We start from the raw sequence: 71454 nt of genomic DNA, 5'->3' as shown, positions 1-71454 counted from the left end.
TGGGCATCCATGTAGCTCGGTGGGCCATCAGCAGCAGCAGAATTGTACTCAACCACAGTCTGTAACCTCATGGCCTGGCATATTCCCTCTTGTTGGAGATGGTCATTGCCTGATACTTGTGTGGCGTGTTATTTGCCACTTGTCATGCCCAAGCCTGGATATTGTCTAGGCCTTGCTGCATTTGGACATAGACTGCTTAAGTATCTGAGGAGTCACGAATGGTGCTGAACATTGTGCAATCATCAGCGAACATCTCCACTTCTGTCTGACATTATGTTGGAAGGAAGGTCATTGATGAAGCAGCTGAAGATGGTTGGGCTTAGGACACTACCCTGAGGAACTCCTGCAGTGATGTCCTGGAGCTTAGATGATTGGCCTCCAGCAACCGCAACCATCTTCATTTGTGCTAGGTATAACCCCAACCAGCGGAGAGTTTTTCCCCTGCTTCCCGTTGACTCCAGTTTTGCTAGGGCTCCTTGACGCCCCACTCAGTCAAATGCTGCCTTGATGTCAAGGGCAGGCATATCCCCCATTCTACCATTACCACCAAGCCAGGAGATCAACCCTGGTTCAATGAAGAGTGCAGAAGGACATGCCAGGAGCAGCACCAGGCATACCTTAAAATGAGGTGTCAGCCTGGTGAAACTACAACTCAGGACTACTTGCATTCCAAACCGCATAAGCAGCAAGTGATAGACAGAGCTAAGCGATCCAATAACTGACAGATCAGATCTAAGCTCTGCAGTACTGTAACATCCAGTCGTGAATGGTAATGGACAATTAAACAACTGACTGGAGGATGTGGCTCCACAAACATCCCCATCCTCAATGATGGAGGAGCCCAGCAATAGATAAGGCTGAAGCATTTGCAACAATCTTCAGCCAGAAGTGCCAAGTGGATGATCAATCTCGTCCTCCTCCGAAGGTCCCCAGCATCACAGATGCCAGTCTTCAGCCAATTTGATTCACTCCACGTGATATCAAGAAACAGTTGAAGGCACTGGATACAGTAAAGGCTATGGGCCCTGACAACATTTCATCAATACTACTGAAGAGTTCTGCTCCAGATTTTGCTGCGCCCCTAGCCAAACTGTTCCGGTACAGCTACAACACTGGCATCTACCTGGCTATGTGGAAAATTGCCCAGGTATGTCCCATCCACAAAAAGCAGGACAAATCCAACCCGGCCAATTACGCCCCATCAGTCTACTCTCAATCATCAGTAAAGTGATGGAAGGGGGTCATCAATAGTGCTGTCAAGTGGCACTTGATTAGCAATAACCTGCTCATTGACGTCCAGTTTGGGTTCCACCAGGGCCACTCAGCTCCTGACCTCATTACAGCCTTGGTTCAAACATGGACAAAAGAGCTGAACTCCCGAGGTGAGGTGAGAGTGACTGAACTTGACATCAAGGCAGCATTTGTTGAGTGTGGCATCAAGGAGCCCTAGCAAAATTGGAGTCAATGGGAAGCAGGAGAAAAACTCTCCACTGGTTGCAGTCATACCTAGCACAAAGGAGGATGGTTGTGGTTGTTGGGGATCAGTCATCTCAGCTCCAGGACATCACTGCAGGAGTTCTTCAGGGTAGTGTCCTAGGCCTAACCATCTTCAGCTGCTTCATCAATGACCTTCCTTCTATCATAATGTCAGACAGAAGTGGGGATGTTTGCTGATGATGCACCATGTTCAGCACCATTTGCGACTCCTCAGATACTTAAGCAGTCCATGTCCAAATGCAGCAAGACCTGGACAATATCCAGGCTTGGGCATGACAAGTGGCAAGTAACATTCAAACCACACAAGTGCCAGGAAATGATCATTTCCAACAAGAGGGAATCTAACCATCACCCCTCGACATTCACTGGCATTACCATCGGTGAATCGACCACTATCAACATCCTGGGGGTTGCCATTGACTAGAACCTGAACTGGACTAGCCATATAAATACAGTGGCTACAAGAGCAGGTCAGAGGCTAGTAATCCTGCAGTGAGTAACTCATCTCTTGACTCCCCAAAACTTGTCCACCATCTGCAAGGCACAAGTCAGGAGTGTGATGGAACACTCTCCACTTGCCTGGATGAGTGCAGTTCCAGCAACACCCAAGAAGCTCAACATCATCCATAACAAAGCAGCCCACTTGATTGGCACCCCATCCATTAACATTCACTCCCTCCACCAGCGACGCACAGTGGCAGCAGTGTGTACTATCTACAAGATGCACTGCAGGAACTCACCAAGGGTCCTTAGACAGCATCTTCCAAGCCTACGACCGCTACCATTTAGAAGGACAAGGGCAGCAGGCACATGGGACTACCACCAACTGGAAGTTCCCCTCCAAGCCACACACTATCCTGACTTGGAAATATATTGCCGTTCCTTCACTGTCGCTGGGTCAAAATCCTGGAACTCCCTCCCTAACAGCACTGTGGGTGTACCTACACCACATGGACTGCAGCAGTTCAAGAAGGCAGCTCAGCACCACCTTCTCAAGGGCAATTAGGGATGGGCAATAAATGCTGGCCCAGCCAGCGATGTCCACATCCCATGAGTGAATTTTAAAAAAGTTTATTTTTTCTGAAGGGTGTCAGGATTCTATTTGCAATGAGATTGACCAGTCTCAATCCAGTTATTGTTGGTTATCGTTCCAACAGTTCAAAACTGTCCATAAATGGCCATTGAACTGACAATCTTACTTCTGGGGTAACCTCTGCACGGCATTGGGATAGGTTTGAGAATAGCATAGATACCAACAGAGGTAGGCGTGAGGGTAACAAGCACTTATTCTAAGTATATAGGGGAACAGTAAAACCACTTTTTACTACGTAGTTCAGTGTTTTGAACTAAGTGTTGTCTTTGTGTTTTGTATTTGAAATGATGCTTGGAAGTCAATTTGACCAGGAGACAGAAGCCTAGAAATTTATCACACCACACCTATGTTGGTATTGTGTTGCCTGCTAAGTCGGTAAAGGTTCCAATGTAGACGACCAGGGCCAGTGACTGAAATAAGAGTTAGGCCTTTGCAGTGTGCATTTCAGAGATTTAACCCCTTTTTGAAGCCCTCTTCCCAATACTGGGCTGCCCTGAGTGATGCAGCTATGTTCTGGATAACCATATCTATATGAAGAATAACCAGTGTTTTTTCATTGAGAACTGTCGGCGTGACATTAGCCGTCTCAATTTCTCTGCTCCTCTCACCCATTCTAATCTGTCTCTCTCTGAACTCACTGCACTCCGTTCTCTCAGGTCCAACCTCAACATTGTCATCAAACCCGCTGACAAGGGTGGTGCTGTTGTTGTCTGGCGCACTGACCTCTACCTCGCGGAGGCTGAGCGTCAACTCGCAGACACTTCCTCCTACCTCTCCCTGGACCATGACCCCACCACAGAACTTCAAGCCATTGTTTCCAGGACTGTCACTGACCTCATCTCCTCTGGAGATCTTCCTCCCACAGCTTCCAACCTGATAGTCGCCCAACCTCGGACGGCCCGCTTCTACCTCCTACCCAAAATCCACAAACAGGACTGTCCCGGCAGACCGATCGTGTCAGCCTGTTCCTGCCCCACGGAACTCATTTCTCGTTATCTTGACTCCCTTCTCTCTCCCCTTGTCCAGTCCCTTCCCACCTACATCCGTGATTCCTCTGACACCTTACATCACATCAACAATTTCCAGTTCCCTGGCCCCAATCGCTTCCTCTTCACCATGGATGTCCAATCCCTCTACACCTCCATCCCCCACCAGGATGGTCTGAGGGCCCTTAGCTTCTTCCTTGAACAGACGCCCGAACAATCCCCATCCACCACTACTCTCCTCCATCTGGCTGAACTTGTTCTCACACTGAACAATTTCTCCTTTAACTCCTCTCACTTCCTCCAAATAAAAGGTGTGGCTATGGGTACCCACATGGGCCCCAGCTATGCCTGTCTCTTTATGGGGTATGTGGAACATTCCTTGTTCCAGTCCTACTCCGGCCCCCTCCCACAACTCTTTCTCCGGTACATCGATGATTACTTCGGTGCTGCTTCATGCTCTCGTTGGAACCTGGAAAAATTTATTAATTTTGCTTCCAATCTCCACCCCTCCATCATTTTCACATGGTCCATCTCTGACACTTCTCTTCCCTTCCTTGACCTCTCTGTCTCAATTTCTGATGATAGACTGTCCACCAATATCCATTACAAGCCTACCGACTCCCACAGCTACCTCGACTACAGCTCCTCACACCCCGCTTCCTGTAAGGACTCCATCCCATTCTCTCAGTTCCTTCACCTCCGTCGCATCTGTTCTGATGACGCTACCTTCAAAAACAGCTCCTCTGACATGTCCTCCTTCTTCCTTAATCGAGGTTTTCCACCCACGGTCGTTGACAGGGCCCTCAACCATGTCCGGCCCATCTCCCGCGCATCCGTCCTCACGCCTTCTCCTCCCTCCCAGAAACATGATAGGGTCCCCCTTGTCCTCACTTATCACCCCACCAGCCTCCGCATTCAAAGGATCATCCTCCGCCATTTCCGCCAACTCCAGCATGATGCCACCACCAAACACATCTTCCCTTCACACCCCCTGGCGGCATTCCGTAGGGATCGTTCCCTCCGGGACACCCTGGTCCACTCCTCCATCACCCCCTACTCCTCAACCCCCACCTATGGCACCTCCCCATGCCCACGCAGAAGATGCAACACCTGCCCCTTCACTTCTTCTCTCCTCACCGTCCAAGGGCCCAAACACTCCTTTCAAGTGAAGCAGCATTTCACTTGCATTTCCCCTAACTTAGTCTACTGCATTCGTTGCTCCCAATGCGGTCTCCTCTACATTGGAGAGACCAAACGCAAACTGGGCGACCGCTTTGCAGAACACCTGCGGTCTGTCCGCAAGAAAGACCCAAACCTCCCTGTCGCTTGCCATTTTAACACTCCACCCTGTTCTCTTGCCCACATGTCTGTCCTTGGCTTGCTGCATTGTTCCAGTGAAGCCCAACGCAAACTGGAGGAACAGCACCTCATCTTCCGACTAGGCACTTTACAGCCTTCCGGGATGAATATTGAATTCAACAACTTTAGATCTTAAACTCCCTCCCCCCATCCCCACCCCGTTTCTTCCCCCTCCCTTTTTTTTTCAATAATTTATATAGATTCTTCTTTACCCACCTATTTCCATTATTTTGAAATCTACAACTAATACCTTGTTAGTCTTTCCACCCCACCCCCACTAGAGCTGTACCTTGAGTATCCTGCCATCCATTCTTAATTAGCACTTTTCTTAGATAATATCACCACCTTCAACACCTCTTTGATCCTTTTGTCTGTGACATCTTTTGATTATCTGCTCCTATCACTGCTTGCTTGTCCCCACAACCACCCCACCCTCAACTTCTCTCTCCCCCCGCCCCCCACCTTAAACCAGTTTATATTTCACCCCTCTCCTAACTATACTTCAGTTCTGTTGAAGGGTCATGTTGGACTCGAAACGTCAACTCTTTTCTTCTCCACCGATGCTGCCAGACCTGCTGAGTTTTTCCAGGTAATTCTGTTTTTGTTTCAGTGTTTTTTATTGTCTTTTCATAGGGACGTAGGCTTCGCTGGCTAGGCCAGGATTTTTATTGCCTATCCCAAATTGCCCTTGAGAAGGTGCTGGTGAGCCGCCTTCTTGAACCGGTGTTAGGATAGTGTGTGGCATGGAGGGGAACTTGCAGCTGGTGGTGTGCCCATGCATCTGCTGTCCTTGCCCTTCTAGGTGGTAGAGGTCATGGGTTTGGAAGGTGCTGTCGAAGGAGCCTTGGTGAGTTGCTGCAGTGCATCTTGTAGATGATACACACTGCTACCACTGTGCGTCAGTGGTGGAGGGAGTGGATATTGAAGGTGGTGGATTGTCCTGCTTCTTGTGTGTTGTGGGAGCTGCACTCATCCAGGCAAGTGGAGAGTATTCCATCACACTCCTGACTTGTGTCTTGTATGGTGGACAGGCTTTGGGGAATCAGGAGGTGAGTTTCTTAGGTGGTTCTTAAAGTGGCTGCTGGAGGCTGCCACCAAAAAGGTAAGTTTTAAGAAGATAGTTGGAGCCAGGAGGAGCAGAGGTCCTTCTGCTGGCTCCACAGTAGTTCCAGAAAGCTCGCCAGCCCTTGTGTGGCCATCCCTCAGTTTTCCCCTCCTTCCTGATTGTCTCCCCACCCATCCCAGAACTTATTTGAGGACTATTGCCAGGGAACCAGCGATCTGTCTCTGAGCGCCTAATTGGCATCCACAGCTTGCCAGCAATGTGATTAGGCCCAAGATCGAATTTTGAATGAGTCTTGGGCTTTTGACTTCAATGCATGTTTCCACCATACCACATTTTCAGGTCTGAGGAAGGACTGAAACAAATTTCCACCCCAGAATTCCTTCTATGTTGCTTCACTGAACCATTGCCTCCTGAAGCAAACCTAAAACATCAACAGAAACTTGCATTTATACAGCACCTTTAACATGGGAAAACAAGTTACTCCTCCATTCTCCGACTCCTCCATTATTGCTAACTTATCAGAAGGCTTATCCGATGTCCAGTACTGGATGAGCAGAAATTTTCTCCAATTAAATATTGGGAAGACTGAAGCCATTGTTTTTATCCCTGATCCAAACATCCTTCCCTGACCATCGTCTCCACTCCTCTTCCTGGTAACATTCTGAGATTAAGTCAGTCTGTTCGCAACCTTGGTGTCAAATTTAACTCCAAGATGAGCTTCTGACTTCATCTTCATGCCATCACTAAGACTGCCTATTTCCACCTCTGTAACATCGCCTGACTTTGTCCCGTCTCAGTTCATCTGCTGCTGAAACACTCATTCATGCCTTTGTTTCCTCTAGACTTGATGTCTCCAAAACACTCCTGGCTGGTCTCACATTCTATCCCTCTGTACACTTGAGGTTATCTAAAACTCTGCTGCCTCAACTCATACCAAGTCTCGTTCCCTATCACCCTTTTGCTCACTGACCTACACTGGTTCCTGGTCAAGCAATGTCCTGTTCTTAAAATCTCGTCCTTGTTTTCAAATCTCTCTATGGCCTTACCCCTCACTATCTCGGAAATCTCATCCAACCCCATAACCCTCCGAGGTATCTGTGCTCCTCAAATTCTGGCCTCTTGTGCATCCCAAATTTTAATCGCTCCACCATTGATGGCTGCGCCTTCAGTTGCCTAGGCCCCTCCCTACGCCTCTCTGCCTCGCTATCTCACTTTCATTCTTTAACACACCCCTTAAACTTATCTCTTTGACAAGGCTTTTGGTCATTTGACCTAATATCTCCTTATGTGGCTCAGTGTCATACCTTGTTTTATAATGCTTCTGTGAAGCACCTTGGGATATTTTATTACATTAAAGGCGCTGTATAAATATATATTGTTGTTGTGATCTCTCATCTCTTGGGAAAGGATAACTCCTAGCAAATCTTCTTTTCCTTTGGTGTAGCCGAATTCTATGGGCCTATTATTTCCTCTTCCTCCCATTGCTGTTGTACCTTCATTATAAGTGCGTTTATGTGGATGCCCACAGTGAATCAGAAGGATGGGAAGATTGCTGAAAACTGCTGAAAGGTAGCTCGCAGAATCCTTTCTTAGCCACACAGCTGAGAAAACCTTTTTCCAGCCAGTACAGTTGGGGTTTTCAGACAAAAGTTGGCAGACATCCAAGGCCCGAGAGCTCAGTCTCTTACTGGTTTGACAAGACATGCAAGTAACTTATCCCTCTTGTCTGCAGGCTTAACTTAAGCCAGGTACAGTTCTGGTGTAAGGAGTGGTATCTGGGGCACTGGTTTTTGCTTGCATTATCATGCTATTTGCATAAACACTTCACGTTGGGGTATTTGCATCTTCTGCATGCAGGCAGTTATACCAGAAAGCAGCAGGTAATTTAGAAAGGGTGTAACTCTAGTGTTTATGACGTTTGCCCAAAATTTTGCACCCTACCCTGAAATATATTGGAATTTTAAACCTTATTACTTTTGAGGAACCAATTACAAACATTTACTTCATGTCTCTGAGAAATTCTTTCTAATTCTTTCAGTGGAAATGTGCACCCCTGCTTCACTTTTACATCTCAGTATCCAATTCCCTTGGATTAGTGTAACCTCTGACTCACCATGACTATAGCCACAGGAGATCTGTTTTATATATTATTAATAAAAATTCTTAAGCCTAGCGTTTTCGTTGCACTCCAGGATGTTAAAACCAGGTGTTATACTTTGTTATGGATACTAAACAATCCTAAAAAAGAGAAAAGGAAGCCAGCCATTGGCCTGGAACCTTAAATTTATGAGAAATTACTACTGCCATTTGATTGATTTTAGCAGATTATAGATTTGCTTATACAAAGGCCAGGTTAGCAGCTAAACATCACAACTTTGTTCAAGGCCTGAGTTTTCCAATGAGTGATTGCCAGGAAATTTGTTAACGTGTCTCTTTTCCAGCTGAAAGGCTTTCCTATTTTTAAGTGCACTTTCCACACTCTATTCAGTGACACCTTGTCTTACTTGTATATAAATCAATAATGTTCGAAGATTCTTTATGTGTAACCAAATAAAAATAATGGCAATACACAGTTGATCTGAAATTCCACAGAGCTTCTCCCAGCCTCTTGCCAGAAACTCCAGGGACGCTGCATGAACACTGGTGTTTAGCTCTATCCACTGGAAATAAGGCGAGAGACCCACAGAATTCAGAACCAGTGTCTTCAGGAGGAATGCAGTTGTATAAAAGTTACTCGTCATTAAAAGACATAAAAAGTTCTCCCGAGGGCTTGAGGGCAAAGGCACCATTTTTGAGCCTGATTTCACAGCTGAATAAAAACAGAATATGCTGGAAACACTCAGCGGGTCAGACAAGATCTGTGGAGAGAGAAACAGAATCAATGTTTCACGTTGATTGTCTTTCATCAGAGCTGGAAGATGTCAGAAATTAATAGCTTTCAGCAAGTGCCAAACCAGCGAAAAGGAGTGGGGGAACATGGGAAAGAATAAAGGAGGTTCTGAGATAGGGTGAAGGGCAGGAGTGACTAAATGGCAAAAGGATGATGGTGCAAGGCAGAAGTAAAGAATCAAAAGATAGGTCCAGAGGAGGTGTAAATGGCTACAACAGAATAGCAGAAGGGGAGGGAAGCATGGGAAATGAACCACTGCTGAATGGCCTAGCTCTAATGTTAAGATTGTGCTCTCCACTTCTGGATTTCCACATCAGAGCAAATAGTTTTGCTATCAAATTCTTTCATCATTGTAAACGACTCAATTAGATCATCCCTAAACTTCAAACCTAAGAGGAATATAAACCAAGTTTATGCAACCTGTCCTCATAATTTAACCCTTGAAGATCTGGTATCACTCCAGTGACTCTGTCCTGCACACTCTCCGAGGCCAATATATCTTTCCTGAGGTGCAGTGCCCAGTACTGAATGGATTACTTCAGATAAGGTGTGACTTAGGTTCTTTACAACTGAAGCATCCACTTTGTGTTCCAACTCCCTTGAGATAAAGGCCAGCATTTCATTAGCCTTTTGATTATTTGCGTACCTGTTAGCGACTTGTATATAAGGACATCTAAATCCTCCATAGTCCCTATTCTCTCACCATGATGAGAATATTACAATTTATCTTTCTCTGATCCAAAGTTACCTGATCCCAAGATGCCTGACACTTTCCCACCTCCCATTGTACTCACTACCGTAGTTTTGTCAACTCACTTAATCTGTTGATGCCCCTTTGTAACTTCCTGCTCCCATCTACTCAACTTATTATGCCTCCTAACTTAGCATCATCTATAAACATGGATATATACCTCTCCATTGCTTCATCTAAGTCATTTCTATATGTGGTGAAAAACTGAGACCTAGGAAACCCAACTGGCCACATCCCACCAAACAGAGCACAAACCCTTTATACTGGCTTTCTGTCTCTTACTTCCCAACCAATTACCAATTCATGTCACAATTTATATCTCCAATTACATTTGTTTTCAGTTTTGCTAATATTTACTTGTACAGAACCTTATCAATTGCCTTCTGGAAGTCCTGTTAGGCAACATTTATAGACATTATCCTATCCACCCTGTTAATGACCTCCTGAATATATTGAAGGGGGTTAGTCAGACCATGGCCTGCCCTTCAAAAACCCATGGTCTCTTTTATCAGCTCTTTCCTGTTCAAGTGCCCAGTCATGCTGTCCCTGATCATTCCCACATCTTCCTTCCTCCTTAAGTAATGAGTAACATTTACAATTTTACAATCCAAAGACACAGCTCCTGAATCTTGAGAGAATATGCCTTCAACTTTCTCATCTACTTCTTTTATTACCAGTGGTGGAAACCATGAGATCTCAATATATGTTCAGCTTAAGTCCCATCATTTTTTTCCATTTGTAATTATTGTAAATCCGCTAAATTCCCTTGTACTGCTGATATTTTTTCCACTTTCATCAGAAGTTTATCGACCTGAAAATTTGGACGAAACCTTGTTGAGGCTTCAGGGGTCTTGCCTGCTGGCTGGAGATCCGATGAGCGACCCACGCTGCCTCTCTTCAGGAAAGCCCACCAAACCAGAAGCCAATCAGACAGGGACGAGGTCACCAGTGGGCCCTTCCCTGTACTCAAGGCCCAAAGGGGAGCGAACTACCAAGAGCTGCTGGTCAATCAGAGGGTGGCAGTTCTTGTGCTCAGCAACGCCATGAGGAGGTGTTGGTTGTTGCTGGAAGGACAGGCACTGGAGTCCTAGGATTGTGAATCAACCCAGGACATAGGTAAGTTTTGGGTGGAGGTGGGGCTCATGGGGAGAGGGGCAGCAAGGGCAAGGGGATTGCTCTCAGTGGGCCCCCTGTCCCAATGCTGATGCAGGTCTTAGCTGCTGTGTACGTCGCATGCGACAGTTCAGCAGGGCAGTAATGTTGACCATGGGCTTACCCACCCAGAACTTGAAGGTGGCGTGATTCCAGTACACCACCATCCTGCCTACTTACATGCCTTTCCTGCCTCCAAGCTTGCCACCAGCGAGAGCAGAAGATTCCACCCTTTCGCTCTGTTTTTCCTTCCACAGATGCTGTCTGACCTGTCTACAGGACTGCCGGGATTGAGCAGGAGAGTGCGACTGACTGGATTGCTGAGGAAAACTGGCATGGACTCGATGGGCCGAATGGCCTCCCTCTGCGCTGTAAATGACACTATGACCTGCTGAGTATCCAGCATTTTCTGTTTTTATTACTTACTTAGCACGTTTGCCATTTCCTTATTGTCCATTCTCATCTTGCCTCCGCCTGTTTTTAATGGGCCCACATTCCCCATTACTATTCTCTTCCTCTGATATTTACAAAAACTTTTGCTGCTAGTTTTAGTACCCTTGCTAGTTGTTTTATATTTCATTTTTGCACTTCATATTTCCTTATTTTTTTTAATGAGTCTCCCAGTTTGTTGGAATTTGAGTCCCAGTGTGCCGTGCACCAGGGATGAATATTTTTTTTGGAAAAATATCCTTTATCCATAAAATGTCTAAAAGAACATTACAAAACATTTCAAAATGGCCATCACAAAAAGTCCAATCCTGTTCAAGTTTTCCACATAGATCATGAGGTGCTCCAATACAATCAATCAGCATTACAGACATTTCAAAACACAGACAGTCAGACAGACAGTGCAATGGTATTTAAGTTATCTACATAGGTCATGTTGCACTCGGAGGTGAATTAGCATATTAAAAGTGTGCGCTGCTTGAATACTTTGCCCTCACGCTTGCTCAGTACAGCCCGAGTACGAGGAAATGACACACTCTCCGCCTCACTGAGAGTAACCCGAGAGGAGCTCTGATAGCGGATGGACTTTAGATACTTCTATGCGGGTAGGAAAAGCGCAGGAAATGCTTCTTTGTGCCGTCTCGTTTGGGAGTATTTAGCCGACTGTGTTGTCCCTTTAGATAACAATATCTGAATGTGTGTGTGCGTGCATGTGGCCTCCTCTGGTGGAGGGTGCTGGTGAGGAGTATGTACCCCCCTCTCCTACCATCCTGATGGAGCTTGCAGGCAAATGAGGAAGTTCCTACCGAGGGAAGCGCCATTGTGACTGGGTGGCTGTTGCCAGGTGGGTCAGTCGGGGGGTCGGAGCTATAGTGGATATGGAGAAGCGGCTCTCAGTCGCGGAACAGAAAAAGGGTTCGATCGGGTATGATTAGGGCGCCCGGCAAAAATAAATAGATATTTCAGAGAATGTAAACCATGAACTTTAGTAAAATGGATCGGAATCCTTGCAGGTCGATCCTGGTCCATTTAATTGGATGTGGGGGGGGTGGGGGGGGGGGGTTTGCGGTCGAACAATTCAACAGGGCTTTTGGGTTTGGGGGCTGGTTGAGTTGGGGTGTAACTAGCTTGTGTTTGGTAAGTGTTGTAAGGCCAACGGCATTCGCTAAGACACAAACGTGCATTTTTCGGTTCCAGCAACTATCCCTTGTTCTAAAGTATGTGCCTACCCTTCATTCAGATGATCTGATAGCTGAAAAATAAATTTACCACATCACTGCTATTTTACCTTGCCAAGTGATTGGATCTTTAAGCACAAAAAAATGTACTGGATTATCTGCAGACCGTATTTTGTAACGTATAAAATGGAAACAAAATCCACCTTTGTCTCCAGAGATAAATGTGTCATTTTGAAGCCAGGCGTCATTGTGACTCTTCCTGTCATGTTTCAGTATTGTATTGTTACTATTTTAGAGGTGGGAAACGAAACAAAAGTATTTTTCTTGTAAATTTGGATCAAATAATGTTCATATTTTGATGATCTTGCAGTTTAGAAATTGGAATCTTAAAAATGATGTGGGGCTGTACAATAATAATAACCTTTTGCTAGTTGGATGTTGGTTATTAGGGTCAGGCTATATGTTCCAAACTATGTTCATAACACTGTCTCAACATTTATTCTTTAATGGTGACAGGGAATCCCATCTCATGAACATCTGTGTAATTTTAACATAATGGGACACAAAACACAGTCTTAGTGGCTGTGGTAATTGTTAGCCTCCTATGCAACCTCTGAAACAAGGTGGGCAAGAGCATATTACTCCAATATTGTGCTAATTTGGACAGTGAATCTTAGTAGGTTGCTCAGCTGTTAAGCTGTGGTTAAGCGGGACTTTCACCACCATCCACACGTGCACTTCTACCTCTGACTGGAGCAGAAACTAGCCGAGAGTGTCAATGGAGATGAGCTTTGAGATTGTACTATATGCTACAAAGCCGTAAGCAAGCTCGGGTTTTTTTTAAGTTCTTGCTTTATCATTTTTCACAGGGTGAGTTGAGAATTTCTCGACGTTTTGAAAGTATCTAGTTATGTGGTCTTGATCACCCTTACTGTCTCGGAGAATTTCAGGTAAAGGCCCTGATGAGTGCGCATTGAGCTATCTGCAATGCTAGATTTTGATGCGCTTAGTGCTGAATCTTGTTCTGCATCCCTCTTGATTCCCTGGCTTTATTATCCCCCCCTCTTCCAGAAATAAGCAACTCATGCTGGACTGCCATTCTGCATGTTGTAATAGCTTGCTGTACAGTCATTCCTCAACTAGAGACCCAGTCAGTAAATATTGAAGAGTTTATTGACCATGTGGCCCTTACAACTGAGCTTGATGATGTTCATGTTCTTGTACAAAATCTACACACATGCAACAGAGATCGTTGCATAGAGAGTAGAGGCAGGTCACTTGCCAATTTTTCTATTTCTCTCCCTCCCATCGCACCCCACTCCCCCTCCAAAAACCCTAAGTTGAAGACTCTGAAATCTTTTTGTAATGCCTTGCCACTGCCTTAGTTGACAGCCAACTAAGCACTAACCATCTAACCTGGGAAACTTTCTGTATGGCTAAGACCACACCAAATGGTGCATTAATCTACTGAGCCACTTGACAGAATGCAAAACCTACATCAGATGTAATTTCCATTGCCAATTTTTAGGGCATGGTACCTGAAGGGGGAGGAGGATCATCAGAATTTGAGGTAGATGCTTGGGAAGAACAGATGACTTTTGACCTATGTTTCCCAAAGCTCTCCATCGCTGGAGTTTGCTTTGTCATTTTTGAATCTGTTGTAGATGAATCATAAAGTACAATTTGCTGGGGGTGGTGGGGGGGCAAATCTGGGAAATTCCTGTCTGATCTACCTGGGTGATCAACATTTTTCCAGGAAATCACTCCGGCCCTGACCTACTTGCCTTTTGTAAAAGGTGATGAGCTGTCTAATCAGGAACAGGCCCAGCTCTCATTTGTAGGAATTCAGCAAAATGGCATCGACCATATGAAATGACAAGAGTTCCAGAGGTCCGCTATTCTCTGGGGAAACAAACCATCTCCTCTGTCAACTGGAATGGAATCTATTCCCTTCATCTTGTATATCTCAAACAGATCATCCTTAAGTCTGTGCTTCTGTAAAGTGTAGAATTCGAGCTCTTTTAGTCTATCTTGATAACTAAGATGCTTTATACTGGGTAATAATCTAGTGGCTCTCCTCTGCACCCTTTCCAAAGCCTCAATATCACCCACCACCATGTGAACAGACCAAAAGTGGACATAGTATCATCAGTTGTCCTATGAATGCATCCCAACACTCTATTGCCTGTAGCTATCCCTATCCATTCAGAGCATTGTGTATGTACTTGTACGTCCAGATCTCATTCTCCTATCTTTTTTAATGATTTCCCTGAAGGGTGTAGGAATGTTGAGCAATCTGCCTGCCCCCATACACAACATTGCACTTATTAAACATCATTTACCAGTCATGAGCCCAGTCTCCTGATACATTAAGATCCACGTGAAACAGTCGAGCATCATCTACAGTCTTGACACTCCCAGATCTTCCATCATCTACAAATGTACAGATCGTGCCCCTGATGAGAGATTTATTGCTATGATTAGTTAATCCACTGTATTAACATGTATCAATATTTTTAAATGATTCTTCTATGAAGAGGATTTAAACAATAGAATTTAAATTATAAAAGTGAAAATGGGCTGTGTGGTATGGAGCAGTATTCCCTTCATTGGTTGGGTGTTCGGGTCAGGGTGTGTGTTCTGAAACGCACTCTTGAAAGTTAGATGATAAACCATCAGGTGGAATTTGACACTGGTTGTATCTGTGCCATATTGTAGACAGTCTTTAATCATTGACAAGACATTTGAATATCTGGTATTGACCAGTTTGAATATTTTTTAAGCTACTTAAATAATATTTGTTCAACAGTTTTCAGCTAATGGCACTAATCTCAGGATTCTTTACCTTTCATACATTTTCTTCCACACTCATGAAAAACAACCTGCCACAATGAATTCCCAGTCATCTGAATTGACAGTGTATTGAGAGACCAGTGCCTTTCTTTCTCCTCATAGGAATGATGGAGATCCTGATGAATCAGCAGTGCAAAAAATGTTAGATATACTATTCAGTATCAGAAGTACTGAGTGACACTATGGTGTCAGTCAAGGAAGGTTAAAGATGTTTAAAACGGTGCAGGAGCCTGGCTAAATTGAACCAAGGTTGCTCCTGACCAACTGCTGGGCAGATGACACATTTCAATCTTGAGATGGAGAGTTGAACCAATGACTCGCAAAGCCACTCAAAGAATGAAGAACAGTCAAGTGGAGGTCACTGTAAGTATGCTATAAAGTCATATTGTGTATTTAAATTTCTCTTTAATAAATAATACAAACTAAAATTTGCTGTACATTTTTTTTTGGGATTGAATAGCTCAACATGTATTTGGGGATGGTCAGCATCCACCGCTTATCCTTGATACTAGTCAAAAGGAAGACCCTCAACACTAGTCAAGAGGGAGATGTTTGACATCTCCCTTTTCCTCCTCTCCCATGGGCATGATTCAAGAATATCTGTTCCAAGTGGTTGGAAAAGTGGAGACCATTAAACTCATGAGGTAGGTGTATTTGATTTAACATAATTAATGTACAACTTGTGAAACCAAAATAACCAATTAATTTCTGAATTGATATAAGCCACACTAAGTGCCAAAGGGTTGCAATCAAGGTGGGTATTAATGCAAGACTAATGATTTTGGTAAAACATATGGCCATAATCTCAGTAAAGTGGTTACGTTTTCTTTTAGATATAGTTCTATTTTAGTGAATATGATGCACGCTTTTATTTTTAAGCCTTTGTTATGATCTGCTCCCACATTGCCTCCCTTTTTAAATCAACCAGTAGGAAGCATGTGAGTGTGGCTCAGGGATTATTCTTCCTCTGATTTTTCTTTTCTTTGTCAATGGGAAGTGTCTGGCTTTTTGCTGGGCACTTCCCTGCAGCAACCTACTTGACTTGGAGAGCTTGGGAATAGAGTGCCACAGTTCAGATCTGTTTTGCTGCAGCTGATTCATTGCAAGCAACAATAATATTCCTCTGATTCTGGATAAATGTAAACTTGGTTGCCATCATTATTTGTTATAAAGGAAGGGAAATTAATTAATGCTTCACTCCATTTCAAATCAATTAGCAGTTCTACAGTCGAAAAACCTTGTAGGTCTTGATGAGGTACTACATTTTTATAGCTGATGAACAATGACATAAACACCAGTGGGTGGAACAGTGTTATGGAGTTGCTTCTCTTCATTGTATGAAGGTTGGATGTTATCCATTGTGCTTATCTTTGTGCAGTAGCAGAGGCTATGTTATTTCTATTAGCACCTGATTAAATATTGATAATTTCTGATAGAGGGGTGTCATGCAGCTGTAGAACAATTGTAAAGTGGCCTATAAAGTCCAATACAAACATGATTGTTCCCATTGGACAAAATACATGAAAATAGATTTGTATAGCCTTTGGCAGTTATCCATGGTGTAAAATCAGGCCAGGTGTGTATCAGATAGGAGCACTGTCCCTTGTCTGTAACATAAGGTATGTGCAGAAATGTTGGTTCTCAATAGTGGGCTGCCTCTCCAATACCTTATTTTAATGGCACATAGTGGAATCACTCCAAGATTTTCTTGGTTGGAGATTTATGAAGTCAGCAAGCTTTGACAAAAAGGTATGAGAACAGCTAATTTGTAGAGGCATTTTATGGAAACTCATTTTTGGACAATGATGGTATATTCTTATATAACTTTCAGCTAGAAATATAGAATCTGTGGTGTACCAGCTGACATTGTTAGTAGACTTTATTGATTTCTAACTTCGTATAACAAAGGCTCCTTTCAATCTTGCCAGAATGCACCTTTAGTCAACTTCCTTCATGAGGAGAGATGCCTGAATTGTGTTGTCTAAGTTAGTATAGCTTGTTAATTAATACTGGGGCTTAGTGGATTAAATTATGTAAAAGCCTAGTTTAGGCTTGTTTATTACTGTGAGAATAGGAGATATAGGGGTGATCTGATCAAGGTTTTTGAAACATTAAAATAATTTGATAGGGTTGGTACAAAGAAGCTATTTCCTCTCGTGTAGGAATCAAGAACAAGTTGATACAAAATTGGACATTACAGGCCATTTTGGAGTGAAATTGGGAAGCATTTTGTTCCACACAAAGGGTAGTAGAAATTTCTCTCTCTCTCTCCTTTTCTCTCTCTCACTGTTCTTTCTCTCTCTGTTCTTTTCTCTCTCTCTCTGTTCTTTTCTCTCTCTCTCTTCTTTTCTCTCTCTCTCCTTTTCTCTCTCTCTCTCTTTTCTCTCTCTCTTCTTTTCTCTCTCTGTTCTTTTCTCTCTCTCTCTGTTCTTTTCTCTCTGTTCTTTTCTCTCTGTTCTTTTCTCTCTGTTCTTTTCTCTCTGTTCTTTTCTCTCTGTTCTTTTCTCTCTGTTCTTTTCTCTCTGTTCTTTTCTCTCTGTTCTTTTCTCTCTGTTCTTTTCTCTCTCTCTTCTTTTCTCTCTCTTTTCTCTCTCTGTTCTTTTCTCTCTCTGTTCTTTTCTCTCTCTGTTCTTTTCTCTCTCTGTTCTTTTCTCTCTCTGTTCTTTTCTCTCTCTCTCTTTCTCTCTCTGTTCTTTTCTCTCTCTCTCTCTCTGTTCTTTTCTCTCTCTCTCTCTCTGTTCTTTTCTCTCTCTCTCTCTCTCTGTTCTTTTCTCTCTCTCTCTCTCTCTGTTCTTTTCTCTCTCTCTCTGTTCTTTTCTCTCTCTCTCTGTTCTTTTCTCTCTCTCTCTCTGTTCTTTTCTCTCTCTCTCTCTGTTCTTTTCTCTCTCTCTCTCTTCTTTTCTCTCTCTCTCTCTGTTCTTTTCTCTCTCTCTCTCTGTTCTTTTCTCTCTCTGTTCTTTTCTCTCTCTCTCTCTCTCTGTTCTTTTCTCTCTCTCTCTCTCTCTGTTCTTTTCTCTCTTTTCTCTCTCTCTGTTCTTTTCTCTCTCTGTTCTTTTCTCTCTCTCTCTGTTCTTTTCTCTCTCTCTCTGTTCTTTTCTCTCTCTCTGTTCTTTTCTCTCTCTCTGTTCTTTTCTCTCTCTCTGTTCTTTTCTCTCTCTCTGTTCTTTTCTCTCTCTCTGTTCTTTTCTCTCTCTCTCTGTTCTTTTCTCTCTCTCTCTGTTCTTTTCTCTCTCTCTCTGTTCTTTTCTCTCTCTCTCTGTTCTTTTCTCTCTCTCTCTGTTCTTTTCTCTCTCTCTCTGTTCTTTTTTCTCTCTCTCTGTTCTTTTCTCTCTGTTCTTTTCTCTCTGTTCTTTTCTCTCTGTTCTTTTCTCTCTCTGTTCTTTTCTCTCTCTGTTCTTTTCTCTCTCTGTTCTTTTCTCTCTCTGTTCTTTTCTCTCTCTGTTCTTTTCTCTCTCTGTTCTTTTCTCTCTCTGTTCTTTTCTCTCTCTGTTCTTTTCTCTCTCTGTTCTTTTCTCTCTCTGTTCTTTTCTCTCTCTGTTCTTTTCTCTCTCTCTCTCTCTGTTCTTTTCTCTCTCTCTCTCTCTCTGTTCTTTTCTCTCTCTCTCTCTCTCTGTTCTTTTCTCTCTCTCTGTTCTTTTCTCTCTCTCTCTCTCTCTGTTCTTTTCTCTCTCTCTCTCTCTCTGTTCTTTTCTCTCTCTCTCTCTCTCTGTTCTTTTCTCTCTCTCTCTGTTCTTTTCTCTCTCTCTCTGTTCTTTTCTCTCTCTCTGTGTTCTTTTCTCTCTCTCTGTTCTTTTCTCTCTCTGTTCTTTTCTCTCTCTCTCTGTTCTTTTCTCTCTCTCTCTCTGTTCTTTTCTCTCTCTCTCTCTTTTCTCTCTCTCTCTGTTCTTTTCTCTCTCTCTCTCTGTTCTTTTCTCTCTCTCTCTGTTCTTTGCTCTCTCTCTGTTCTTTGCTCTCTCTCTCTCTGTTCTTTGCTCTCTCTCTCTCTGTTCTTTGCTCTCTCTCTCTCTGTTCTTTGCTCTCTGTCTCTCTGTTCTTTGCTCTCTGTCTCTCTGTTCTTTGCTCTCTCTCTCTCTGTTCTTTGCTCTCTCTCTCTCTGTTCTTTGCTCTCTGTTCTTTTCTCTCTGTTCTTTTCTCTCTGTTCTTTTCTCTCTGTTCTTTTCTCTCTGTTCTTTTCTCTCTCTCTCTCTCTGTTCTTTTCTCTCTGTTCTTTTCTCTCTGTTCTTTTCTCTCTGTTCTTTTCTCTCTCTGTTCTTTTCTCTCTCTGTTCTTTTCTCTCTCTGTTCTTTTCTCTCTCTGTTCTTTTCTCTCTCTGTTCTTTTCTCTCTCTGTTCTTTTCTCTCTCTGTTCTTTTCTCTCTCTGTTCTTTTCTCTCTCTGTTCTTTTCTCTCTCTGTTCTTTTCTCTCTCTGTTCTTTTCTCTCTCTGTTCTTTTCTCTCTCTGTTCTTTTCTCTCTCTCTGTTCTTTTCTCTCTCTCTCTCTCTGTTCTTTTCTCTCTCTATCTCTCTGTTCTTTTCTCTCTCTCTCTCTGTTCTTTTCTCTCTCTCTCTCTGTTCTTTGCTCTCTCTCTCTCTCTCTCTGTTCTTTGCTCTCTCTCTGTTCTTTGCTCTCTCTCTGTTCTTTGCTCTCTCTCTGTTCTTTGCTCTCTCTCTGTTCTTTGCTCTCTCTCTGTTCTTTGCTCTCTCTCTGTTCTTTGCTCTCTCTCTGTTCTTTGCTCTCTCTCTGTTCTTTGCTCTCTCTCTGTTCTTTTCTCTCTCTCTCTGTTCTTTGCTCTCTCTCTCTCTCTTTTCTCTCTCTCTTTTCTCTCTCTCTGTTCTTTTCTCTCTCTCTGTTCTTTTCTCTCTGTTCTTTTCTCTCTGTTCTTTTCTCTCTGTTCTTTTCTCTCTGTTCTTTTCTCTCTGTTCTTTTCTCTCTCTGTTCTTTTCTCTCTCTGTTCTTTTCTCTCTCTGTTCTTTTCTCTCTCTCTCTCTGTTCTTTTCTCTCTCTCTCTCTCTGTTCTTTTCTCTCTCTGTTCTTTTCTCTCTCTCTCTCTCTCTCTCTGTTCTTTTCTCTCTCTCTCTCTCTGTTCTTTTCTCTCTCTCTCTCTGTTCTTTTCTCTCTTTTCTCTCTCTCTCTGTTCTTTTCTCTCTCTTTTCTCTCTCTGTTCTTTTCTCTCTCTTCTTTTCTCTCTCTCTCTCTGTTCTTTTCTCTCTCTCTCTCTGTTCTTTTCTCTCTCTCTCTCTCTGTTCTTTTCTCTCTTTTCTCTCTCTCTGTTCTTTTCTCTCTCTCTCTGTTCTTTTCTCTCTCTTCTTTTCTCTCTCTCTCTCTGTTCTTTTCTCTCTCTCTCTGTTCTTTTCTCTCTCTCTCTGTTCTTTTCTCTCTCTCTCTGTTCTTTTCTCTCTCTCTCTGTTCTTTTCTCTCTCTCTCTGTTCTTTTCTCTCTCTCTCTGTTCTTTTCTCTCTCTGTTCTTTTCTCTCTCTGTTCTTTTCTCTCTCTGTTCTTTTCTCTCTCTGTTCTTTTCTCTCTCTCTCTGTTCTTTTCTCTCTCTCTCTGTTCTTTTCTCTCTCTCTCTGTTCTTTTCTCTCTCTCTCTGTTCTTTGCTCTCTCTCTGTTCTTTGCTCTCTCTCTGTTCTTTGCTCTCTCTCTGTTCTTTGCTCTCTCTCTGTTCTTTGCTCTCTCTCTGTTCTTTGCTCTCTCTCTCTCTGTTCTTTGCTCTCTCTCTCTCTGTTCTTTGCTCTCTCTCTCTCTGTTCTTTGCTCTCTCTCTCTCTGTTCTTTGCTCTCTCTCTCTCTGTTCTTTGCTCTCTCTCTCTGTTCTTTGCTCTCTCTCTCTCTCTGTTCTTTGCTCTCTCTCTCTCTCTCTCTGTTCTTTGCTCTCTCTCTCTGTTCTTTGCTCTCTCTCTCTCTCTGTTCTTTGCTCTCTCTCTCTCTCTCTCTGTTCTTTGCTCTCTCTCTCTCTCTCTCTCTCTGTTCTTTGCTCTCTCTCTGTTCTTTGCTCTCTCTCTGTTCTTTGCTCTCTCTCTGTTCTTTGCTCTCTCTCTGTTCTTTGCTCTCTCTCTGTTCTTTGCTCTCTCTCTGTTCTTTGCTCTCTCTCTGTTCTTTGCTCTCTCTCTGTTCTTTGCTCTCTCTCTGTTCTTTGCTCTCTCTCTGTTCTTTGCTCTCTCTCTGTTCTTTTCTCTCTCTCTCTGTTCTTTTCTCTCTCTCTCTGTTCTTTGCTCTCTCTCTCTCTGTTCTTTGCTCTCTCTCTCTGTTCTTTGCTCTCTCTCTCTCTCTGTTCTTTGCTCTCTCTCTCTGTTCTTTGCTCTCTCTCTCTCTGTTCTTTGCTCTCTCTCTCTCTGTTCTTTGCTCTCTCTCTCTCCGTTCTTTGCTCTCTCTCTCTCTCTCCGTTCTTTGCTCTCTCTCTCTCTCTCTGTTCTTTGCTCTCTCTCTCTCCGTTCTTTGCTCTCTCTCTCTCTCTCTGTTCTTTGCTCTCTCTCTCTCTGTTCTTTGCTCTCTCTCTCTCTGTTCTTTGCTCTCTCTCTCTCTGTTCTTTGCTCTCTCTCTCTCTGTTCTTTGCTCTCTCTCTCTCTGTTCTTTGCTCTCTCTCTCTCTCTGTTCTTTGCTCTCTCTCTCTCTCTGTTCTTTTCTCTCTCTCTCTCTCTCTCTGTTCTTTTCTCTCTCTCTCTGTTCTTTTCTCTCTCTCTCTGTTCTTTTCTCTCTCCCTCTGTGTTCTTTTCTCTCTCTCTGTTCTTTTCTCTCTCTCTCTGTTCTTTTCTTTCTCTCTCTCTGTTCTTTTCTCTCTCTCTCTCTGTTCTTTTCTTTCTCTCTCTCTGTTCTTTTCTCTCTCTCTCTCTGTTCTTTTCTCTCTCTCTCTCTGTTCTTTTCTCTCTCTCTCTCTGTTCTTTTCTCTCTCTCTTCTTTTCTCTCTCTCTCTCTCTCTCTCTTTTCTCTCTCTCTCTCTGTTCTTTTCTCTCTCTCTGTTCTTTTCTCTCTCTCTGTTCTTTTCTCTCTCTGTTCTTTTCTCTCTCTCTCTCTCTGTTCTTTTCTCTCTCTCTCTCTCTCTGTTCTTTTCTCTCTCTCTCTCTCTCTGTTCTTTTCTCTCTCTCTCTCTCTCTGTTCTTTGCTCTCTCTCTCTCTTCTTTTCTCTCTCTCTCTCTCTCTGTTCTTTTCTCTCTCTCTCTCTCTTTTCTCTCCTTTCTCTCTCTCTCTGTTCTTTTCTCTCTCTCTCTGTTCTTTTCTTTCTCTCTCTCTGTTCTTTCTCTCTCTCTCTGTTCTTTTCTTTCTCTCTCTCTGTTCTTTTCTCTCTCTCTCTCTGTTCTTTTCTCTCTCTCTCTCTGTTCTTTTCTCTCTCTCTCTCTGTTCTTTTCTCTCTCTCTTCTTTTCTCTCTCTCTCTCTCTCTTTTCTCTCTCTCTCTCTGTTCTTTTCTCTCTCTCTGTTCTTTTCTCTCTGTTCTTTTCTCTCTCTGTTCTTTTCTCTCTCTCTCTCTCTCTGTTCTTTTCTCTCTCTCTCTCTCTGTTCTTTTCTCTCTCTCTCTCTCTCTGTTCTTTTCTCTCTCTCTCTCTCTCTGTTCTTTTCTCTCTCTCTCTCTCTCTGTTCTTTTCTCTCTCTCTCTCTTCTTTTCTCTCTCTCTCTCTCTCTGTTCTTTTCTCTCTCTCTCTCTCTCTTTTCTCTCCTTTTCTCTCTCTCTCTCTCTGTTCTTTTCTCTCTCTCTCTCGCTCGCTCGCGCTTTCCCTCTTTATTTCTTCTAACACCAAAAAGTGCTGTCGATGCTGGGGCAGTTAGAGGCTTCAAGACTAAGGTTGATGTATTTTTGATAGGTAAGGGTATCGATATGGAGCTAAGCTACAGATTAGTCATGATTTAATTGAATGGTAGACTGGGCTCAGTTGGCTAAATGGCCGCCTCCTGCTCCTGATGCATCCCATTGATCTTGGGATATAACAATTTTATGCTATAGTTTTCGAGAAAGTAATTCAATTCGTGTTATATTCATTCGTGTCCTTGGTCAATGATCATCGTTGTGATGGATGTGACTGTGATTCATAGTGGGCCCAGTCTTGCTTCAAACTTTAGAATATGTTTACTTGAGATGCTTATGTCGTCCATAATGCCCATGGAGATGGTTTTGAAAAGCTAGAGCACTGACTTGGCAAACTGCATCTGTACTTTCGTGTAGTGGAAGTGGATATGATTTGTAATATATGTGAAAGGACATTATTATTGCTAAGCAGTTTCTTCCTGTTGTGTCCTCAGGCACATATTGATGGAAATCATGTTTTTTATATCCAACAACTACTCCTATTTATGCAGCAGCTATGATGTAGAATAAATCTCAAATGGTATTTCAGAGGAAAAAACAAGAACAAGCGCCAAATCTATGTGGGGAAGTTAAGACAGACAATGAAAGCTTGGTCAAAGAAGTAGGTTGATGGATGGTGGATGCACAAAAGGGCAAAGTCCGAAGACCAGAAGAGATAAATGACTGAAGAGGTGTGGAGAGATTTGTAGATGAGGACATGTATGTTAAATTTGATTTTTTTTATATAGGGGACGTGGAGCTTTGGAGGTCAGTAAGAATGAGGATGTTGGGTGAGTGAGACTTGGTGCAGAGCAACATATGAATAACATCATTTTAGATGAATTTATGTTGAAAGCTTTTAGAAGACCAACAAGAGTGGGAGTTTGATGAAAGTGTGGATAGAGTTTAAGCAGCAATGTGGACAAGTTAGGGATTGAAGTTGGTGTTACATATGAAATAGGAGCAGGAGTAAGCCATTCAGCCCTTCAGCCTGCTCCGCCATTCTATAAGATTATGGCTGATCTGTTTGTATTTCAAATTCCACATCTCCACCTAACTCCCATAACCTTTGATTTCCTTGCCTAACAGGAATCTATCTACCTCTGCCTCCACTGCCTTCTGAGGCAGTGAATTCCAAAGTCACACAACCCTCAGAGAATTTCTCCTCATCTCTGTCCTAAAAGAGCAACCCCTAATTTTAAAATAGTGTCCCTAGTTCTGGACTTGCCCATAAAAAGAAACATCCTTTTCATATCCACCTTGTCAATACTGTTCAGGATCTTTTATACTTCAATCAAGTCACCCCTCGCTCTTCTAAACTCCAGTGGAAACATGCCCAGTCTGTCCAACCTTTCATCATAAGACAACCCGCTCATTCCAGGTATAAAGCTAATAAACCTCCTCTGAACTGCCTCCAACGCGTTTACGTCCTTCCTTAAATAAGGAGACCAAACCTACACACTCTATTCGAGATGCGGTCTCCCAAAGCCCTGTATAACTGAGCATAACATTCTTTTCTGTTCCATTCCTCTTAAAATAAAGGATAGCATTCCATTAGCTACCTACAGCTACAGGGATCAGTGCTGGGGCCTCAACTATTTACAATTTATAACAATGACTTGGATGAAGGGACTGAATGTATGGTTGCTAAATTTGCTGATGATACTTTCCTACCTATCTTTGTAAGTTGTGAAGAGGACATAAGGAGTCTGCAAAGGGATATAGATAGGTTGGGTGAGTGGGCAAAAATTTGGCAGATGGAGTATAATGTGGGAAAATGTGAAATGTCCGTTTTGGCAGGAAGAATAGAAAAGCAGCATATTGTCTAAATGGAGAGAGATTGCAGAACTCGGTGATACAGAGGGATCTGGGTGTCCTGGTACATGAATCTCAAAGTCAGTATGCAGGTACAGCAAGTAATTAGGAAGGCAAATCGAATGTTGTTGTTTATTGTGACGGGAATGGAATATAAAAGTCGGGATGTTTTGCTACTATTGTACAGGGTATTGGTGAGACTACATCTGGTGTACTGTGAACAGTTTTGGCCTTTTTTATTTAAAGTATACAAATGTGTTGGAAGCAGTTCAGAGAAGACTCACTCGACTGATACCTGGGATTGGTTGTTGGGGTGGTGGTTATCTCATGAGGAAAGGTAGGACAGGCTGGGCCTGTATCCATTGGAGTTTAGAAGATCGAGTGGTGATCTTATTGACACAGACAAGATCCTGAGGGGACTTGACAGGGTGGATGCTGAAAGGATGTTTCCCTTTGTGGGAGTGACTAGAACTAGGGGACACAGTTTAAAAATAAGGGGTCTGCCATTTAAGACGGAGATGAGGAGACTTTTTTTCTCTGAGGGTCATGAGTCTTTGGGACTCTTTTCCCCGGAGAGCAGTGGAGGCAGGGTCATTGCCTTAAAAATGTTTGGAGGTAGATTGACTCCCTTTTTAGTCAAGAATCTAAGATTGTTGGGGGTAGGTAGGAATGATGAGATCGGCCATGATCTTATTGAATGGCAGAGTAGGCTTGACGGGACAAATAGCCTACTCCTGCTCCTAATTTATATGTTCGTATATAACACTTTTGAATGGTGTATGATCCATTTTTGGGCATATTATTTGATAGATACTCAACTAAGGGCTTTTTAAACTCTCAACCATTGGTTTGTAATGATTCCATTAAAAAAATTTCTGTGTTTAAACACGAGTAAATGCAGCTCATCAAATGTTCACGCTTTCCACTCTCTCTCCCCCTACCCCAAAGATAATATATGGAATATCTGTCTCTTTGTATCATTCAAATAACTTATTAACTATGCAATTCTTCTTGCAATATGCAATTGTTTCCCAAGTTATGATCAGAGCTATTGAATATTGCATAAACCGTACTTAACTATTGGAGAATTGACATTTGTTCCATCTTATGTTTAATAGAAAGAGTTTGCATTTACAGAGCACCTTATCTGGACACTGCAACTCAGGAAGGATGGATTGGCCTTGGAGGTGGTGCAGTGCAGATTCATTGGAATGATATCATGGGTTAAAGGGGTCTTGAGGACAGGCAACGTAAAGTTGTCTTGAATTTCTTTTCAGTATTGAAGATTGAGGAGTGACCTGATCAATATGTTTAAAATGATCAGAGCAGGCCTTCCCAAACTGGAGGTTGTGACCTGCCCCACTGCTCTCACAGGTCTCTTTACTCCAGCCTCTCACTAGTCTCTTCACACGTGCCCCCCTCCCTCACTGTCACAGGTGCCACTGAGGGGAAACCTCGAAATTGGGTGACAGTGGGGCAAAAAGTTTGGGAAGCATTGGATAAGAGGATTCATTTGGGTACATAAATAGAAACTATTCCTTCTGGTAGGGGATGCAAATCTTGAAATTAGAGCTATACTATTTGAGTGAAATTGGGAAGAACTTTTTTACACAAAGGGCAGTAGAGCTCTGGGACTCTCTTTCCACCAAAAGGCTGTGGATGTTGGGTCAATTGCATCTTTCAAGATTGAGATTGAAAGAAATTAAAACAGAAAATGCTGGAAAAACTCAGCAGGTCTAACAGAGTTAGTGTTTTGAGTCAGTATGACTCTTCAGAGCTGAAGAAGAGTCATACGGACTCGAAACAGTAACTCTGTTTCTCTCTCCACAGATGCTGTCGGAGCTGAGTTTTTACAGCATTTTCTGTTTCCATTTCAGATTTCCAGCATCCACAATATTCTGCTTTTATCTTGAGATTGATAGATTTTTGTTGGGTAAGGATATCAAGAGATTGGAGTTGAGATGCAGGTCAGTGTGATATAATTGAATACTAGAAGCTGAGTGGTCTATTCTTGTCCCTATCACACATTTGGGACACCCTAAAGCTTTTCACAATCATTACTTCTGAAGTGCAGTTTAGGCAGATATGGGAGCCAGTTTACACTCGATGAGATCAACAAACGAGAAGAATAACCAGTTATGTTAGGCTGTTCATTTTTGTTTTGTTTCTGGGAGGAATGTTAACTGGGATCCAGGAGAACTGCTTGTTCTGTGAGTAGTGCCGTGGGATCTTTTTACAGGCACCTGAATTGACAGACAGAGCCTTTGTTTAGTTGTGTGATGCTCTTTATTCTATTCTTGCCTCAAGAAGACTGATTCCAAGTTTAAAGGGAATGAGCTAAGAGGAAAGACTACAGAAACTATTCTAAACAAGCTATACAGTGAAACAGTACGTTTATGGGTAATGATTTGAACCTCAGCCTTTCAGCACAAGTTTCTTCTTTAACAGGCTAAAGTATATTTTGAATGTGCAGTGAATGTCATCACAGCTGTAAAGTAGGAGAAGTGCTAAACTCAACAATTTAATAAAATGTTAGTGTTCAGTGCCATAGTTGTATAGGTTCACAAGGGTTAGCATTTTTAGTCTCATGGGTAGACCATTAAGTCCAACAAGTCATTAAATTCCTGCAGATCAATTTTATCTTCTGTTTCCTTCAGATCCTGCTTTCTCCAGAAACTCATGAATTGTGCCTCGAGGCCGTTTAATATTGTCTGCTTCAATGACTTTCCTTGATTTCTCATTTCCAAACTCTGTTATTCTTTAGGTGGAATAGTTGCATCCAATTTCTCTTTTATTCCCAACTTGGAATCGTAGAATCAGACAGCACGGAAGGAAGCCATTTCCATTTGGCCCATCTCTTTTGAAAAAACTTACCTAATTAGTTCCACTCCTCTGCTGTTTCCCTGTAGTCCTGCAGAGATTTCCTTTTTGAGTATATATTCAATTCTCTTTTAAAGTAACTTAAATTTGCTTCCACCATTCTTTCAGGCAGTGCATTCCAGATTGTCATAACTTTTTGCATTTAAACCCCCCACCCCCATCTCCTGTCTGGTTCTTTTGCCAGTTATCTTAAAACTTTGACCTCTGGTTACCAACCCTTCTGCCAGTGGAAACAGTTTCTCCTCTTAATTCTGCCAAAACCTTTCATGATTTCAAACACTTCTATTAAATCTTGCCTTAACCGTCTCTGCTCTTAAGGAGTACAATCCCTGCTTCTCTAATCTGTCCACATAATTGATGTCTGTTACAAACTTTGTTTTTAAATTTTATTCCCTAGTGTTTGAAGTAAATCATTTTCCTGGAATCATAGGAACAGGAGAAGGCCATTCAGCCCGTCAAGCCTGCTCCGCCATTCAATGCGATCATGGCTGATCGAACACTTCAATGCCTTTTACCCACACTATCCCCATAACCCTTTACATTACTGCTAATCAGAAATCTATCAATCTCTACCTTAAACACACTCAATAACTGAGCTTCCACGACTCTCTGGGGTAGAGAATTCCAAAGATTCACAACCCTCTGAGTAAAGAAATTTCTTATCTCTGACCTAATTGGCTTCCCCCTTATTTTAGGAATTGTATCCCCTTGTTCTAGACTCCCCAACCAGGAGAAACATCTTACCTGCATCTACCCTGTCTATTCCATTAAGTATTTTGTAGGTTTCAATGAGATCACCTCTCATTCTTCGAAACCCTAGAGAATACAGACCCAGTCTCCCCAATCTCTCTTCATAAGACAGCCCCGCCGTCCCTGGAACAACTCTGGTGAACCTTGGTTGTACTCCCTCTATGGCAGTAATATCCTTTCTGAGGTAAGGGGACCAAAACGGCGCACAGTACTCCAGATGAGATCTAACCAAGCTTCTATACAATTGAGGCAAGACTTCACTACTACTGCACTCAAATCCTCTTACGGTAAGGGCTAACATTCCATTAGCCTTCCTAATTGCCTGCTGCACCTGCGTGTTAGCTTTCAGTGACTTATGGATAAGGACACCCAGGTCCCTTTGTACATCTACACTTTCTAATCTCTTACCATTTAGGAAATACTCTGCACATCTGTTCCTTCTACCAAAGTGGGTAGCCTCACATTTTTCCACATTAAGTTCCATCTGCCATGTTCTTGCCCACTCACTAAGTCTGTCCAAATCCTCCTGTAGCCACTTTATATTTTCCTCATGACACGCATTACCGCCTAGCTTTGTATCATCCGCCAATTTGGAAATATTATATTTGGTCCCCACATCCAAATTATTGCTATATATCGTGAACAGCTGAGGCCCAAGTACTGATCCTTGCGGTACCCACTAGTCACAGCCTGCCAACGTGAAAATGACCCGTTTATTCCCACTGTTTTCTGCCTGTTAGCCAATCCTTAAGCCATGCCAGTACTTTGCCTCCTATCCCATGTGCTTTTATTTTGCTAACCAACCTCCTGTGGGGGACTTTACCAAAAGCCTTCTGAAAATCCAAGTTTACTACATCCATCAACTCTTCTCTATCAATTTTGTTAGTAACATACTCAAAAGAAACTCCAAGTTCGTCAAGCATGATTTCCCATTCACAAATCCATACCAACTATGCCCAATCAGATCATGATTATCCAAGTATCCATTTATCACATCCTTTATAATAGATTCTAGCATTTTCCCTGATACTGATGTAAGGTTAACAGGTCTGTAGTTCTGTTTTCTCTCCTTAAATAGTGAGGTGACATTTGCTACCTTCCAATCTTCAGGAACCATTCCAGGATCTATAGAATTTTGGAAAATGATCACCAATGCATCCACTATCTTTATAGCAACCTCTTTCAAAACCCTAGGATGCAGAATATCAGGTCCCGGGGACTTATCAACTTTCACTAATTTCTCCAATACAACCTTCTTGCTATTACTAATTTCCTTCAACTCCTCAATCTCCCCAGTCCCTTGGATCTCTGAATCTGGGAGATTTCCTGTATCTTCCTCAGTGAAAACAGACACAAAGTAATCATTTAGCTTCCCTGCCATTTCTCTATTTCCCATTATGAATTCTCCTGACTCTGCCTGTAACGGACTCACATTTGTATTAGCCAAACGCTTCCTTTTTACATACCTTTAGAAGCTTTTACAGTCCGTTTTTATGTTTTTTGCTAGATTGCATTTATATTCTATTCTCCCTTTCTTTACCAGTTTATTGGTCTTCCTTTGCTGTATTCTTAAAAACCTCCCAATCCTTAGGTTTATTACTACTTCTGGCAACTTTAGAAGCCTTTTCTTTTAACCTTATACAATCCTTAACTTCCTTTGTCAGCCACTGTTGACTGACTTTTTTTGGGGGTTTTTGCACCTTGAAGGAATGTATAGGTGCTGTATGCTATGTAATAAGCAATGGACAGTCTTCAAAAACTATGTACAATCATATCTTTTAATGTATTTTCCCAATCCACCTCAGCCAATTTGTCCCTCATGCCTTCATAATTTCCTTTATTCAACTTTAACACCCTTGCTTCAGAGTGAACTACCTCACTTTCAAACATAATTTAAAATTCTATCATATTGTGGTCAGTTTAGTAAATTTTCCTCATGATCTTAACTTTTTCGATTACATCCCCATGACTGCTGTCTTCAACTTGCTTAAACTTCTGTGGAACTCTTTGCTGCTTGCCTCCTGTACCCCTTGAGAATAACTGTATCCTTCTGACCATGTCATTTAGATAACCAGAACTGCACGCACTACTGCAGATGTAGTCTGACTAATACTTCCTATGGCATCTGTACTCTATTCCTCTGCTAGTCCAAGCGAGTGCCTCATTTTCCCTTTTTATTGTAGCTAAGCACAGTCCTTATCCAGTATAAACATTGGATCTCTTTCCTGTTCCATTTAACAGTCATTTACAGAACACGATTAAGCACTTTTTTGAAGATTCCTTTACAGCCATATACATGTGTTTGACACAATTTATACATAAGAACATTTCACTTGAAGTCTTGTAATATGATAATGTGTTGGAATCTGTTACAATATTGTAATTCATCCCTTAGTAGTTTGGGATGAACAGTTTAATGTGTTTTATGGTTTTCAAATTTCAGACATGATCATTATTCTTTCTTCTCCATACAGCATCTTGAGTATTAACCTCCACCCATCTAAAAAGGCTCCAGCTGGCAACCAAAACTGTATTGAGCCTTGGAGTGGAGTTTGCTTGTGTCATGAAAATACTACTCAAAAGTACAGGGAACTAAGTTCTCTGCTATAGAACATCCACCAAAGCAGGACCAAGATGTTTGTAAAGGTGAAGGAGGAACAACTCAAGACTGTGCCTTGAATGTCTGTTTGCACAAGCTGCTTATGACTGGCACTAAGGAGCAGACATGCAGGATGGTCTGATGCACCATCATCAACTTGTGGAATCTACCCCAACATCTGCAGAACACACGTTCAGTTGCCAAGGATGCCGGTCCAAGTATATTATGTGAAGAGGCTTGTGTGTCGAATGCCTGTTTTGCTTGACTGTTGTCTCCTACAATTAATGTGACACAGCACGATTTTAGTGAAACAAAAATAAATTGATTTTAAAAATCTACTCTGCATGCATCTTGATTTTTCTGACAATTTGACTTTGTTTTAAATTTAAATTTAAAACAATGTGTGTTTGATTTTTCCCTTCAGATTAAAAATATAATTTTTGCATTATTGAGTTCCATCCATTTGAAAAAACGTTAACAGGCTTTTTAATTCGGTAAATAAATGCTTGGAAAACATTGTTCAAAAATTCTTCAATATATCAAAGTAGTTAGAATGACTTTTTTCACATCACAACGTTCAAGTACATGAAATCAAATCATTAACAAACATTTAATTGTTTGAAGAGCAGCCCTGTTTTGTATAGAGTGTTAAGCTGCATTCAAAATGTCCTTGTGCTAAGAGTCTAAAATAGAACAAAGGTAAATTGCTAAGCATCTTTTTAATTTACTACAACAAAAACGCATTTGTATAGCTCTTTTTTTAATGTAGCAAATTGTCACAGGGCACTTCAAATGAATGGTAGATAAGAATGCCATCTGAGATGGTTTGTGTCTGATAGAAGTACATGCATTTGAAATTCCAGAGCTGCTGTCATTTTCTACTCTAGTTCTTGCTGAGCAACTGGATGTGACCGTTTGCTTGCTGCGTTATGTTATTCTGTCATTGACAATATACACCATTCTGTCAGGTGTCATGATGATATGAAGAATGAATAATGAGCAGCTTGGTATTATTTGTGTGTTATTTCCATTTTAAGGAAGGTGGCCCTGAACAGGTGGGATTATTGAAGACTTCAGTGGGGCATAGCAGGAATGGAAGGACTCTGTCACCAAAAATAAAACATGGCATGGCAGGGACTGCTGTACAATCCAGATAGCATGCAAAATAAAATGTAGTGAAAATGTTGCAACTATACTTTTACACACAGACTAGCCTTGGTTCAGTTGTAGTGCCTCAGTCAAAAGGTTGAGAGTTTAAGACCTCTTCCAGTGAGTTAGCATATAACCCAGGCTGCCACCTCACTGAGTACTCAGTATTGAAGAAGTACTGCACTGTCAGAGGTACCATCTTTTGGATGAGACCTTTCTCAGCTGGATCTGGAGATCCTTATGTATGATTCAAAGAAGTGCTGGGAGTTCTCCCTGATGTTCTGGCTATATTTGTTTTTATTCATTCTTGGGATATGACAGTTGCTGGCTAGGCCAGCATCTGTTGCCCATCCCTAATTGCCCTTGAGAGGGTGGTGGTGAGCCACTTTCTTGAACCGCTGCAGTCCATGTGGCATAGGTACACCCACAGTGCTGTTAGGAAGGGAGTTCCAGGATTTTGACCCAGCAACAGTGAAAGAACGGTGATATAGTTCCTTGTCAGGATGGTGTGTGGCTTGGAGGGGAATTTGCAGGTAATGGTGTTCCCATGCATCTGCTGCCTTTGTACTTTTAGTGGTAGAGGTTGCAAGTTTGGAAGGTGCTGTCAAAGGAGCCTTGGTAATTTGCTGCCACTGTGGATCAGTGTTGGACGGAGTGAATATTTAAGGTGGTGGATGGGGCACTGATCAAGTGGACTCCATTGTCTTGGATGATGTCAAGTTTCTTGAGTAGTGTTGGGAGTTGCATTCATCCAGGCAACTGGAGAGTATTCCATCACACTCCTGACTTGTCTTGTAGATTGGTCGACAGGCTTTAGGGAGTCAAGAGGTGAGTTACTTGTTGCAGAATTCCCAGCCTCTGAACTGTTTTTGTAGCCACAGGGTTTATATTTGGCTGGTCCAGTTCAGTTTCTGGTCAATGGTAACCTCCAGGATATAGAAAGTGTGGGATTCGGTGATGGTAATGTCAAGGGGAGATGATTAGATTCTCTGTTTTTGGAGATGGTCATTGCCTGGCATTTGTGTGGCGCAAATATTATTTGCCACTTAGCCACCTAAGCCTGAATATTGTTCAGTTCTTTTTGCATGCGGGCATGAACTGCTGCTGTATTTGTGGAGTCTTGAATGGAACTGAACACTGCCAACACCAGTGAGCATCCCCACTTCTGACCTTATGATGGCAGGGACATTGAAGCATCTGAAGATGGTTGTACCTAGGACACTACCTGAGGAACTCCTGCAGCTATGTCCTGGGACTGAGATGATTGACCTCCAATAACCATAGCCTTCTTCCTTTGATAGATATGACTGCAACCAGTGGAGTGGAATCCTCCTGATTCCCATTGACTTCAGTTTTGCTAGGGCTTCTTGGTGCCATACTCCGTCAAATGCTGAGATGTCAAGGGCAGTCACTCTCACCTCACTTCTCGAGTTCAGCTCTTTTGTCCATGTTCAGGCCCAGGCTGAGCGTCAGTGAGCAGGTAATTGCTGAGTAAATGCTCTTGATAGCACTGTTGATGACCCCTTCCATCACTTTACTGGTGACTGAGGGTAGACTTATGGGGTGGTAATTGTTTGGGTTTTATTTGTCCTGTCTTTTTGTGTACAGGACATACCTGGGCAAGTTACCATAGTGCTGGGTAGATGCCAGTGTTATAGCTGTACTGGAACAGCTTGTCTAGGGGTGCAGCAAGTTCTGGAGCACAAGTCTTGCCAGAATGTTATCAGGGCCCGTAGCCTTTGATATCACGTGGAGTGAATCGAATTTGCTGAAGACTGGTATCTGTGATGCTGGGGACCTCTGGAGGAGGCCGAGATGGATCAGCCACTCGGCACTTCTGGCTGAAGATGATTGCAAATGCTTCAGCCTTATTTTTTGCATTAACATGCTGGGCTCCTCCATCAATGAGGATGGGGATATTTGTGGAGCCGCCACCTCCAGCGAGTTCTTTAATTGTCCACCACCATTCATGATGATGTGGCAGGACCATGGAGCTTAGATTTGATCTGTTGGTTGTGGGATCGCTTAGCTCTGTCTATTGCTCACTGCTTATGCTGTTTGGCATGCCAATTGTAGCTTCACCAGGTCGACACCTCATTTTTAGGTATACCTGGTGCTGCTCCTGTCATGCCCTCCTGCACTCTTCATTGAACCAGGGTTGATCCCCTGGCTTGGTGGTAATGGTAGAGTGGGGGATATTCAGGGCGTGAGCTTACAAATTGTTGTAACCTAAAATTCTGCTGCTTCTGGCCCAAACAAAAGTTAACTTGATTTTTCAAACATATTCATATACCTTAAAGTGAAAAGATCCAAAATTTAGTTGGGGATTTGTGCAAAATTGGGAGAGCTATCCCACAGACTAGTCCAACAGCAGCCTGACAGAGTCATCCTCACTGAATTGTACTTTCAGTCAAGGTCCCAGACTCATCCATAGCAACATATAAAATAGAAGCAGGAGTAGGTCATTCAGCCCCTCGAGCCTGCATCGCTTTCATTATGATCATCTGTCTCAACGCCATACTCCCGCTCTCTCCCCATACCCCTTGATGCCTTTAGAGTCTAGAAATCTATTTCCTCCTTAAATATATTCAGTGACTTGGCCTCCACAGCCTCCTGTGGTAGAGAATTCCACAGGTTCACCATCCTCTGAGTGAAGAAGTTTCTCCTCATCTCAGTGCTAAATGACCTACCTTGTATCCTGAGATTGTGACCCCCTTGTTCTAGACCCCCCCACCCCCCTCAAGCAAGGGGAAACATCATTTCTGCATCCAGCCTGTTCAGCCCTGTTAGAATTTTATACTTTTCGATGAGATCCTCTCATTCTTTTAAACTCCAGTGAATACAGGCCTAGTCGGTCCAATCTCTCCTCATAAGACAATCCTGCCATCCCAGGAATCCGTCTGGTGAGCCTTTGCTGCACTCCCTCTATGGCAAGTATATCCCTCCTTAAGTAAGGAGACCAAAACTGCACACAATACTCCAGGTGTGGTCTTACCAAGGCCCTGTATAACTGCAGTAAGACATCCTTGCTCCTGTACTCAAAAGTCCTCTTGCAATGAAGGCCAACATACCATTTGCCTTCTTAACCACTTGCTACAGCTGCATGTTTGTTTTCAGTGATTGGTGTACAAGGACATCCAGGTCCCTTTGTACATCAACATTTCCCAATCTATCACCATTTAAATAATACTCTGCCAGTCTGTTTTTCCTACCAAAGTGGATAACTTCACACTTATCCACGTTATACTGCATCTGCCAACCCACTGATTCTCCCTTATTTATTCTGCTAATTACGTCCTCAAAAAAACTCCAGTAGGTTTGTCAATCATGATTTCCCTTTCATAAATCCATGTTGACTTTGTCTAGTCTCGTTAATGTTTTCTAAGTGTCCTGTTATCACATCCTTTATAATAGACTTTTTCCAACCACTGATGTTAGGCTAACCGGTCTGAAATTCTGTTTTTTCCCTCCCTCCTTTTTTAAATAGTGGGGTTACATTTGCCACCCTTCCATCTGCCAGGACTGTTCCAGAATCTACAGAATTTTGGAAGATGACAACCAACACATTCACCATTTCCATGGCCGCCACCTTTAATACCCTGGGATGTAGATTTTCGGGCCCTGGGGATTTATCGGCTTTCAGTCCCACTAATTTCTCCAGCACTTTGTTTTTTAGAAATACTAATTTCCTTCAATTCCTCCTCCTCACTAGACCCTTGGTTCCCTGGTATTTCTGGGAAGTTATTTGTGTCTTCCTCCGTGAAGACAGAACTAAAGTAGTTTTTTAATTGCTCTGCCATATCCTTGTTCTCTGTTATAAATTCCTCTGTTTCGGACTGTAAGGGACCTACATTTGTTTTCACTAATATTTTTCTTCTTACACACCCAGGGATGGTATAAGTTTCTATAAGTATGTCCTGGCCCAGTGACAGGACAGACCCATCAGGGGTGGATGGACAGTGATATAGTCAGGAAAGAATGACCTTCTTAAGCCGCTGCAGTCCTGTTGTAGGTACACCAACAGTGCTGTTAGAAAGGGAATTCCAGGATTTTGACTGGTGCACAGTGGCAGCAGTGTACCATCTACAAGATGTACTGCAGCAACTTGCCAAAGCTCCTTCAACAATACTTTACAAACTCGCAACTTCTACCACCAAAAGGACAAGGGGACTAAATGCATAGGAACATCTACCTGCAAGTTCTCCTTCAAGTGATGCACCATCCTGACTTGGAACTATATCCCCATTCCTTCACCGTTGTTGGGTCAAAAACTTCATTCCAAATAGCACTGTGGGTGTATCTACGTTACATGGACTGCAGCGGTTCAAAGAGGTGGCTTACCACCACCACCTTGAGGGCATTTGGGGACAAGCAACAAATGATGGTCTTACCAGTGACACTCAGCCCAGGCACGAATAAAAAACTTTTACCCACATTAACTCCATAGCCTTGATAGCCTTACCCAACAAAATCTCAGTCTTGAGAGTTCCAGATTTCCACTGCCCTCTGTATGAAGAAGGGCTTCCTGATTTCACTCCTGAATGGTCTGGCTCTAATTTTAATAGAATGGTATGTAGGTGCAGCAATTAATTAGGAAAGCTAGTAGAATGTTATCGTTTATTACAAAGGGAATTGAATACAGGAGTAGGGAGGTTATGCTTCACACAGGGCATTGGTGAGACCACATCTGGAGTACTGTGTACAATATTGGTCTCCTTATTTAAGGAAAGAGGTAAATGCATTAGAAGCAATTCAGAGAAGGTTTACTAGATTAATACCTGGAATGGGCCAGTTGTCTTATGAGGCAGAAAATATGCAAGATTTTTTTTTACATATGCTATTAGATGTCAAATGCTTTAAAATATTATACCAGGTAATTAGAGACACAGCTAATGTCTTCAAGGAACTTGGAAGCCTGACTCTTGCATCGTGTTACTCTTTACCGTCTGACCGCTACTATGTAGTTTAACATAATCTTCGAATATCTTTCATCTACTCTTCAAGAGTACAATCCTGGGTTGGAGCTGCATCCTCTAACTTGGTTTGATGCTGACCTATCCAGTTAGCTTTCATGTGCTCTGAATATCTAGCAGAGGGGCAAGTATGTGTTTGTGTGGAAACTATAATGGACCAATTCTGAAGTGCAGTTTAATGTTCACGCTGCTACTACACGTGTTGTATTTGCCACTAACAAGATGCTGCTGTCAAGCCAAAAAGACGTTCTGCCTGTCACACAAATGAGTAATGTAGTATATGAATTTCAGTGCCGGTGTGATGCTGGGTGTGTAGGCCGTATGTCCAAAGATTGGCAGATCGTATCAAACAGCATATCCCAGTCGCTGATCGCAAGGGGCAATTTATGGACCACACCCAACCAGCCCGTGCTTGCAAAACTCAAAATAGTGTCCAACATTAGATATGATTCCGCGATTGAACAATATTTGCTAAATAATCCTCAGTGTGCTAAGAATTATGCTGACAACCGATTTAAGATTGTCTGTCGGGCTTGCTGTGTGATGCATTTGCGTGTACTGGATGCCACGTATATTAAAACATAGGGCCCTGTTCTTTGCAGACAGAACATTTACACATTGCGCCTGTTTCAGCTAAATAAATAAGTGACAGCCATTCACTGTCTCATTCTTCAGGGCAATGCCTTGACTAATCAGGGTCAAGCTGCCTGTTTTAAATTTCAAATAATACTCGGCAGTTAATTATTGGTCGCCATCATGGCACCTCATCACCCCATGGCAATACATCTAGCAATACATCTACCAATCAGAGACCACTTGCCAACCAATCAGCACTCTCTTCACATACAGTATAAATTGTTGTTTTCCCCTTATATTGGTATTCTTGCGAGGTATCCTGATGAGTGCAAGATAAAAAGCTTCAACATATCTCTTTTTCAGCAATACTCAAGTTCTGTACTACCAAATGACTATTATGTGCCTATTCCTGTCCTTGTTTGAGCCAGGTCTCTGTTAGTGTCACTATATTGGTGTCAAGTGGCATTTTGTGCTCTAAGCTCATCAATCTTATTTACCACGCTCTCTACATTTATGCACATTCACTCCAAACCCATTCTAATCTTCCTAACATTACAATGTGAAAATATCGACACTGGATGATGGGGAAAAGGCAAGTACCATTGCATTGGAATTCAAATCGGTATCTAGCAGTTATGAGACTCGCACAAGTGGGTCTCTGTTATCTCCAACATGACTTCATGTTACAGGGGAGGGGGAGGAGATGAGATTTTCTGTGTGTTATGTACAATGTAATTTATGGGGTGAATTTCCATCTTTACTGATTGAGCAGTTCTCTGGTGGAGTTGATCACTTACCCGTTGTATTTGATCCCAAGGTAAGTTTCCAACCATTAATCTGTGCCATCACAAAGACTACTTATTTCCACTTCCGTTACATCACTGATCCTGCCCCTGCCTTAGCTAATTTTCTGCTGACATCCTCTTCCATGACTTTTGTTACCTCTAGATTTGGTTATTCCAGTGCACTCCTGGATGGTCTCTGCCCTCTGTAAACTTGAGGTCATCTAAAACTCTGCTGCACCTGTTCTAACTTGCGCCAAGTCTCATTCACCCATCTCCAACACTGTCTCTAATTACCCTTTGCTGTGCACGGCCTGTTTGTTCCACTGCGCACTCTCTTTAAGATTGCCCCATGGCACACATGCATATGTCTTACAGGAGCACTGCTTACGCACAGACTGTTTGTCTCCTGCATGGCACATTCCCAATTGATACACAGCCACACACCCATGCAGCTTAGAGGGAACGTTATCCTATATTGGCTCCTGGTTAAGCAAAACCTCGATTTTAACATTCTCATTCTTGCTTTCAAATCCCTCCATGGCCTGGCCCCTCATGCACTCTCTAATCTCATCTAGCCCTACAACACCAAGTAATTGGTATCCTTTTAATTTGGGTCTCTTGAGCATGCCCGTTTTTAATTACTCTGCCACTGGTGGCTGTAACTTCTGTTGCCAAAATCCTAAGCTCTGGAATTCTCTCTATTTTTCTGTCTTTTTACTACTTCCTCCTCCTTTTAAGATGTTCCTTAAAACATTCCTCTTTGACCAAGCTTTTGGTCATCTGTCTGACTATGTCCTTTTATGTCGCGGTGTAAAATTTTGATAACACTCCAGTGAAGTGCCTTAGACGTTTTCGTTAAAAATGCTGTATCATTACAAGTTGTTGTTGGTGAGGAGAATAATGATATCATTAGAATCCACCCAGTTCTTATTCCACAGTGGGCAAGCAATCTGCCCCTTCAGGTTACTGGCCAGGCAGTGAAAATAAAAATGTTCTTTTACTTAGTACATAGTGGAAATCTCCATCCCCCACCGGGATGGTCTGAGGGCTCTCCGCTTCTTCCTTGAACAGAGGCCCGAACAATCCCCATCCACCACTACTCACCTCCATCTGGCTGAATTTGTTTTCTCACTGATCAATTTCTTCTTAAACTCGTCTCACTTCCTCCAAATAAAAGGTGTGGCTATAGGTACCTGCATGGGCCCCAGTTATGCCTGTCTCTTTATGGGGTATGTGGAACATTCCTTGTGCCAGTCCTACTCAGGCCCCCTCCCACAACTCTTTCTCCAGTACATCGTTGACTGCTTCGGTGCCGCTTCATGCTCTCGTCTGGATCTGGAAAATTTATTAATTTTGCTTCCAATTTCCACCCCTCCATCATTTTCACATGGTCCATCACTGACACTTCCCTTCCTTGACCTCTCAGTCTCAATTTCTGGTGATAAGACTGTCCACCAATATTCATTACAAGCCTACCGACTCCCACAGCTACCTTGACTACAGCTCCTCACACCCAGCTTCCTGTAAGGACTTCATCCCATTCTCTCAGTTCCTTCGCCTCCGTCGCATCTATTCTGATGATGCCACTTTCCAAAACAGTTCCTCTGACATGTCTTCCTTCTTCCTTAACCAAGGTTTTCCACCCACGGTGGTTGACAGGGTCCTCAACCGTGTCTGGCCCATTTCCCACGTATCCGCCCTCACACCTTCCTCTCCCTCTCAGAACCATGATTGGGTCCCCCTTGTCCTCACTTATCACCCCACCAGCCTCCGCGTTCAAAGGGTCGTTTTCTGCCAACTCCAGCATGATGCCACCACCAAACACATCTTCCCTTAAACCCCCCCCCCCCTCCCAGGCTTTCCACAGGGATCGTTCCCTCTGGGTCACCCTAGTCCACTCCTCCATCACCCCCTACACCTCAACCCCCCTCCCACGGCACCTTCCCATGCAACCACAGAAGGTACAACACCTGCCCCCTTACCCTCCTCACCGTCCAAGGGCCCAAACACTCCTTTCAAGTGAAGCAGCGCTTCACTTGCACTTCCCTCAATTTAGTCTACTGCATTCGTTGCTCCCAATACGGCCTCCTCTACGTTGGCGAGACCAAATGCAGACCGGGTGACCGCTTTGCGGAACACCTTCGGTCTGTCCGCAAGCATGACCCAGACCTCCCTGTGGCTTGCCATTTCGACACACCACCCTGCTCTCATGCCCACATGTCCGTCCTTGGCCTACTGCAATGTTCCAATGAAGCTCAACGCAAACTGGAGGAACAGCACCTCATCTTCTGACTAGGCACTTTACAGCCTTCCGGACTGAATATTGAGTTCAACAATTTCAGATCATGAACTCTCTCCTCCATCCCCACCCCCTTTCTGATCCCCCTTTTTCCTATCATTTATAATTTAAAAAAAAAATTCTTTTCCCACCTATTTTTAAATTTATTTCGATCTATTGTTTTATCTCCACCTTTCAGCCCATTTCGATCCCTTCCCCCCGCCGCCCCAACTAGGGCCATCTGCCACTAGCTTGTCCTGCTTGCTACCCTTAATGTCCCCATTAGCACATTCCTTACATAATATAATATCACCACCATCAACACCCTTTTGTCTTTGACATCTTTGGCAATCTCTTCTTTGCCTCCACCTATCACTGGCCCCCTATCCAGTTCTACCTGTCCCACCCCCCTCTACCAGCTTACATTTCACCTCATTTCTCGATTTCCTTAGTTCTGATGAAGAGTCATACGGACTCGAAACGTCAACTATGTTCCTCTCCGCAGATGCTGTCAGACCCGCTGAGTTTTTCCAGGTGTTTTTGTTTTTGTTTGTGGTGGAAATCTGCAAGCCTCCCTGATCACCACCCCGCAAACAAAAATTGAATTCATTTGATGTTACTGATGTTTCATAAAGTCATTTTCATAAAATGATCTGCATTAATGGGAATTCCTGATGTGTAGAATTCCAAATAATTCATTGTTTCATTTTTAGGTCACAGGGATTGACCAGTAGGATGGTAGAAGGTGATGAGAGGATATTTTCCTCGTTATAAAGGGTCAAGCATACTTGTTGTCTCTGATATTTCATTTGCTGCAAGGTAAGTGAAATTTTTGTGTTGTAAGATTGACATCATGAAATCAATCATTTTGGGTATGAACTGTTAGTGTTATTGAAATTTGGTGTTTGAATATGCAGATACATTTGTTATTGAGAGTTTGCTTTTCAGCCAGTAAAATTCTCTTTTAACCACATACGTGGCAACATCTTTGTAATCAGCATGGGTATGGTGGCATTGTTATGTTACTGAACTAGTAATCCAGAGGCCTGGACTAATAATCTAGAAATTGAGTTCAAATGTCAGCAGAATTTGAATTCAGTTTATATTTTTTTAAAATCGGGAAATAAAAATCTGTGATCCGTAAAAGTGACAATGAAGCTGTCTGACTTTCATATAAGCCTAATTGGTTCACTAATGTTCTTGATGGAAAGAAACCTGATGTCCTTAGCCAGTATGTTTTATAAAACTCCTTTTGGCTGCCTCATGCCTTAACTTTTTTGATGAATTGACCTCTTACTGCATCCAGAATCTGGAATAAAACTCTAATCAATCTAAAGTCGTGTTTGAGATATTTTTGTAAATACACACTGTAGTCATATTGATCTCCGCTGTGGTGCTGTCAGTTTCTCTCATTTTTATTTGTCTCGGGATACATGTTCCACTGGCAATCCCTCGGCAGGCTACTGGACCTTATCTTGTGACTGTATAAAGTTGATTTTAAGCTATAATGAGAGATAATCAAACATACCTTGCCACAACTGGCAACATTCTTGGTTCAAAGTAGTGGTGGACCTATCCTAGAGGATTGAATCTCAGTCCTTGGCATCATGTTTTCTTAAATCCCAACTTTAAAAGAATTGCAAAAGAAGCAAAGTAGAAAGCAATTTTTTGCTCGTAGTACAAAATTGCTTCCTTTGCTTTAGATGTCCTCTTTATTCTGTATAAGATTTTGTTTTTGTACTTAGCTTATGTTCTCTTCTCTCCTGGTTAGCTTTCCCCACATGTACTGAGCTCTTTCCAAAGAGTGCTCGTGAAAACGACTTTCCGCTCTATTGCTGCTGTTCTATAAAAGGTCGCGTGTGCATTGGGATGCCTCTGCACAGGTTTTACCTACCACCTAGTGGACAAGTGCTTGCTGCCACTCAATAGCTCCCCTTAATGAGTATATTTGAAAATGTGGCACCTGTATTCACAAAAAAGGGCTCTGAGACACATTCTACAGCTCTGGTATGTGGGCTTAGATTTCCAGTGTAATATGCTGCCATACAGTCCTGAAATGTGTAATTTCTAGGTACATCCTGCCTATGATAGTCATAATGCTATATTTTACAGACTCTTAGTTGAAACGCAGTAACGTTTTCCCACACTCCCTAGTCTTTAGTTGCTCTGGAATCAGAGACTTTCTCTCCAGGCTAATGATCTAATCAGCCCCTATCCTAGGCAACAATCTTGACTTCAATCATTTTCCCATCAGAGGCAGGTTTAGAAGCTGCAAACAGTCCTGACTCCTCTTTCCCACCTCCTTGCGGTAAATTCAGCCTCTGTCTATTTTATTAAAACCTTTCATAATTTTAAACTCCTCTGTTAGGTCACCCCTCAGCCTTCCTGTTCACCCTTTCCAGATGGATAATAGCCTTGCAGTTCTGGCATCATCCTTATAAATCTCCTTTGCACCCTCTCCATGCCTCAACATCTTTTTCATAATATATGCATTATTAATGAGTAAAGGTCTGTTTTTAAGTTATTTTCTTCCTTATACCCAATTGTGCCATGTTCTATCTTAAGTCAGGCCAGACATCTTTTTATTGCTGCTTCTCTATAATGAGCTGTCAGAAATATGCCATTGTTTGATCTGCCCATGAACTTTCCTCTCTCCTTGTCCATTGTTTCGATTCATTACATAACTGACTAAGATCAGGGACTTATTAAATTAAATTTAATTAAATTCATGGAATTTTTATATGTAAACAATTTATTCTGTTTCAAAAATTCCACGTAATGCGGGTTCCAATACCAAACAGCTAATTGTTTGTATTATATTTTTGAATATGTATTTATGATGTGTTAATTGTTTTCTATTTTTCTTAAATAAAAAGCAATGGAATTGTTTGAAGAAGAGTTGACCTGTCCCATCTGTTGCTGTCTATTTGAAGACCCACGAGTTCTCCCTTGCTCTCACAATTTTTGCAAGCAATGTTTAGAAGGCATCTTGGAAGGAAGTGGGAGAGGTATGCAATGCAAAGTTCCTTTCAAATGTCCAACCTGTCGCAAAGAAACCCACGCCATGGGAATTGGCAATTTGCAGGTGAATTATTCGCTGAGGGGAATAATAGAGAAGTACAACAGGATTCGGGTCATACCTAAAATTCCGATTTGCAGGAAGCATAGTGGGCAGCCACTGAACATCTTTTGCTCAACAGACCTTCAATTAATCTGTGGGTTTTGTGCTACCATGGGAGATCATGAAGGACATTCCTTCTGTGCCATCAAGGATGCCTACAGAGAGGAGAGAGAAGCATTTGATGGGCTTTTCCAAGGGCTAGAAACCTGGTGTTCTGCTGATGTGCAGTTGTGTCTGGAGAAGTTAGAAAGCGACAAGAAAAAATCCCTACAGTTAATAAGCAAGGATGCAAAAAAGGTGATGGAATATTTTACCAAGTTGCAGCACACACTGGAGCAGAAGAAGAATGAGGTTCTTTCAGATTTTGAAACCATGAAGCTGGTGGTGATGCAGGCCTATGATCCAGAGATAAATAAATTGAAGATGATCCTAGAAGAACAGAGAAGGGCTTTTGCTATGGCAGAGACGTTTAAGGATGTCACTGATCCAGTCTTATTTCTACAGCAGATGCAAGAGTTTCGCAATAAAATTAAAGTCGTAAAGGAAACCCCATTGCCTTCCTGCACAGATGTTGAGGTGCATCCTGTAATGAAAAATTTTAACACAAGCCGTTGGGATAGGGTGAGGCTGAAGGATGTTGATAAAGTTACTTTACCTACAGAAAATTATACCTTCAGATTCAAAAACCCCACTAAAAAGTCGGGCAGAGTACTTGCAGTTTCTATTATCTGCCTCCTGCTTTTTATCATGGCGTTCTGTCATTGTGAGGTAATACTTGAGAGTGTTGAGGCTTTGAAAAGTCATATGACCACACTCACTGGCTTATTGCACTATAGTGAGATTGTGGGTATACTTTCACTTGGGTGTCAAGGGTGTAAAAATATCATCCACGAGCTGTGGCAGCACGTAGCAGAATTTGTGCAAATATAAAAAGCTGTAATGGGAGTGAAAGATTACTGCTGAAACTGTAACCGCAACATCAACCAGCATCGAGCTGCACCTGAGATCTCTAGGACCAAATATCTGGGGCCTAACCTTTTCACTAACAGAAGTTACAAGAAATTGTAAAGGAGTCATGATTATTTTGGATATTTAGTACTTTAGGGGATTTTTTTAGGTTCAGGATTTAAATTTATGGCAGTCATGATTCATGATGTCATCCAATGGATACATTTTAGCTGTTTAATAATCTGCTACATGATTGGGGACTGTTGTAATTGAATAGTAGCCGCCCTCGTCATTTTTATTTTATCTTGCAACATGGTGATATGCAAAGTATCTAATGAAATTAAATGTCTTCTATGAGTAATGATGAGCATTCTTCTAAACTGCCACCTGCATTATATAATCCAGATGCACATGAGTGCGCACAGTGATGCATATCTGCTTCTGTAAAAAGTATCAGTGCAGCTTTTCATAAAGACTGCTTGTTTTATCAAAAATGAGTATATATTCATTTTTCCTGTGTATTTTTATGGATGAATACAGTGCTGTGCACATAACTAGGAATGTACTTCCGTATTGTGTCAGTAAGCTACACATAGACTACAAGTGATTCTGGATGCTTGTGTTTAATAAATGTTTTAATAATTTACAACTGCCTATTATTTTAGAAATTAATTCAAATATTTGTATATTATAACTAATATTTGCATATGTAGCCAATTAGATTGATACTACTGTTCTTATTCATATGCAGCTTACGTTCTGTAAATAAAACAGTGACTCATGCGTAATGCAATCAATAGATGTTATGCTTTGTACTTTTATCTGGTAGATGAACTACATTTCATGGTTCTGTTAAAATGCCTTTCAGATCTTTCTCCAGTTTTTAGGAGTTAAAGCTTCCATCACTAAGGATGATGAGCAGTAATCAAGAAAAATAAAATGCATTAAGATGACAAATAGATATTTGCATAAAAATGCAAATAGTATATTTGGCACAGCCCGATTTTAGCTTTGATGGGTATTGGGGCCAAACTGGATGGCTGTTTCATACGTGTTCCCCCTCCCCACCTCAGAATATGAGACCTTACAGATTTTAATTCTTGGGTTTTACTAGTCCCAACATTAAACTTCTGCCCAAAGCTGACAGGAATTATGTCATTGAAAGCAGGTAGGAGTGGTACCCATGGAAACTTGGGAATTTAAGTGAAGGAGGAGTGGGGAATTGTCAAAGTTCACAATCAAGGGGTGAGGAAAGCTTCAGAGGCACGGGGGCAAGGTTTCCGTGTGGAGCTGGGAGGAGTACTCCTGCATCATCTGTTAGCTGTTTGAGTACCACAGAAATCTTTCATCATCAAACTTGCTGGTGCCTGTCCTGTGTGGACTCTCCATAAGATAATTATTCAAAAAACATTAATAGAACATGCAGAAGGATAAATCTATATAAGCAAAAGTCTTATATTGTGTGCATGTTTGAAGGTGTAGAAAAGTTCTTAGCGTGAGGGAATGTCCATAGGGTACAAAGAATTTTGCCTCCTCAGGAATTCACCGAAAAACCTCAATCTTTATCCACCATATAAGGATATCTCAAGATTCTCTCTAATAGCTTTAGGGAATTCTGGGCATGATAGATAAATTGACAACAAGACCTTCAAATTGTAGTAAAAAAAAATTCTTTCGAGTTATCAACAGTCACAGATTGCAACTCTTTTGAGTACAATCACAGTTCTTGGTTTCCGGGAGTGGGACATGAACCCACAACCTTCTGATTCAAAGGCGAGGGTGCTATGGACTGAGCCACAGCTGACACCTCCAAATTGTAGTAAAGTGGAAAGATTTATATGTCTTAGTGAACTAGGCAGTAATTAACACTGTTCAATAGATTGTACGGCTCTGGACAATGGAGCATGCAAAAACCAGGACTGGATTTCTCTTGTAGCCTTTTCTTTCTAATTTCTTAAATTCTGCAGTCTTTTTGGACTGAGGAACCCTGTTTGTGCCTTTCGTACTTCTCGGATGCTGGGTAGAGGTAGTCCCTGTTTTCTCTCCGCTACAAAGAATATGGTTTCAACCTCTTTTTATACCCTAAACAGTTAATTAATCCCCTCCTTTAAAAACCATTTGAGCCAACTGACCAGTTACCAGGAACAAAGCTGATTTTTAATTGGCCCTGAGCATCTGATGTTACTCCTCATCTATTACATTCCTAATTAAGAAGATTCTCATGCATCCAGGCATTTTACCAATTTGTACAGGTTCTAACCAGACTGAGGGCTTTATGCAGTTAGAGGCAAGAATGCAAGTCAAGATTACAAAGGTTCACTTATTATAGACATGTGTTAAAGCTACAGAATTAGAATACATGATTTAATTTTCTAAAATGTCTGGCATCTCTGCAAGAAAGGTGCTCAGAATTACTACAAATGGGATGAGTACCCATCCTCTTTATGTAAAAACCTCTAGGTTGAGCTAGCAGGATTAAAGCTGGGCAAACTAATAACCAGAGATCCCATCCCTGAACTTCCGCTGATGCTGCCAGGCCTTTAGGACTTTCAGGCCCTGAATCTTTCTGTGTTCATCCATGTATATTTAAAAAATAACCACTTGGAGCAGTCTGTTTCTGCAACGTCTCTGTTTCTGCAACATCTCTGTACTGACGGAGCTAACTCTCTCAATCATTTGGGCTATCACATGTACTGAATTAACCTAATCCTCCGTCCATCCCCCTCCACCCCCGGCAACTAAATATGGTTTTATATTTACTTATTCCCTTCTAGCAGCTCCAGTCCAACCATCAACCATTAGTTGAACCACTACATTCCTGTAAAAGGAAATTAAGATAGTTGCTTGAAAAGCAGAAATATTAATGGATATGAGAAGTGAGCAAGAATGTGCAATTAATTATGAGCAAAAATATTTCAATGGGCCAAATGGACCCTTTCTCTCCTGTGGCATTCTAGAAAATCCACTGAACAAGATTATTGTAAATTAGGGTAATTGTTCATTGAGTGCTGATTTGCAATGAAAATACTGCTTGGAAGTGGTATCCAAAAAGCCTCTCCAGCCCTCCACAAAAATTGCTGGGAAGTTGTTGAAAGAGAAAACCTCACATTGAAACATACACGTCACCTATTTATACAACTGCTATTAGCAAGAGAGAGAGAGAGAGACTGTGACACAAGTAGAGTTAAAGTATTCTTTCTGATAAAAGGAAAATAAAAATTGAATAAAAACAGAAAATGTTGGAAATGCTCAATGTCTGGAAGCATTCTGTGGTGAGACAAAGAGAGTTAAAGTTTCAAGTCAGTGACACTTTGTCCAGTTTTGATTGTCAGTTAACAGTTGGTGATCCTTCATCAAAACTAGACAAAGTGTCACTGACTTGAAACTTTAACTCTCTTTGTCTCACCACAGAATGCTGCTAGACTTGCCGAGCATTTCCAGTATCTAAACTACTTTGCACGTGCATTAATCTTCTAGTAAAAAATGGAACTTGAGTTTGTATTTTGAATGAAGATATCCAACTAACAATGCACAAGAACAAACATTAGATTTGTCAGGTTATTGAATCTTTCCCTGTTGATACTTAGCCTTTACAAAATGGAGATGCTATTATTCTTGCTATAAAATATACTGCAGAAGAGCACCGCATTTTTTGAAGGGTGCTATGTTTCACTACCAAATGTAAACACACAACCACGAAAGACTGGAGGATTTCAGAGACAGTATTCATTGTTCCCGTTTGTTGGGAATTCCTCGCAGTAACATTTCCTGGACACCACTGCCAGTTATTTATTATGTGTACAGCTGAGTTGCTTGGAAACAAGTCAGACACTAAGTGTGTAGCCTTCAGTTGCTAGGGTGACAAAACGGGGCACTCCAGTTGGAGAACCACAGCCATTGTGAACACGGCAGAAAATAGCCAACCTTGCAAAAATGAGTAAAGGAGAGGTGGTAATTCTGAATGTTGGTGGGATGAAGTTCACTACCTTTACTGCCACGCTTAAGAGATATCAAGACTCCAAGTTGGCAAGAATGTTGGAAGGAGGTGACCCTGACTTCCGAGTGGTCAACGGGCAGCTTTTTGTAGACCGGGATGGCAGTTTATTTCGGTATGTCCTGGACTTCCTGAGGACCCGTCAGATCACTCTTCCTCCAGAATTCTCAGATTATGACAGCCTGATGAGGGAGGCGGATTTCTACCACCTACCAATTTTGGTTGATCTCCTCAACCAGGATCGACTTAAGCAGAGGCTCGAGATTCTGGAGGTGAGGTTCTCTCTCCAGGAAACCTATTCTTTTTTCCGAATCTTCTGTTCATGCAATAGCACCATTGAAACATTAGCAGGTCGCATTACAGTGTCTGCAGAGCAGCCTGGTCAAAACTGGAACCATTCTCTCTCGGCTAACAGACTCTTGGTTCCAATTCCATTGCAGAGACCTTCTCACCACGATCTGGTCTTCCAGTGTGGAACTGACTATTCAGCTGGGGATGAGTTCTCAACAAGGTAAATACCCAATTCCTTAATACCCCCAAACACCCTTTTCCAATATTTCTGAAAACCCAGGAGAGAACCTGTTTGTATAATGTCTCACCACCTTAGGCTGTCCCAAAGTGCTTTACAATAAATAAAATAAGTTTGGTCACTGCTGTAGGAAACGCCACAGCAAATTTGTGAACAGCAAGCTCACAAAAAGCAATGTGTTAATGACCCTAAATTGTTTTTTTTAAACTGTTGTTGATTGAGGGTTGAATATTGACTAGGGTATCCAGGAGAACTCCCCTACTTAAAATAGTGCCTGTGGATTTTTTACATCCACCTGTGGGGGCAGATGGGGCCTGAGTTTAACATTTCATGGATGAATGCAATTTAGTTATTGTTCCTCAGAAACCATATTTGCACCTAATTTATAAATTTTAAATGTTTAACTTTTATGTCTTTGAGGGCTCCTTATGACAAAATCCAGTGCAGTTACCCAACCATGAATGGATAGCGATAGTTGTTTACACAATGATAGGTCTAGGCGTACTAGTAAGTTAGCAACACCAAGTGTGTTTCAAACGTAATTATTTGTTTGCACAGTGGTTTGGGATATTTTGCTCAGATTCTATATAAACTGGAGGGCACCACAGGACATTAGTTGTATCAGAGATGATGAGAACAGGATTATAATTTAGATTATTTTAATTTTGAGTATTTTTAGTTGGAATGAGCCATCTTGTTATAATGCTCTATTAATGGCCTTCATTTTGAGGCAGTGGTGATGTTTGTCATCTTATCAATCTGTTTCAAGGATCCTGTTCCATCTTTGATAATTCCACAGTCATTATTATGCAAAGTTCAATACATTGTGTTGTCATGCCTATGGAAAGATGCTGTTTTACTGTCATTTTGGCATGGTTATGAAATAGCTTCTGCTTTGCAGTGACAAAAAAGTGGCAGTTATTCTGGGGTCAGCTCAATGATCCCGCTGTGGATTAACTCGGAAAAGTGAAACCCTTGGCAATTGGAACATTTGAAACCGTTTTCCAGGCTGTATAAATGCAGCCTCTGGCAGGCGGTGTTTCAGAGAAGTCTGCGTTTATTTATGCTGCAACACCAGGGGATGCACTTTCTGCACCATGAGCAGATGCCGTGTCAGTGCCCAGGCTGCTGCCTGCATTACAGCGGAACAAAGATAATGAGGAAAACTCAGCACTGCTCTGATAAAAGCCAAGTACTGCGGATGCTGGAAATCACTGCTCTGCTTCACTCCCCCCTGTTCCTCGCCGCTTCCCGCAGAGCCACGCTTACAGAGGGATCTGAGCGCTGGGGGAGAAGGGGGTTAAGAGAGCGGGAGGGAAGTGAGGCAGCGGCGAGAGGTTGCAGCTGAAGCGGGCGGTGCGAGTACATTGTGGGGGGGGGGGGGGGGGGGCGGGGTTTGCTAGGGGTGTGTGGTGGGGGTTGCTAGGGGGGTGGGGGGAGGGGGTTGGAGGGGTGTGGGTGGGGGGGTTGCTGGGGTGTGGGTGTGTGGGGAGGGGTCTTGCTAGGGATGTGGGGGGGTCTTGCTAGAGGTGTGTGGGGGGCTTGCTAGGGGTGTGTGGGGGGGTTTGCTAGGGGTGTGTGGGGGGGTATGCTAGGGTGGGGGGGGAGTTGCTGGGGGTGTGAGGGGATTTGCTAGGGGTGGGTGGGGGGGTTTGCTAGGGGCGGGGTGGAGGGCTTGCTAGGGGCGTGTGGGGGGGTTCTTGCTAGGGGCGGGGTGGAGGGCTTGCTAGGGGCGTGTGGGGGGGTTGTTGCTAGGGGCGTGTGGGGGGGTTGTTGCTAGGGGCGTGTGGGGGGGTTGTTGCTAGGGGCGTGTGGGGGGGTTGTTGCTAGGGGCGTGTGGGGGGGTTGTTGCTAGGGGCGTGTGGGGGGGTTGTTGCTAGGGGCGTGTGGGGGGGTTGTTGCTAGGGGCGTGTGGGGGGGTTGTTGCTAGGGACGTGTGGGGGGGTTATTGCTAGGGACGTGTGGGGGGGTTGTTGCTAGGGGTGTGTGGGGGGGTTGTTGCTAGGGGTGGGGTGGAGGCGTTGCTAGGGGTGTGTGGGGGGGTTGTTGCTAGGGGTGTGTGGGGGGGTTGTTGCTAGGGGTGTGTGGGGGGGTTGTTGCTAGGGATGTGTGGGGGGGTTGTTGCTAGGGATGTGTGGGGGGGTTGTTGCTAGGGATGTGTGGGGGGGTTGTTGCTAGGGGTGTGTTGGGGGGTTGTTGCTAGGGGTGTGTGGGGGGGTTGTTGCTAGGGGTGTGTGGGGGGTTGTTGCTAGGGGCGTGTGGGGGGGTTGTTGCTAGGGGCGTGTGGAGGGGTTGTTGCTAGTGGCGTGGGGGGGGTTGTTGCTAGGGGCGTGTGGGGGGGTTGTTGCTAGGGGCGTGTGGGGGGGTTGTTGCTAGGGGCGTGTGGGGGGGGGTGTTGCTAGGGGCGTGTGGGGGGGCTGTTGCTCGGGGCGTGTGGGGGTGGTGTTGCTCGGGGCGTGTGGGGAGGTGTTGCTAGGGGGGTGGGGGGTTACTTGGGGGGTGGGGGGGTGTGTGTGGGTGGGGGGGGTTTGCTGGGTGGGTTTGCTAGGGGTGTGGGGGGTTGGGTTTGCTAGGGGCGTTACCTCTGTCTCTCTCTCTCGGCACAGATGCTGCCAGACCTGCTGAGTTTTTTCGGCACTTTCTGTTTTTATTCCTGATTTCCCTTTTCTGTTTTGCGGCAGCAGAAGTGACAGTGTTTACAGCAATCAAAATTTGATATTGAAAACCGCACACACGATTAGTGTACAGGATTCATGTTGCCTTGGGCCATTTTTATTTTACTTTAAGAACAATATGTCAGTTGTTGTTACTCAGGATGATAGATCAAATTAGATAAGGCTGCCTTGCTCATTATCAGGGTAAACCAATCTTGGGCACATAGCCACACGAAAGTGTGTAATTTGAGAGCAGATCCTGATATGACTCTTGAGACCTTCAAGTCAATTGATGGGAAACCCTCAGCAGTAGTGTGAACCCTCCTATCCGCTTGAATTCAGAGTGCATGCAGCCAGGGCTAGTCAGATTTTGAGATATATGTGCATAATCAATTGATTTGTCACTAAACTTTCAATACTTTGAACAAAATAACTTTAATGGCATGAGCAAATGGAGCAGCAGTCAATTTGCGCACAGTAAGGCCCCATAAACTTAGTCAGACAATTTTTGAAGCAATGATGTTTGAAGGATTAATATTGGCTGAGGAGAGCTCCCCTGCTCTTCTTCAAAATAGTGCCATGGAATCTTTTACGTTCACCTGAGAGGTCCGAGAGGGCCTCAATTTAACGTCTCATCCGAAAGATGACACCGCCAATAATGCAGCGCTTTCTCAGTTATGCAAGTGAGTGTCAGCTTGGATTATGTGTTTAAGTCTCTGGGGTCAAACAGTGGTCCCTTAGTGGTAAACCTGGGTTACATGTTTTACAATTTATAAGATTTCCTTTTAAAATTATCCCAGAAAAGTTGTAATATCAAGACATATATGCAAAATATTTTCAGGAACATAAACAAGATAAAAGATTTACTGCAATAAACAGCTTTGCTTTGAATTCAATGGATAAATTTATGATTAATAACTATTAATTCCTTTAACAATGATTATTACATGATCTGTTTCAGGTACGTGTCCATTCGACCTGATCAAAGAAAACTTATCAATGGTAGCAATGTCCTGGGATTACTTGTGGACATTTTGTTGAGAGAAGGGTTCCGTCTTATAAGCACCCGGACAGTTTCGCCCAAGGAGAAGATTGAATGCTACACGTTTGAACGAACCAGGAAAAATGAACTTGTCAGCACATCAGTTGGACAAGAAGGAGCGAATGCAAATGCAGCACATTTTAAGGCAGAAAAATCACAGTCCAAAAGGAAGTAACAGATTGCACCATTTAAGAACTTATTAATGCGTTGGAAAACAAATGGAAAACTACAGCAGCAGCAGCCTATCATCTTGGTCATGGTTTGCGCGTAACAACCTGACATGGCTGGCTTAGGGAACCTCTAGCAGGCCAACATAATACAGAACTCCTCAAAAAGATCAACACTGGCAGAATTACTTTTGCATTTGTACTAGATAACTGGTTGAGGTAACCATTTGTTAGCTTCCCTCCAGTTGACAGATGGACTCAGTGTGCTAGTTCCACCCAACCAGCTTCCTGGATGCTAAGAACATTTTTTCATATTTCAAGCCAGTATGGAAAATCCCAGCAGAGATGTAGGCAACTCAAAGTTTCAATTTATAATACTCCACATTTTGTGCATCAACATCAGAAAACATCTACGTGGGCGTCCTGGTATACAGAACTTCTAGATATTCATATATCCCAACTGTAGCATTACTGGCAAGGCTAAGCAGCCTAATTATGCTTCCCACCCCGAATGCAGAGCACAGATAAAAACAGCTGTTGGCTTTAATGATTAAATAAGCAGCCAGGAATCAGTACGTTGTCAGACCATAGAGTTTTTATGGTAAGGCAAAAATGTTTGGCCCATCTGCAAATACAAAATGTTCTGAACAAAGAGTAAGGGTATGCAAGCCACTCACACAATACCTCTTACAACATGCAAGGAGGAATTTAATTGATACATTCCCATTGTTCTTTAATTAAACTTTTAATTAAGTTTAAGAGGAAGCTTCAGACACCATAGAAAATCCTGCCTGTCATGGTAGAGCTGGATATCGAACCCACAGCTGAAGAGCTTAGCAAAGCTATTGATTTGTTTGCCACAGGCAAAGCTCCAGGTGCTGATGCTATACTGCCTGAACTCATCAAGCATGGGAAAGTGGCATTCTTGCAGCATCTGCATGAGCTTCTCTGCCTCTGCTGGAGGGAGGAGGCAGTGCCCCAGGTTATGTGTGACGCAAAGATTGTGATCCTGTACAAGAACAAGGGTGACTGCAGTAATTACAACAAGTATCGAGGCATTTCCCTGTTGAGCATTATGCGTGTGTTGCCCTTGTCAGACTGCAGATCCTGGCTCAACACATCTATTCCAAATTACAGGGTTTTCAGAACTTGAAGATCTACAATTGACGTGATCTTCTTAGTCCGGCAGCTACAAGAGAAATGCCATGAACAAAAGAGATCACTATACATATTGCCATCATCGATTTCACCAAGGCATTTGACCATGTGAGCAGAGGCAGTCTTTTTAAGATGTTGGAAAAAAAATTGGCTGTCCTCCAAAGCTGCTCAATGTGAGCTCCTCGTTCCATGATAAAATGATGGGTAAGGTCTGCTATGCTGGGGCAACATCCCTTTGAGATCCACAGTGGGGTCAAACAGGGTTGTGTTCTGGCACTGACACACTTTGGCATATTCTTCTCTTTGCTGCTGTCATATGCTTTCAGGTCATCTACAGAGGGTGTCTACTTACATACCAGAACTGACAGAAAGCTGTTTAGTCGGAGAGTTACTCTATGCTGGTGTTGCCGCACCATAATGAGGAACATCTGCTGCAGCAAATGGACAGACTTTCTCATGCCTGTAAAGAGTTTGGTTTGACCATTAGCATCAGGAAGACAAAGGTCATGGTCCAGAAAGTTGCCATACTGCCATCTATCAGCATTGACAATGTGACACTGTAGTTTGTTGATAGCTTCACATATCTAGGTTCCACAATCTGTCACTTGATGCTAAAATCAACATGCATCACAAAAGCTGTAGCTGTTATGTCCAAGCTGAGTGAGAGTGTATAGAACAAGAGCAACCTTACTGAGAACACCAGACTGTGGGTCTACCAAGCCTGCGTCGTCTGTGCACTCCTCTACAACAGTGAGACCTGGGCAGGAGAAAAGGCTGATCTTTGCTGCTTCAGACCTATCCTCGGCATCTCGGAGGTCCGGAAGCGTGCTAATTCCATCAGCATACACTCATTGATACGCCAACAATGTCTGTGCTGCTTGGCTACATTCATCAGGTGGATAATTCAGAAGAAATCACATTGGACTCAAAATGTCAACTCTGTTTCTCTCTTCACGGATGCTGCCAGACCTGATGAGTTTTTCCAGCATGTTCTGTTTTTATTTCAGATTCCCAGCATCCGCAGTACTATGCTTTTATTTGTCAGATTAATGAGGGCCATATACCCAAAGACTTTATGTACGGTGGATTGGCCACTGGGTCCTGAAGGTCCTCTGCTACAAGGATGCCTGCAAGCAAGATATGAAGAGGGTGGATATTGACACTGACAACTGGGAGACAGTTGCTGACAGTCGTGACCTCTAGAGGCTGACTGTTTGGATGGGCTTTGGAAGGGCAATGGAAGAGCCGAGGGGAAACTATAAGCTCACTGGCCGAGAAGAGGGCCCAGAGAAAACAGGCCAGCAGCTTCTCAGTCCACTGTTTTCTCCACAACGAATGCAGCAGAGACTGCCATCCCAGGGTGGTGCTTCTGAGCCACACAAAGTGATGCTTAATACAGAGTTGACTACCATGGCACAAACCATTATCTTATGAGATTTTTTTGGCTAACACAGACTTAATTAAACTACTATCTTTCAAAATGAGCCATATTTGGAAGATAAATCTACAAGAGACAAGTAGAATTTTAGAAGGTTTCAAGAGTCATTGAGAACTGAATGTCGATATTCCTGATCTATGCAGCTATCATCTACTTTCTTTGTTACCCATATAGAATGCAAGATTTTCTAACATACATGTGCCACACCAGCTTAAGCTACTTTAAAAGGTAGAGGAGTTTTTCCAGCATGTTTTTGTTTTTATTACTTGTTTAGCTATTGGACAATCAGGTATGGTTCCATATTCTCAACAGCAGAGCAAGTGACGGAAGCCTGTGCGTTTCACCAGCTGTGAAGGTGGAAGAAGGCTGCAGCGACAAGGTAGTCCCGATCATCATGGTTTGATACGCCACTGCAATCTGATCACCAACCTGTCAACATCATGGCGACAATGACAGCATCCAACTTTAAAGTCACGGACAGAGTCCGTTTTCCAAGTCTTGTGACATGGGAGAATTGGTGTTGGGGACAGGGTTATAAACTTGGGAGTCCCTAGTCAAGAATCTGCACACGACGTATGAAGGTCATTGGACACCTGTGTTGGTACAGAGGTGACTTTGGGCAGCAGTATCTGTGACTGAGCAGTCTGCTTTAGGAAACCCTCTGCTCACCTCTGCTAAAAAATGTGCCCTGAAAGTTGTCCTACTTTCTTCTCGCTGGGGAACCACACCCTACAGGATCCATCTTTGTGGTCAAAGAAAGGAAACTTTAAACTTTGCAACTTGGAATGTTAGAATACTCCTAGATAATCACAAGAGTGACCATCCAGAAAGAAGAACTGCAGTTGTATTGTGTGAGCTATCAAAATTCCAAATTGATATTGCCGCAGTCAGTGAGACCCACCTTCCAGGGGAGAGGCAGTTGAAGTAACAAGTTGGTCGGATGAACCTTCTACTGGAAAGGAAAGGTTGATAGTGATCCTCGTGTCCATGGAGTTGGTTTTGCCATCCAGAATACTACCTTGGATGCACTGCCAGGACTCCCCTACTCTATAAATGTAAGACTCATGACACTTTACCTGCAGCTCAGCCGTAATAAATATTCCACCGTCATCTGTGCTTATTCCCTAACCCCTGATCCGATGTTAAGGAAAAGTTCTATTCTGACCTTGTTGAAGTCCTCACCACCTTCCCAAAAGAAGAAAGGATGATCCTTCTGGGGGACTTTAATCCCAGGGTTGACCATGAGTCCAGTGTCTGGAGCAGAAACATTGGGAACAGGGAAAGCCGATAACGGTTAAAATGCAAAAAATATAGTCTCAAACTAAAATGAGGATTCGAGTGTTCTTTGAAAGTTAACCAGTTGTCAATTGATACCTTTATGCATTGCTTTTGTTTTGGTAAGAAAACTGTAGGCACTTGCACAACTACTGATTATATCAAGGAGCACACAGTGTTACTCCTGTCATAAATCTGTGGATTTTCTTATTTTACTTTAACTCAATCTTAGGCAATGGCTTCCAATCAAGAGGTCAAAAACAGGATCTGTTCTTTAACATGTTATGCACGAAGTCTTTCATTTCTAAAATAGACTGAGTCACTGGTTGAAATGCTAATGGTTGCATCTATGTAAATACCAGGCAGTTCTTGTAATTTAAATGAACTAAGTATTTGATGATTGTGAATATCCAGGTACACCTTAGCTAACAAAACACACTTGTGGGTAATCAGGTGAGTTCAGAGTTTGTGGCCTGAATTTTCGCAATGACTGAAGGGCTCCGTGCCTTAGCCAAAATGGTGCTGGAGCCCTAATTCTGGAAGCCCTGCCCCTGATAATGGCACCCGCCATTTTCGCCAGGGGGGAACAGGGGCAGGCTGTAGTTTGCACATCTGTGGTTTGTAGAGACAGCTGCACATGCAAAAGTGCAACTGCCTTCAAACAGATGCAATTTTCATTAGTGGGATGTCTAAAACATGACTTGTGGGCTTTAGACATTTGAGCAAAGAATCAGTGCTTGAAATTTCAATGTCTGTTGACATAAGCCTGATGGTTATCATTATAAGATTAGTGCCTGATGACTGATTCCACAACCTTTCATTATCACAGTGGGGGTGAGGGGGGGGTTGGTGTTGGAAGTTCAGTTTGATTGACAGCTCTGCATGGTTACAGAGTCTTTGATGTAGGGCTATGAATACAAATGTTTGTTTTCATAAAGTACTTGAAGGAAATGTTCATTTTTTAAATTAGGGATTAAGTACTTGAAGGAATTTAAATCTAATGTTTTTATATGAAGGATTGTTTTTGTTTAAATAGTAAAAGCATCAATAGACACTTGGAACTTTACTTTATTTCATCTCACCATGGCTCCTGAGGTCTGTCCATGCTGGATACTGGATGAGTTGATATTGAGGGTATAAGGGCAAAGGGTGGTGGGTTGGCATGAGATCGCACTAAGTTGGCATAAGGGCTATAAAGGGTCATGACTGTGTCTAGAAGGGCATAGATTGTCATAGAGTGTATGAGGGGCCATTGGGGTGGGTAATGGGGCATAGGCAGGTATGGGTGGCCATGGGGGAGTGTGTGTGGGGGGGGATGGGGGGGCATGAGATGGCATGGGGAGAGTGATGGGGTATGAAGTGTGAGGGGGCTACTTTTGGTTTTTTTTTCCGCAGTTGGGATGAATACTGAGGCAGGCCTTTTAAACAGCCTGCCTCGGAAGCCAGCAGCCTCTGTGGCTGTCTCTGCACTGTTTCCAGGGGTGGTGGGCCTAACTCCCATTAACACCCGTCACTCCATAACCCTGGAACAAAAATCCGATTATCCGGGGCACTTTCTCCCAAGTCAGATTTACAGAGTCGGGAATTTTCCCAACTCTGTGCTTCTGACCTGGGAAAGACAGTTCAGCCCTATGCATTGGTGTGAATCCTGTTAAGATTATCGCATAACTTACTTAATTGGATATTTTTCTGCATAACATTGTCAATTGCCTTTTTGAATGTATTGTTAAGTTTATCTGAAAACATGAATTTAAAAAAATTAAGGAGTTAAAAGCAGATATGCAAAAATTGGACTGAAATTCTTAGTGTCTGGTCCCCCTCCACTTTTGGGTGGAACCTGGATGGATTTGCAGATGAGCGGGGAACACCCCAGAGTAGAGCTGTTAGGTAAATCATTCAAATTGGCAATTAACTGAGGATTTAAGCCAGCATTCTAAGAATAATAGCTAGCTGGTGGGATTCCTGAGATGCGTGGAATGCGCCAGGGTCAATGAGATGACAACACAGCAAAATCCATTGATCAATGAAACTGACAAGCTGGGAAATCTTAAAAGAGTGAAATTGCCAAGCTTGTGGCTCAGTGAAAGGCTTGTGCTAACAGGATTGTTGTTAGAGCCTGAATACACTGCTTTGAAGGTCACTTCCAATTGTTTGGAAGTAATTTCACCTACCTTGGAATTTACTCACCTTCATCACAATTTCCCTGCTGTCAGCCTTCATTTCCGACCTGAATACCCTATACAACAGTAGCATTGACTTCTGATACATCAACTTAAATTTATAGAACGCCTTTAATGTATTAAAACATACCAAGGTACTCCATAGGAGCATTATAACTCAAAATATAAGACTGAACCACATAAAGAGATGGCCAAAAGCTTGGTCAAAGAGATAGTTATTAAAGAGTGTCTTAAAGGCAGAAAGTGAAGTAGACAAGCAGAGAGGTGATGAGAAGGAATTCCAGAGGTTAGGTCCTAGGTAACTGAAGGCACGGCCACTAACAGTGGAGCAATGAAAATTGGGGATGCTCATGAGGCCAGAATTAAAAGAGTGCAGAAATCTCGGAGGGTTATGGAGGTAAAGGGGGTGAAGAGATAGGGAGGGGGAGAGGCCATGGAAGGAATTGAAATAAAGAATAAGTACTTTTAAAATCAAGGCTTTGCCTGACTAGGAGCTAATGTACGTCACAGTGCAGAAGGAGGCCATTCGGCCCATTGAGTCTGCACTGACTCTCTGAAAGAGCATTCTACCTAGTCCCACTCCCTTGCCTTATCCCCGTAACCTTGCACATTCTCTCTTTTCAGGTAGCAATCCAATTCCCTTTTGAATACCTCAATCGCACCTGCCCCCACCATCCTTTCAGGAAGTTTGTTCCAGACTCCAACTGCCCTCTGGATGAAAAAATTCTTCCTCCCATCACATTTACTCCTTTTGCCAATTATTTTGAATCTGTGCCCTCTAGTTCTTGATGTTCTCTTGTGTGGGAACAGTTTCTCACTATTTACTCCATACCCCTCGGGATCTTGAATACCTCGATCAAGTCTCCTCTCAGCCTTCTTTTCTCCAACAAAAAGAGTCCCATCCTTTCCAAGCTATCCTCATAACTACAGTTCTTTATCCCTGGAATCATTTTTGTGAATCTCCTCTGTACTCTCTCCAATGCCTTTACATCCTTCCTCAAGTAGGGTGCCCAGAACTTGACGCAGTACTCCAGATGAGGCCTAATTACTGTCTTATACAAGTTCAACATGACCTCCTTACTCTTGTACTCGATGTCCATATTAATAATGCCTAACATACTATATGCTTTACTAACTGCTCTCTCAACATGCCCTGCCATCTTCAATGACCTATGTATGTATACACCAAGGTCCCTCTGTTCCTGCACCTCCTTTAGAAGCTCTCCCTTTATACTGTCTCATTGTATTTTTCCTGCCAAAATGAATCACCTCACACTCCTCTGCATTGAACTTCATCTGCACTTGTCTGCCCAATCCACTAACATGTCTATGTCCTTTTGAAGTTCAAGACTATCCCCATCACAGTTGACAACATTTCTAATCTTCGTATCATCTGCAAATTTTGAAATCATGCCCTGCACAGCAGTCTAAGTCATTAATATATACCTGGAAGAGCAAGGGTCCCAACACTGACCCCCTGGGGAACTCCACTACAAACCTTCCTCCAATCTGAAAAACATTTATCACTACTCTCTGTTTCCTGTCACTCAGCCAATTTCTTATCCAAGTGCCTACTTTCTCTTTTATTCCATGACCTAGAATTTTGCTTGCTAGTCTGTTGTATGGCACTGTATCAAATGCCTTTTGAAAATCCATATACACATCAACAGCGTTTCCCTTATCAACCTTCTCTGTTACCTCCTCAAAAAATTCCAGCAAGTTAGTTAAACGTGATTTTCCCTTAATGAATCCATGCTGGCTTCCCTTAATTATCCTGCACTTGTCTAAGTGACTATTGATGTTATCTCGTGCTATAGTTTCCAGAAATTTTCCTACCACTGAGGTCAAACTGACTGGTCTGTAGTTGCCAGCTTTATCCTTGCACCCCTTTTTGAACAAGGGTGTAACATTCGCAATTCTCCAGTCCTCTGGCACCTCCCCTGTGTCTAAGGAAGACTGAAAGATTATCACCAGTGCCTCTGCAATTTCCACTCTCACTTTCCTCAGTACCCTTGGATGCATCTCATCGGGTCCTGGTACCTTATCTGTTTTAAGTAAATATTGCCTTTCCAACACCTCCTTCCTCTCAATTGTAAGATCTTCTAGTGTACCAGTTACCTCCTCTCTCACCTCGGCCTGTGTAGGATCCTCTTCCTTTGTAAAGACAGGTGCAAAGTACTGGTTCAACACCTGCGCTATTTCTACAGCCTTCACATGTAAGTCCCTTTTTTTGTCCCTAACCGGCCCTTCTCTTTCTTTCACCACCTTTACATTATTCACATGCTTATAGAAGACCTTGGGATTCTCTTTTATCTTCACTGCCAGCCTCTTTTCATGCTCTCTCCTTACTTTTCTTGTTAGTTTCTTCACTTCCCCTCTGGTCCTTCTATGTTCAGCCTGATTCTCCACTGTATTTTCTACCTGACATCTGTCGTACGTGCACTTCTTTTTTTTCATCTTTACCTTTATCTCTGTCGTCATCCCGGGTGCTCTGGATTTATTTGTCCCACCTTTCCCCTTCAAGGGAATATACCTTGACATTGCCTGCAATACGTTTTCTTTGAAGGTCGCCCATTATTCAGCCATCGTCCTTTCTGCCAACATTTGATTCCAACTCACTCGACTCAGATGCATTCTCATCCCTTTGAAGTTGTCTTTTCCCCAATGAATTATCCCTGCTCTGGATTGTTCCCTGTCCTTTTCCATTATTAACCTAAACTCTATGATACAATGGTCAATGTCCCCTAGAGTTTCTCCCACTGATATTCAATCCACTTGGGCCAACTCATTCCCCAGAACCAGGTCCAAAGTGCATGTCCTGTCATTGGACCGGAAACATACTGCTGCAGAAAATTATCTTGAACACATTCCAGGAACTCTCACCCCTTTTGTCCCTTTGTACTATTCCTATCCTAGTCTATATTTGGATAATTGAAATCCCCCATTATGATTACACTATAATTCTTGCATCTTTCCATAATTTCTTTGCAAATGTGTTTCTCCACAGCCCTTCCACTAGTTGGTGGTCTATATACTGCACCAATCAATGCTATTGCACCTTTTTCATTCCTTACCTCTAGCCAGAGAGATTCTGTCCTTGACCTCTCTGGAACATCCTCTCTCTCCAGTACTGTAATGCCATTTTTAATCAACATTGCCACCCCCCCCCCCCCCCCCCCCCCCCAACCACCACCCCCAACACTGACTTTTCTTCCTTTCTCTCCTAAACACCTTGAATTCAGGAATATTTAATGCCCAGTCCTTCCCTTCTTTGAGTCAGGTCTCTGTTACAGCAATAATATCATAATTCCACTTGTCAACCTGTAGTTCACCAATCTTATTAACCACACTTCATGCATTAACAAACATGCACAATAGCCCTGATTTAGGCTTTTTACTTTCCCTCTTATTCTGGCCCCATATAATGATTTTCTATTGCCTACTCTAATTCTATCAAACTCTCTAAGTATTCTGTCTTACCTTGATACTAACTCTGATATATCCTCGTTATCAAGTTGATATTTCACTACCTCCCACTGCCAGTTTTTCTCCTCTGCACTCTGAATTTCCCCTCAGGTTCCCATCCCCCTGCTGATCTAGTTTAAACCCTCCCCAATAGCACTAGCAAACCTTCTCATGAGGACACTAGTCCCAGTCTTGTTAACGTGTAACACGTTCTTCTTGTACAGGCCCTGCCTGCCCCAGAACCAATCCCAATGCCTCAGAAATCTAAAGCCCTCCCTTCTATTCCATTTTTTCAGCCATGTGTTGAACTGCTCAATCGTCCTGTTCTTATGCTCACTAGCACGTGGCATTGGGAGTAATCCTGAGATTACTGCTCTTGAGGTCCTGCTTTTTAATTCCCTTCCTAACTCCCTAAAATCTGCTTTCAGGATCTCATCCCTTTTCCTAAATATGTCATTGGTCCCACTGTGGACCATGACCTCTGGCTGTTCACCGTCCCCCAAAAGAATGTCCTGCAGCCGTTCTGTGACATCCTTGACCGTGGCACCAGAGAGGCAACATGCCATCCTGGATTCATGCCTAAGGTTACAGAAAAGCCTGTCTGCTCTCCTAATTATGGAACCCCCTACTACTATAACACTTCCACTCTTCCTTCTTCCCTCCTGTGCAGCTGAGCCGCCTGTAGTGCCACGGACTCGGCTCTTGCTACAGTCTTCTGAGGAGCCATCTCGCTCACCAGTATCCAAAATGGAAAAGCGGTTAGAGAGCGAGATAGCCTCAAGGGATTCCTGCACTACCTGCCTGTTTCTCTTAGATATTCTGGTGGTCACCCATTCCTTCTTTGCCTGTGTAATTTTTAGCTGTGGTGTGACCATCTCTCTAAATGTGGTATTCACGTAATCCTCAGCCTTGTGGATGCACCAGTGATTCCAGCTGTCGCTCAAGCTCCGCAAATTGGAGCTCAAGTTTCTGCAGCTGGCGACACTTTCTGCAGATGTAGTCAACAAGGGCACTTTGTGCCTGCATGACTTCCCACATCCCACAAGATGTACATTCTATATGGTCGAGCTGCATTGACAGACCTTAAACTTCATGTAAAGCATTTACTACAGTATTTATTTACAAATTTATTCTAATTTACTTATTTATTTCAATTATTTTCTTAATTTGGAATAATTCTTATGTAGACTACAATATACTGTGTTTAATAAATGCTAGTACCACCCACAATTACAACTAAAAGTTATATGTTTCTTAATTACACAGGTATGTGTTATAGGTATTTATTTTAATTATTTTATTTTATTTTTTTATTTTAGAGTTTTACTTCTTGTTATTTACAGACCTACCTTAACTCCTGTGTCCTAAGCTGGCTTTTAACACACTGTCCCTTACACCAAGCACTTACTGGTCAATCAACTTACTGGTTTCCTGTGATGTCACAGTTGTTTTTTCCCACTCAGTTTTTTCAGAAGCTGAAATGCTCCCGGTTTCCGAACTGCCTCTGCTCCGCTCTCAGGTAGGAAAGGCCGCGCTTCGATCCCCAGGCTCTACTTATGCTGCTCCTGGTTCCCGACCTGCCTCTGCTCCACTCCCAGGTAGGAAGAGCGAGCAGTTGAAAGGGAACTTGGTGTGAGTTAAGATAGAGTTTTGGATGTTTTCAAGGACATGTGCTTTTGGATGATGTCGTCGAGGCACAGCATGTGGATTTGAAATAGGGGGCCATGAATAGATCCTTGGGTTCACCAGAGGTAATGTTACAGGAGCAGGAAGAGAAATAATTGCAACTGGCCATGAGTTAGTGCTGACTAACTAATGGGGAAAGGTTTTCAACTTTTCATAGTGCATGTCATCACATTTCAGTTTGCGGTGACATGAATTTAATACAAGTATCTACTGCCGTCACCAGATCTGCAGGCCATTCCCATTTCTCCAACACCAATGCCTAGTGTCTGTGTGCCCTCCTGCCAATCAAAGGTGTCCTCCTCCAACGTGGCTAAAACTGCAGGATCTCCCCTGATTCTCTGGTTTTCCCTGAAGTTTTGAGCTCTCATACAATGAGAGAAAGCTGAGAATTTTGATAGTAAGAAGTCGAGAGTGTAAAAAGGGGAATTTGTGATGAGGATGAAATGAAAAAATTTGCAGAGGTGACTGTGAGGAATGGATGCGAGAGGATAATAGGTTAATGGTGAAACTCAGCGTTGGCTGTTCAAATGGAGACTTGAGAAGGTGGCTGGAGAGAAAGGAATATGTGGAACTGCAAGGTGTGTTGATCAGAGGAGTGCTGGACAGGAGAATGCTGAGGAAGTCAGAGAGTGATGGGTGACACCATGAAAAGTGGTGCTGATAACCTCTAATTCTGGGAGTTGCAACTTCCAGCCATACTTGTTTAGTTTGGGTGGCTGGTCTCTTCCATCCAGAGGAAAGAGCACCTCCCTTCTGGCCCTCATTGCCCCCAGCATCAACTCCAGGGATGAGTCAGGAAGCTGGGGGTGGGGGGGCGGGGTGCAGTCTTCCCATGTATTCCTTTTCTTCACTATCTTTCACAAATATGGTTTCCTGCAGCCCTTCTGACCCCTACAAACCTGAATGATCAACTGTTCTGTATTTCAAGGGATTATTTTGACTGTTTGTCCCAAGTCCCTGACACCTTTTGTTCCTTAATAGGAACAGCCTGTTTCTAGGACAGCCTGTGGGACACAATGTGGGAGTCTTTTCTTGCCTTTGCCTCTGTTTTTTTGTGAGCATGTGCAATGTAGCTGTCAGCCACCAGGGGGAGACTGTCTCTTATTTTCATAAGAGTTGGTCATCCTGGCTCTAATGGAAAGCTTATTTTTAATTACTTTTCATGAGGAAGATGATATGATTCAATAGCAATGTAACATATTGTACAACAACAGTAGTTAGAACTTTGCAAAACTAAAAATTGGGTCTTTAAAAATTAAGCTAATTGACTCATTGTACAGTTTTCATAATGCCTGCATGTTTCATAATTATATCCTTGCAACATTTCCTTTATAAAAAAAATCTTGTTAGATCGCTTAGCTTGTAAATTGTGATTCAGGTGAAGGGAGATTTAGAAATCCAAAGAGAAAGGCATCGATGTACACAATGTGGGTAAAGACAAGCAGAATGGGACAGAAAGGGACAGAGTTTAACAAAAAATGTATATCAGCAAATAAGGTCATTGCAAGGAATAGAAGTGAAAAAATGAAATTAAAAATTCTTCATCTGAATGCATGAAGCATCTGCATAAGACAGATGAACTAGTGGCACAAATAGAGGTAAATGATTTAGATCTAATCACCAAGTTGATCAAAGTTCGAAAATAAATACTCCGGGGTACACAATATTTTGGAAAGACAGAATGGCAAAGGAGGAAGGGTAGCCTGATAAAGGATGGCATAAGGTCATGAGTGAGAAAGGATCTGGCCTCAGAAGATCATGAAGTAGAATCAGTATGGGTGGAAATTAGGAATAGCAAGAGTCAGAAAACACTGGTGGGAATAGTTTATAGGCACCCTAACAGTAGTTATATCATTGGACAGTGCATTAAATAAGAAATTATTGGAGCTTATAACAATGTAATAATTGTGGGGGACTTTAATCTTCAAATGGGCTGGGGCAATCAAATTGGCAAGAGTGGTCTAGAGATGAGTTTGTAGAATGTTTTCATGACAGTTTCTTGGAACAATACATTGTGGAACTGACTAGGAATAGAAATATCCTAGATCTCCTATTGTGTAATGAAGGAGGGCTAATTAGTAATGTCACAGTAAAAGATCCACTGGGAAATAGTGATCATAATACCATTCAATCCCATGTTAAGTCTGAAAGCCATAGAGTTATGCAGCAAAGAAACAGGCCCTTCGGCCCATCCTGTCCATGCCGGCCATCAAGCACCTATCTATTCTAATCCCATTTTCCAGCACGTGGCCTGTAGCCTGTATGTTAAATGACATACTCCAATCACAAACAAGAATCTTAAACTTAAACAAAGCCAACTACATAGGTATGAGGGGAGAACTGGCCAAGGTTAATTGGGCAAATAGACTAAAAGGTATGGTGGTAAATGAACAGTGGGAGGCATTTAAAGAAACAATTCAAAATGTTCAACAAAAATCCATTCCACTGAAAAAGAAAAACTCAGCAAGAAAGACCCATCTGTGGCTCACTCGGGAAGCTAAGGATAGTATTCAGTTGAAAGAGAAGGCTCTACAATCTTGCAAAAAAAAGCAAGTCTGAGGCTTGGGAGTGTTTTAGAAACCAGCAATGGGCCTCCAAGAAGTTGATAACAAAAGGAAAAAATAGAATGAGAACTAGCCTGAAATATAATAAGACTGTAAGAGCAAAAGTATATAAAATGGAAAAGAGTAGCTAAAGTAAATGTTGGTCCCTTAGAAGCAGAGGCAGGAGGAATTACCGTGGGGAATGAGGAAATAGTGGAGGCATTGAACAAATATATTGTGTCTGTCTTTAAAGTAGAAGACACAAGTTGCATACCAGATGTTGACAGTAACCCAGGGCTGAAAAAGAGTGAGAAAATTAATATAAGCACAGAAAAAGTATTGGAGAAATGTAAGGGACTAAAATCCGACAAATCTTTGGGACCTGATGGCCTTCCCCCTAGGATTCTAAATGAGATAGCTGTAGAGATGATGGATGCACTAGCAATGATTTTCCAAGATTCCTTGGATTCGGCCCCAGTCCCCTCAGATTGGAAGCTAGCAAATGTTACATTGCTTTTCAAGAAAGGAAGGAGACAGAAACAGTGAACTACAGGCCAGTTAGCCTAACATCAGTCGTTGGGAAAATGATGGAATCTATTCTTAAGGAAGCCTTAACAATGCACTTAGAAAGGCATTATATGATTAGAACAAGTCAATATTGCTTTACTAAAGAGAAATCCTGTTTGCAAATTTATTAGAGTTTTTTGAGGATGTAACTAGTAGGCTAGATAAAGGGGAACCATTAGATGTAGTATACCTGGCTTTCCAAAAGGCATTCGATAAGGTGCCACACAAAAGGTTGATAGGCAAGATAAGGGAGTTGGGGATAATACGTTAGCATGGGTAGAGGATTGGTTAATGGACAGAAAGCAGAAAGTGGGCATAAATAGAGCATTTTCAAGTTGGCAGGCAGTGAATAGTGGAATGCTGCAAGGATCAGTGCTGGGACTTCAGCTATTTATAATCTTAAGCTTAAGTGAGTGGACAACAAGATGGCAAATGGAGTATAAAGTAGGGAAGTGCGAAGTTATTCACTTTGATTGTAGGAATAGAAAAGCAGAACATTTTTAAAAAAGTGAGAAACTTGTAAGTGTTGCTGTTCAAAGAGACTTGGGTGTGCTCGTACAAGAAACAGAGAATTTTAGCATCCAAGTACAGCAAGCCATTAGAAAAGCAAATAGCATGTTGGCCTTTATTGCAAGAGGATTGGAGTACAGGAATAAAGAAATCCTGCTGTAATTGTACAGGGTTTTGGTGAGATCAATCTAGAGTACTGTGTGCAGTTTTGGTCTCTGCATTTAAGAAAGGATATACTTGCATTCTAGGCAGAACAGCAGAAGGTTCACTAAATTGGTTCTTGAGATGAGACTGTTGTCCTATGATGAGAGGCTGAGTAAATTTGGATTATATTCTCTGGAGTTTAGAAGAAGGAGAGGCAATCTCATTGAAATACACAAGATTCTGAAGGGGCTTGATAGGGTGGACACAGAGATTGTTTCTTTGGCCGGGAATCTAAAATACGGGGGCACAGTTTCAGGATAAGGGACCGATCGTTTAGGACTGAGATCAGAAGAAATTACTTCACTTAAAGGTTTGTGAATCTTTGGAATTCTCTAACCCAGAGATTTGTGGATGCTCTATAGTTGAATACATTTAAGGCTGGGTTAGGCAGATTTTTGGTCACTCAGGGAATCAAGACATATGGGGAGTGGGCAGGGAAGTGTAGTTGAAGCCCATGATTAGCCATGATCATACTGAATGGTGGAGCAAGCTCGATGGGGCATGAGATCTACTCCTGCTCCTATTTCTTTTGTTCTTGTGTATCTGAATTTAATATACATCATTCCAAAGTGAGCTTTTTGAACAGGGCAAGGCTATGTAATCTAGTAAAATAACAAAATTAATTTTTCATTGCATCAATTAATTTCAGAAAAGTACAGCTTCTGGAGCGTATGAGGCACTGACATCAGTCAACAATAATGTAAAATTGTTACGAAATGTAACAGTCTTGTCTGACAAAGAACCATGATTAGTAAAATAATGCCTGAAGCCATCTACAGCCCAGTTGTATGACTCAGGAGGGATCAAGCTGCAGGTCAAAGATACGTAGCAAGCAATGCTCCAATACAAGAACAAACAGATACGGGAAACATTATATGTACTTCACAACCAGGAATTCTCTCTTCTGAGTTGCAAAGCTTATGTTGACCTCAATCTCATCCAAAAGATCGAAGAAATCAACCAGTAAGGATCTGGGTCTGACTTCAAAAAGGATTTTCCAAAACTATTCACTGGGCTGTGGCGACTGAAGACTAAATACAGCATAATGCTGAAGAAAAATACTAAACCTGTGTGTCTTTTCACACCGAGAAAGTTACAGCATCCACTCATGAAACAGGTCCAACTGCGACTTGACAAGATGATCAAGATGGGAGTCATCTCTCCCGTCACTAAGCCAACAGAATGGTGCTCCGGAATGGTCCTGGTTCCTAAACCAAGTGGGCCCCTTGGCATCTGTGTTGACCTGACTCAACTCACCAAGGCTGTGGTGAGAAAAATCCATCCTTGGTGGACAACAGCTTGACTAAGCCCGCCAAGAGTACAATGTTCTCGAAACTTGATGCCATCAGTGGCTTTTGGCAGGTACCGTTAGATGAAAAATCTAAATCGTTGACAACCTTTATTACCCCATTCGGCAGATTTTGCTTTAATCGTTTGCTGTTTGGCATAACCTCGGCACCCAAAATTTTTCAGCGTACAATGTCTACCATCTTACAAGGCCTTAAAGTTGTAAGATGCCACATGGATGACATCCTTATCCACAGAACAACTGCCAAAGAACACAACCTGAGACTTGAAGCTGTCATGAACTGTTTGCAGGAAGGACTGACACTTAAAGTTAATTGTGAATTCTCATAAGCATCTATTTGATTGTTAGGCCACGTTGTGAGTAGCACAGGCATAATGGCAAACTCACAAAAAACAAGGGTCATCAGTAAATTTCCGACCTGTTATTCATTTTGGACCTTCACTGATTCCTTGGTATGGTAAGTCAGATGGCAAAATTCCTGCCAAGCCTAGCAGAGGTCACAGAGCCCTTGAGACACCTTTGAAGAAGCCTCAAGCATGGTGTTGGGACGCACACAAAGTGCAAGCATTCCGCCAGATTAAAGATTTGCTGATCTCACCAGATACCCTGGCTCACTACATCCCATCCCTATCAACCGTAATTGCAGATGATGCATCATCTACAGCACTAGGGGCAGTTCCGTTTTAAGAGCAACTGAATTAGTGCCGCAGACCAGTCTATTACACATCTCGAGCATTATTGCAACATAGAAATGAGGTATGCAGTTACAGAGAAGGGGGCCCTTGCAGTCATGTGGGCTTGTGAGAAATTCTCCAACAATAACATTGGGCTAAAAGTAGACATTGAGACAGACAATAAAGCATTAGTCTCATTACTGGACAAAAAGGAACTTGCCAGAATGCCTCCAATAATCTAGAGATTCTGCTTGCAACTAATGTGCTTCACCTACAAGACAGTGTATGTCCAGGGCAAGCTACATATGACTGTGGACACATTGTCCAGGGCCACAGTTGACCATCCGGCATCACAGGATATTAATCTGTTTAACAAGGTCGAGTCCTATAACCAGTTCGTGGCAACACAATTGTCAGCGAGCTCCAAAAAGCTACAACAAATATGCCAAGGGCAGATGCAGGATGAGAACTGCTTCTGCATTCGTCAATACTGCATGCAAGGTTGGCCACAACAGCATCCTAGTGGAACAGTGATGAAAATATACTTCAAACAATGGAAACATTTTACCATGATTGATGAGCTGCTGGTATACAATGAGCGGTTGGTAATTCTAGTCTCACTGCAACCAGAGATTCTGGAAAGAATCCACCAGGGCCACATGTGCATCACAAAACGCAGAGCACAAGCCCAGTCTGCTGTGTGGTGGCAGGGAATATCGAGATCAATAGAAGAATAGAATAGAGGAGGGTGCGGTGCAGAAACTAGACTAGAGGTAGCTCCTTATCCCCACTCAGTTCCCTACCAGACCGCGGGAACGTCTGGGAATGGATCTATTTATGTGCCACGGGAAATCCTTCCTTATCATCGCTGACTACTTCTCCAGGTGAATCGAGGTGAAACATTTACACACCGTGACCACTGAGTCGGTCATTAGGTCATTGAAAGAGTCTTTGAAACACACGTTTTTCGGACCAGGTGGTGTCTGACAATGGTCCACAATTCACCAACTTTACCCGTTTCGCCGAGACTACGGATTCCTATGCCTCACCATTTGCCCAAGGTATCTCCAATCCAACAGTGAGGCAGAAAGGGGCCTTTGAACTATTAAAACCCTCTTGAAGAAGAACGAGGATTTCCCATTGGCACTTTTAACATACAG

General features: G+C 42.7%; 2 protein-coding genes and 1 long non-coding RNA gene across 8 annotated transcripts; 2 read left to right on the top strand and 1 right to left on the bottom strand.

The window, feature by feature from the left end:
* The first annotated feature begins 11733 nt into the window (after nt 1–11733).
* On the top strand, nt 11734–45692 carry trim13 (tripartite motif containing 13). Of its 5 annotated transcripts, XM_078559437.1 has the most exons (5): nt 11734–12085; nt 13289–13369; nt 15733–15916; nt 41544–41649; nt 43707–45692. In XM_078559437.1, the coding sequence occupies exon 5, from the start codon at nt 43709–43711 to the stop codon at nt 44879–44881; it is 1173 nt and encodes a 390-aa protein (XP_078415563.1). In that variant the 5' UTR covers nt 11734–12085; nt 13289–13369; nt 15733–15916; nt 41544–41649; nt 43707–43708; the 3' UTR covers nt 44882–45692. The 5 variants fall into 5 exon arrangements, with proteins under 5 accessions (XP_078415563.1, XP_078415560.1, XP_078415564.1 ...); XM_078559434.1 differs by lacking the exon at nt 13289–13369; XM_078559438.1 differs by lacking the exon at nt 15733–15916.
* On the bottom strand, nt 29183–49218 carry LOC144691394 (uncharacterized). Its single transcript, XR_013579128.1, has 2 exons — nt 49107–49218; nt 29183–31344 (listed from the first exon to the last, which is right to left on the bottom strand). It is a non-coding gene; the product is annotated as an uncharacterized LOC144691394 (long non-coding RNA).
* LOC144691392 (putative potassium channel regulatory protein) lies at nt 48833–53372 on the top strand. Of its 2 annotated transcripts, none has more exons than XM_078559439.1 (2): nt 48833–49404; nt 53038–53372. In XM_078559439.1, the coding sequence occupies exons 1-2, from the start codon at nt 48833–48835 to the stop codon at nt 53291–53293; spliced, it is 828 nt and encodes a 275-aa protein (XP_078415565.1). In that variant the 3' UTR covers nt 53294–53372. The 2 variants fall into 2 exon arrangements, 1 of the variants encoding a protein (XP_078415565.1); XR_013579126.1 differs by lacking the exon at nt 48833–49404 and adding an exon at nt 52699–52759 and having other exon boundaries at nt 53038–53091.
* Nucleotides 53373–71454: the final 18082 nt, after the last annotated feature.

The sequence above is a fragment of the Cetorhinus maximus genome, chromosome 16 (genome assembly GCF_964194155.1).
Source record: "Cetorhinus maximus chromosome 16, sCetMax3.hap1.1, whole genome shotgun sequence".
NCBI lineage: Eukaryota > Metazoa > Chordata > Chondrichthyes > Lamniformes > Cetorhinidae > Cetorhinus > Cetorhinus maximus.
Note: the sequence above shows the minus strand (reverse complement) of the source record. Positions and strands in the feature narration are given on the sequence as shown.

Coding starts and splice junctions, on each gene's coding strand:
- LOC144691392 (XM_078559439.1), top strand. CDS start 48,833: ATGAGTAAAGGAGAGGTGGTAATTCTGAATGTTGGTGGGATGAAGTTC. Junction 49,405..53,037: donor GGGGATGAGTTCTCAACAAG/GTAAATACCCAA, acceptor GATCTGTTTCAG/GTACGTGTCCATTCGACCTG.
- trim13 (XM_078559435.1), top strand. CDS start 43,709: ATGGAATTGTTTGAAGAAGAGTTGACCTGTCCCATCTGTTGCTGTCTA.